Source organism: Miniopterus schreibersii, assembly GCF_964146895.1.
Source record: "Miniopterus schreibersii genome assembly, chromosome: 11".
Taxonomy (NCBI): domain Eukaryota; kingdom Metazoa; phylum Chordata; class Mammalia; order Chiroptera; family Miniopteridae; genus Miniopterus; species Miniopterus schreibersii.
In genome coordinates, this window is record NC_138111.1 from 5,127,889 (window position 1) to 5,196,099 (window position 68,211).

Below are 68,211 nucleotides of genomic sequence, written 5' to 3' on the forward strand. Positions count from 1 at the left end.
TTCCCACCTATAATATGGGGGTGCATTTGCTCTGGAGGAGTATTTGTTGAGCACCTACTATGTGCCAGGCATTAAGTGTTCTCAGTGCTGGTCATACACTAGTGAACAGAACAGAAAAGTCCCAATGATTGGCCATTCCAGTGGAGGGGGGACAGCAAACCCACAAACACAAATGTGCAACTAGGTCCTAGGAGTGTTAGGAAGAGTGTGAGGGGGGCAAAGGAAGGGATGTGAGTGATGGGTGGGCTCCTTGGGAAGGGTGGTAGGCTGGGAGCTAGGGGACCAGCAGGAAGCCATTGGGTAATGCAGCCCTTTCTGCCCTGGGGTTGGTGAGGACTGGATTCCATTCATCCCGTACTGACCCTCAGGGCCTCCAGCCTAAGATGCTGCTACCCCTCCTCCAAGAAGCCTGCCCTGGCCCAGCCTACACCCATGTCCCTGCCCAGCTCCCTGCAGAACCACTGGCTGTAGGGCATCCACCTGCACCCACCAGCATCTCTCCAATCTCACTGTCATCTGGGGGGGGGGGGGAGGGACAAGCGGCCTCTTTACACTGATACAAAATAATGGCCAGACGGATGGCAGAGACTGAACCAGAGAATGCTGGGAGCGGTTTTATTGCAAAGTGCCCGCAAGTGCAGTGAAAAGGCCCAGCGCCCTGCTTCACATTTGTGAACAGCGAACACCTGTGAGCCCTGCTCCACATTTGTGAACAGCGAACACCTGTGAACCAGCTACTACCAGCCCAGCAGGAAAGCGCCACCTCACCTCCCAGGGCCAGAGGTCCCCACTCATCTCAGGAGCCAAGTGTTTGTATTTGTCAGAGGAAACAGTCTGTGTGTGTATGGGGGGGGGGGTAATCAGTGACTCATTTCAGTAACAGGTCACCTCCGCATTTGAAAAAAGGAACATGCCAATAATAGTCCTAGGCCCTCAGGAGCTGCAGGCGCAGGTGGTCACTCCTCAAACTGCAGCAAACGCAGGACTCCAGCCACCAGGTGGAGAGAACCTGGGCAGAAAGGAAACTTGGTTTCACAAACTCAAATCTGCTCTCTCAGACCTGATGGCTGTCCCCATGGGGATCTCGAGCACCCTGGCAGCCCCCACCCCCAGGGCCAGCACTAACTGCACCGTTGTCATGCCAAGCTGGCAGATCGCCTGAGCTGATGTGAACACAGTCGCCTGATATCTGCCACTGGCCCCGCACCAGGAGCAGCCCGGCGGCACTGCTCCTGGCACCCACTGCCAACACCCTCAGCTCCGCCCAGAAACTCGCCCCATTCCTGTTGCTTCTCCCCCACCCCCCTAAATCCGGTGCGCCCACCAGGACCCTCAGGGCGAGGTCTCCCGAAGGCCAGCTGCGTATCCTTGAAATTGCCCGAGAGGACCCGAAGGGACAGGCTGCCAGTCCAGGTGGCCGCTGGTTACTCAGTGCGGTTCAAGGGTCCATTTGTGCGGCGGCCCCGCTGGCACGGGCGGCCGCCTCCTTGGGCCGTCTTTGGAGCTGTGGTCTGGGCTCGGGGGAAACGGTGGCGGGGGGAGGGGCCGGACGGTGGGGCACACGAGGCAGCGAGGAGGCCCAGATTGTGGGGGACTGGTGCCAGAGTACCAGCAACCCGGCCGCCGAGATGCGAGGGCCGGGAGGGAAGCGCGGCGCCAGAGGCTAGGTGACCCGGCGGGGGAAGGGGGAGTGCCTGGGGCGGGGCCGGGCGGGGCAGATGGCACCGCGTGCAGAGGGCTGGGGCCCGGGCAGGGGGCGGCGCCAGAGCCCAGCGCCGGGGCGGTGGGAGTCGCAGGGCGCGCCGCACCTAGCCGCTTCCCTGGCGCACGCACTCTCCACCCCGGGCCGCCCCGCCCCTCGGTCCTCGCAATAAGGGGCGCGGGCGGGGCGGGGACGAGGGCGAGCCGCCGCCAGCCCGGTAGGTCGGCTCTGCGCCCGCGGCCGGAGCTCAGGCTGGGAGCCCGAGGCCAGCGCCGTCGGGGCTCCGAGGGCGCCGAGCGCGGACCCGGCCATGGAGCTCTGGCCCTGGCTGACGGCGGCGCTGCTGCTGCTGCTGCTGCTCGTGCAGCTGAGCCGCACGGCCAACTTCTACGCCAAGATCAGCCTGTACTGCGCGCTCTGCTTCTCCGTCTCCATCGTGGCCGCCGTGGTCTGCCTGCTGCGCCACGGGGGCCGGACCGTGGAGAACATGAGGCAAGGGGGCCGGGCTGGGGAGGAAGCGCCGGGCCGGGGCGAGGTGCGGGGGGGAAGGGGGGGTTCGGGGGAGCCGCGGCCGCCGCCTGCTTCCGCTTCCCCAACTTTCTTCTCTCCTTTCCCTCCTTCCTGCCCCGCCCGCGCCTCTCCCGGGCTCTCGGGCGGGCGCGCGAGGGGAGAACGCGGCTGGGGAGGCGGACGGGGAGGGACAGGGCTCCCCGGGGACCGGCGTCACAATGTCCCCGCGCCCTTGCCGGAAGGCCACGGCGGGGAGCCGGCACTGACGGATTCCAGCAGGTCTCGGCCTCCGGCGCCGCCGCGTCCCTGCGCCCCGCCGGGGGCGTGCTTCGTGCGGGGTCCTGCGCGGAGGGTGGCTCGGCCGCTTTCCGAGCGGAAGGGGCCTGGGCCGCGCCGGGAGAGGCTCAGTCCCGCCTCCCCGCGGGGAAACCGAGGCCGGGACGGCGCAACACCGCCCCCGCCTGGACTGGGAGCTCGGGCGCTGAGCGGCCCTCTCCTCTCCCCTCCCTCCCGCCTGCCCGGCACCTGGGCCCAGGCTCCCTGGCAGGTTCTTCCTTCCATTTCCTTCCTGTGCTCAGAAAGGTGAGAGGCCCCGCAATAGGGAGAGCGAGGGTTGGCCTTGGGGTCCAGCTTCAGTCCAGGTGAAGGACGGGGATGGTGGCTGGAACTTTCCTCTGGAGGCCTCCCAGGCCCCAGGAGCTTGGTGCTGGGGGGTGAGGGATAGGGTGTGGAGTGGGGACTCAGGCTGGGCTGACTAGAAGAGTTGATGGCCTCTCTGGGTCAGAGGCTGGGGCGGGGGGGGGGGTTGCCAGAGAGGGGGCTCCTCGCCCTTTCACTCTATTTCTGATGTTGGGCATAGCTGTTGCTAACATTTCTTTGTGGGTTTTGCAATAACCTCTTGGCTGTGACCTTATATGGGGACATTGGCCCGAGCCCCCCACCACCCAGTCGTTATTGGGAAGTGGGTGAGGGTTCCTGGCTTTCTGCCATCTCTGCCCTTGCCTGGGGTAGGCTGCTGCTGCCAGGACTGGTCCTCACTGCATGGATCCCCAGGCCCTGTCTACAGGGATTAGTGACTTCCCTTAGCACTGAGATGGCTCTGAGTGGAGGGCCTGGTGGGTGCTCAGTAAGACTGTGCCCCTCTCTCACTCAGAATGGCCCAGGCAGTGTCCTAGGGAGTGTCCCCGGGAGCTAGGCCCAGGTGAGGCCCTTCCACCAGCATTCTTCCAAGCGGAGTGTCCTCTGGGGCGGGCAGGACAGGGCAGGGCCTGTTTCCAGAAAACTGTAGTTCCTCCCAGTTGGACCTGCCACCCCAGGGCAGGAGTGCCCTAGGCTATATGCAACTTTGCTGGCCTGGCCTGAGATTAAGGGCCCGGGACCCTGCAGGGAGCAGGTTCCCAGCCTCAGTCTCCATCCTGGACCTGCTGGGGCTGGGCCTGGAGGTGCAGGAGGAGTGGTGCTGGGTTCAGGGTGATGCCCAGAGCCAGGCCAGGGGCTGGCATGTCTGGTTGTGAGGCACCAGGGGGCCCTGAGGTATAGGCAGGGAGCTGGGCCCAGAACTGGTTTCCAGCAAGAGTGACAGCAGATCCTGGAGGTGACCCTTCCCCTCCCCCACTCTGTGTTATCAGGTGGCCTCTTTATAAGCGGCTTCCTTGTCTTTTCAGAGGCTCCACTGGCTCTTTCAGGAGCAGCCTGGACTTCAAAACTGCTTCCCTGGGGTCAAGTCAGAAGTTTCTGACGCAGCGGTTGGGCCTGGCAGGCTGGCCCTCCAGCGCCACCCTGCCGGGCCTTGGCCTCTGCTGGCCTGGGTGTGTTCTTTTTAGCCCAGGGCCTGGCTTGAGCCCCTAGCCTCACCCGAGATTCTGTTCAACTAGGGTGTCTTCCTTGGGACCCTAGAGGGGCTGATGGTGGTTGGTGGGAGCTCCCTGCCCCCTCCATCTCCAGGGGAGCCCTCAGACTCAGGCTCTGCAAAGGGGCCACTCCGGGACATAAGAGCAGGTGCTGTTTTCACCAGGGAGAAGGTGGGACCCCACAGGGGTGGCTCACAGTGATGACTCCTCAGTGATGGCTGGGGGGAGGGGGGGTGATTGTGAATGTGCTTGGGAGGGATGTGGCTCTAGAGGCTGAGAAATGCAGACAATGGGGACGTGCTGTTGCTGTAGGCGTCTGGTCCAGGGCCTGGGAGGATGGCGGTGGAGGTGTGGGAGGGGCTGAGCAACAGGCTCCCTACCCCTGCATTTGGCCCCTCCTGGGGCCAGACAGGCCAGGTCTGCCCAGTTTGTCCTGGGACCCCTGAGCACCCTGGGTGCCTGGCTCTCTCCAGTCCCGCCCTGACTTTGGAAGGCCTCTCCCTGCTGTGCTCCATGCCAGCCTCCACTTCCATCTCCTGAGCTCCCACTGTGTGCCACAGATGCCTCAGCCTTGGGGGTGGATTATTGTATGTTCCGTTTGGCAGATGAAGCAACTTGAAAATAAGGCCTCCGGGAGGTAGGAGGGGGTTGTTGTCCGGGTCCCAGAGCTAGGACATGGCAGAACCAGGATGCAGACTCACCAAGAGTGACTCCAGAAGGCGTGCTTTCCCTTCTTCCTCCGTGCCCTTCCAGCACTAGGGGCTGGGGGCAGCGCTGTGAGGCTGGAGACCAGGCTTTGGGGAAGCCCTGAGCAATGAGGGGGTGGGGGACGGCGTCCCTGCTCTGCCCCTCCCCTACTTTCCATCTTTCCTCTGAGCAATGGCTCCTTTCTGTGAGCCCCTGGGTGGGCACCCAAGGGGGCCTTTGCTGTTTAGACTTGAATTCTGAGTATACAGGCAACAGTGATGGAAACAGAAGAGCAGAGGCTGACACTGTTCTGACTGGGCTTGGGGGGCTGAGACCAAGGACCCCCTTGGGCTGGTGGTGCCCTGCGTACCACGCTGCTTTCCTTGCCCTGGGAGACAGATGTCCTTATCGCACCCATTGGACAGAAGAAGAAAGTCAAGTCCAGGGAAGCTGTTTGTGTTAGGACAGGGTTCTGCTACAGGATCAGGAAACCCTAATAACACCTGCTTAACCAGAGTTGACTTTTTCATGCATCATAGTAGACCCCAGCTGGGTGGCCTGAGTCCACAGAAAGCTTCCAGCTCCTCTGTCCTGTGGCCCCACTATTCTCAGGGTCCAGCAGGCCACCATTGTGGCAGGACCTCTAGGGATTGGACCACATGCTTCTGCATCCATCCTGTGGCCAGGACCTAGGCAGCATGGCTCTTAGCTGCAAGAGAGGCGGAGCAGTGAAGCATTCGGTCTGTGTAGGCCATGGCCACGCAAAACATGGAGGAGGGGAGAATGGGCCACACAGGCCGGGCGATTTGTCAATGCTGGTCCAGGTTTGAACCCAGAATGGCCAGTCTCTTAGCCAACTCTGCTAAGTGGCTTCGCTGGGGCCTCCCCATTCCCTGAGCAGATCTGGGGCTCTCTGTGCTGCCCTCCTTGGGAGGGCTGCCCCCCAGTTAGCGCCGCCACATCCTTGGCTCTGGGGTCTGGCTGAGGGCTGGCACACCTTGGCCAGAATAGCTACCCAGATCTCCTGGGGCCACCTATCCCGAATCCAGGGGCTACGGGCAAAGGTTAGCAGGTAGCCTGGCCTTGAACTGCAGTCCCAGCTACCTGGAGCTGGGGCCAGCTAGGGGAGGAGTGGGCTGGCCGAGGGGAGGGATCTACTTTCATTTACTTTGGATTCTTTCCTGCCCATGTCATTGTCATCACAGCGCTGTTTATGGAAGCTCCCAGGGTGCCCACAGGTTTCATGGAGCTCAGTCCCTCTACACACTTCCCATTTCACTGGCAAGTGGAAGTTTAGAGAGTTCAAGTGCATTGCCTAAGGTCACAGCTGGTGAGAAGGGAGTCAGGATCCAAATATGCGTCTGACCTAGAGCTTGAGAGGGGCCCAGGTGTCCTTGGGCTGAGCACAGATGGTCCAAGAAGGTTGGCTGCTGGGATCCCAACCTGAGCTCCCATGGGCCCTTGAAGAGTCTGTGCTGTTCACAGCACCTATCAGAGGTTCAGTGGTAGACTCCTGAAAAAGACCCAAGAAGGGCCAGAATGTCCCCTCTGTTCGAGGAGCTGGCTACTCCTGCAGGCAGTAGGAAAGGGCCTTCTCTGGGGGGCCACCGCCTTGCCTGGAAAGCTCACTCCAGTCACCCTTCAGGAAGCCATCAGCAGTGCTTCTAGAACACTGTGCTGGGCACCCAACCTATCCTCTGGACACTTGGGCTTCAGGCTACCTTGGCTTCACCCCTTCAGTGGCCTCCCCTAGGGACACAGTGTTGTTAAGTTGGGGGCTGAAGAATGTGGGACAGCCACCAGAGCTGTGTGACCATGTCCAGGGCCAGCACTGCTGACACCTGCCCCAAGCTTTGGGGCAATGGAGGGCTGCAACTCAGGAAAAGACCTGGGCTGGGCTGGGATAGCCTGGAGATGACAGTTGCTTTGAGGTTCCAGCTAGGAGAGAGACCGCCACTTCCCGCTTTGCCAGCTTTGCTGACAGGTTGAGTAGAGGTAATAGAGCCCCAGGGGGCTCAGAAGGAGTTTCTGGAGTCTTGCACTTCTGAACCCTTGCAATTCCTGAGCCTCTACCCCACTCCCAGGTTAAGAGGTAGGTTCTGGCCCCTCCTGGCTTCCCTGCTGTGTGACCTTGGTCAAGTCACTTAACTCTGCTGAGTCTTAACTTCCTCATCTGCAGGGTGGGTATAATGAATGTATGGACCTTGTGGGGTTATTGTCAGCAAAATGATGGTTCTTGTGGAGCTCTTAGTGCACAGTAGGTGTTCAGCAGATGTCAGCCATAGGGGCTGATCCTACCACCTGGCTTTCTCTGCCTGGTGTCCAGTGCCTGGTGGCACATGGTGGGCACTCAAAAATGTCTGCTGATAGCAGGGGCCTCTGCAGAGCTCAGTTTGCTTCCTGTCTTCGAGGAAACACTATTAAAATGATAATACATACTTCCCCACCACATTTACAGAAAACCTTGAAAACGGATGGGACATTGGGAGAAGGAGACATGGGCCCCCACCTGTATGTGGCCTGTGGAGAATGGCTTGTCCCAAGGACACCTGTGGCCTTTCCCACTCCCAGGATGCACCTTGCTTTCAAAGCTCACTGCAGTCACCCCGTGGTGGTTTTTAGTTTGTGAGAGTGTAATTATTTGTAGAAGTGTCAGGAGCATGCTGCCGTGGGAGCCCCATCTCCTGCAGCCCCTGGGGCAGCCCCACTGTCTGTGTCCCTCCTGAGCCTTTGGTCCTGGCAGCACCTCCTGGCCCTGGCTGGGGCGGAGAGGCGGGGAACAGGCGAGAGGACCCTGCTCTGCCCTTGCCGATGGAGGTTGATAAGTATCTTTCCTAGTTCAAAACTTAAATTAGACGTGAAAAGAAATACAAAAGGAAAACAGAGAAAGCCGTGGAGAGGATGGTGGGCTGGCTGCAGCACAACACGAATGTACCGAATGTCGCCGAACTGGATCCTGAAAACTGGTGAACAAAATCTTACGTTAAGTGTACAGTGGTGCCTCGGTTTTCAAATGTCCGTTGGCAAACATTTCGGGTCATGAACACCCTAAACCCGGGAGTAAGCGCTTCGGTTCTCGAACTCGCCTCGGAAGCCGAACATGCCACGTGGCTTCCGCTGAGCGCAAGGTCCTGCGGCCCGGCTGTCGGCTGTGGATCCCTCGGTTTTCCAACGTTTCAGAACTCGAACGGTCTTCCGGAGCGGATCACATTTGGAAACCGAGGTACCACTATATTATACAAGTTTAAAAACAAAAAGGCAGCCGGCAAATCCCACTAGCAGGGGCACCACTGTCCGATCCCCGCTTGGCCTGAGGGTTTCCCTGTGCAGCTGGAAGGGAGAGCAGGCGGTCCTAATTGCCATCGGGAGTCATAGAAGCAGAAGGCAGCCCCCCCCCCCACTGTAAATAAACGCAGCTCTGTGCTGTCACTTTCCTGCTGCAGCAGGCTGTGAAGTGGACCCTAGTTTATCCCACCTCTCCCTCCTGGGACAGGTGTCTCCAGATTTTCCTAATTCAGATCACACTTGGATGTCCCTGCCCGCCCATGACAACCTTCCTCCGAGCAAAGGGACTATTTATTATTGATTTGAGAGTCATTGATTGGCTGCCTCCTGCACGCCCCCTGCTGGGGATCGAGCCCACAACCCGGGCATGTGCCCGGACCTGGAATCGAACCGCGATCTCCTGGTTCACTGAGCCACGCGGCTGGGCCAAAGGAATGACTTCAGGGCATTTGCAGGATGCTGCCAGCCTGCTCTCCATGGGCATCTGTGGCTGACTCCCGCTTCTGCCAGCATCCCTGGAGGCCGTTTCCTAATGCCTCCTGTTACAGCTGTTTATCTGCGCCGATCTGGAGGGTGAAGAAAGGCACCCTTGTTTTGATTGGCATTTGTTCACTTGTGAGTGAGGTAGGACTCTTTCCATGTTTGTTGGACATTTGCGTTTTTTCTTTTTGTAAATTGCCTGCTCGTCGTGTTCTGTCCTTGTTCCCTTCAGTCCTCACAGGGACCCGAGAAACTGCCTTTTGCAGGTGAGAAAACAGGCTCCAGAGGTGAACAAGCCAGGCAGTTCTCCCAGCGACTATCCAGGGCCTGCAGCCTGGCCCAGCCCCTGATCGGGGGGGACAAATGGGCAGGTCCGGCCTGAGCCGGCTGAGGCTGGTGGCCCTGAGGAGAAAGACCCCGGCTGATCTAACCCAGAGCAGCCCAGGGCCGACCACTGTGCCTTCCTGAGACTTAGTTGCCCCATCTGCAACATCAGGCAATGAGAATTGCTTGCTCTCCCCACGGGAGTTAGGTTCTGTGAGAGGTACAGCTAGTTAAGAGTCTGTCTGTCAGACACAGAAGGACAAATCCTGTTCGCCCCGCTCTGATGAGGTCCCCAGAGGAGTCAAATCCGGAGACAGAAAGTAGATGGTGGTTGCCAGGGCTGGGGTAGGGGTGGGGATTGAGTGTTTAATGGGGACAGAGTGTCAGTTTGGGAAGATGGAAAGTCCTGGAGGTGATGGTGGTGGCTGCAATGTGAATGTACCTAATGCCACTGAGCTGTGCACTTAGACATGGTGGAGACGGTCAATGTTAGATGTGTTTTACTACAATTAAAACCCGAGCCTGGCTTTGGGGCAAAGGGCCCTGCTGTGTAAGAGCCAGCTCTCAATAACCTCCTGCAGAGAGTGGGAAATCCCTCCTACCCTCAGGGCGGCTGACCTGGGGGCTGGGGGGGCATGGTCACAGGAATCATCTGGGAGAATGGGACAGGAACCCTTGGGTCAATGGGTGGCATATTCCTAGCACCCTGCCATCCACAGGGGATGGGAAGGACCCGGGGACCCTGCAGGGAGCCACAGAGCAGTGAGCTCATGCCTTGGCTCTGTCACACCAAGGGCTGGCCCCTAAAGGACACCTGTCCTGTCCCAGGTATGAGCAAAGCGGCCCTGCAGAGCAGGGGGCCGAGGCCGCCCTTCCTCCCTGCGTTCTTTGCAACCAGCCAGCCACCTGCAGACACAGTTCCTATGGGCAGTTAGAGCGCAGAGAACACAGGTGCCCCCTGCATATACCCATTCACGGCATCCATCTAGTACTGCTCAGACGAGCCCCCTCAAGTTCCCGGGTGTCCCAGGGCAGCCTCCTGCAGGACGGGGCCTGGAGGGGCCATGGGCTTCCAAGTCAGGAGTCCCAGGCCCATGTGCATCCTGACTCCACAGCTTTCTTTCCCTGTGACTGTGGGCGAGTCCTTTGACTTTCCCAGGCCTGCGTCTTCCTCTGTGAAAAGGAGACCTGGCCCTCCTCTGCAGGCTGGGGGTGAGGAGTGAGGGGGTGTGGCCTGGGTGTGCCTGGCCACGTGGGTGCCCCCAGTGCTGGGTCTCCGATCATTTCAGTTTCAGAAGCAACTTTAGCTCCTTGCACAGGTCTCCACTAGATACCAATGCTTACTTCCTGGTGTGGCGCTACCTTGAAGGGACAGTCACTTCCTGACTGGGTCTCCTCCCCTAGAGTATGTGGGTGGGGGGCCCAGCCTCTGTAGGGGTGCAGGGACCTCTCTTCCAGGTTGGGTCCTTCAGTGGCTGACATGGGTGAAAACCAGACCCAGCCTGTCCCTCTGGCTCTCGGCCTCCGCCCCCTTTCCAGCTGGGTCCTCATTTGGCTGAGCAAGCAGGGGGGTGTGGGCTGAGGGCCAGGTGGCACAGTCAGGCCCCTGGAATGCAGACAGGGAAGCAGGCGCCCTCCCCTTTGCTGGGCATCTGCCCCCAGGGGCTTGGCTCCCTTCTGTCTGGCTGCTGTCGTGGGAGGCAGGGCAGCCCTCATGGTCTCCTTGAGGGACAGGACCTGAAGGCTCTGGAGGGGAAGGCGAGTTAGGATCACATGGCCAGCCCACAAAAGAGTGAGTAGGGGTCTTGTCTCTGCTGTATCTCTGCACCACAACCCAGCGGGCCCTCTGCTCACTGGCACCGTCTCTCCTCTTAGCATCATCAGCTGGTTCGTCCGGTGCTTCAAGTACGCATACAACCTTCGCTTTGATGTAAAGGGACGCCAGAAGCTGGGGGTGGACCACCCCTGTGTCATCATCTCCAACCACCAGAGCATCCTGGACATGATGGGTAGGCTGGGGTCTGGCGGGAAGGTGGGGAGGCTGCTGCTTCAGGGAGGTGGAGGGGGGCCCAGATGAGCTGGCAGGTGAGGGGCTGACACAGGCCAGGGGACCTGTCCTCCAGCCACAGGCCTCGAACTGGGTAATGGGCGACAGGACTGTGTTTTTCATTGGTCCCTCCACTCACCGGTAGCTGGGAGCTCTGTCAGCACCCCTTTTTAGGCAGGAAACAGACTCAGAGGCCAAATGACTTGCCCAGGTAGCCAGTGGGAAGGCGTGACTCTGCCCAAGCCTGTTGGTGGTCAGGGCACAGGCCGGCTCCCTCCTCCTTGGGGAAGTGGCCCCAGGCTCTGAACCAACCGTCCCCTTCCCCCCCACCCTGGTGACCATGGCGACAGGCCTCATGGAGATCCTCCCCAAGCGCTGCGTGCAGATCGCCAAGCGGGAGCTGCTGTTCATGGGGCCCGTGGGCTTGATCATGTACCTCGGGGGCGTCTTCTTCATCAACCGGCAGCGCGCCAGTACCGCCATGACCGTGATGGCCGAAGTGGGCGAGCGCATGACCAGGGACAACGTGAGTGCCGGGGCCTGGGACCCGCTTGGCACGCGAACCTTCATGCTCTGTCTTGGTGGGAAAGGGGGGGTGTCAGAGCAGCCCCACAGTGCGACCTCCTTTGGGCATAAAAATCACATCATCGGTGCATGTCTGCTAACTGCGCACAGAAAAGCGGGGCGCAGGGCCTCACTGTTGGCGACAGTGGTCTCCACTGAGAAATGGGCTCAGGAGGGGAGGGTGCGCGGCCTCCCCTGGGGCTCTGCTTTCCCCCACCCCACGCCCTTCTCACAGTTGGCTCCTTTCTCCTCTGCAGCTCAAAGTGTGGATCTACCCTGAGGGCACACGAAACGACAATGGGGATCTGCTGCCTTTCAAGAAAGGTGCCTTCTACCTGGCGGTCCAGGCCCAGGTGTGCAGGGGCCTCACCTTCTCACCTTCCTGGGGTGGTCGGGGGAGCCGGGAAGCTGGTCCAGGTCGGCTTCGGGCTGACGGTAACCACCAGGTTAGGCTGGAGCCTCTGGTGCTCAGGGACCACCTCCTACTGGGCAGGTGGCAGGGCCTCACGACCCCTCCAGCCGGGCCCTGACCTGCTGAGGAGGGTCCTTTGGGCCCCGTCACCCACTTTGAGTGTTGAGGCTGTGCCTGCTCAGGCTCAATGACCAGCTGGGACAACACTGGTGCCCGCTGTACCTGCGCCTGGAGCTCCCAGCTGGCCAGACGAGGGCCCCACAGAGTTGGGCTTTGTAGATGAGGCGGCGGCCGCAGGCCTGGTGGCCAAGCTTGCTCGCGGGAAGGCGGTGCTGAGTGCTCGTTCGCGCCCCCAGCATCTCTGGCTGGGGTGGATTTTGGGAGTGGGCAGTGGGCGTGGATGAACAGGACCTAAGGCGGGGGACCGGCTCAGGCCAGAGCTGGAGCTGGGCCTGGATGGAATGAGATTTGGGCTCTGCTGTGGGTGGGACCTTCTACTTTTCTGGTCCTTGAATTCCAAGGGTACGGTTTGTCTCAGAGGTGACCTGGGTCTGGGGGTGATGCCAGGAGAGGCTGGAGGTGTATACAGCTTCCAGCATCCAGAGGGCGGGGTCTCCTGGTGGGTGAAGGGCACCCTGACCCACCCCTGCCCTGTGCTGGGGGGATTCGTGTAGGGAAACTATAGTTGGAGTCAGGAGAGGGCTCTCACTCTGCCCCATTGGGGTCCGTCCCGGCGGGCGTGGCGGCCTTTCTCCTGTCTTCCACCTGTGACAGGTGGCCTCTAGCGCCCCCTAGTTCTGGTCCTGAGCAAGTTCAGGTAAGCCTAGCCAAAGGCCTGAACTAATGCACTGGGGATGCAGGAGCTGGCAGGCAGGTGGCGGAGCCCCCGGCTGGGGGCTGGAGCCTGGGCTCTGATCCCAGCCCTGTCCAAGCAAGGCCCTCCCACCTTCTGGACCTGTGGCCCCTCTAGCCAGGAGGTGGAGGGCACCCTGCCATGTGCCTGGGGCTAATGTCACTTCCCTTTGCTGGTGGCATGGGGGAGGGGTTGTGGGAGAGGAGATGGCAGTGGTGGGTAGCAGCAGCCTCAGCCAGGAGACTGGACATCATTTCCTGTCATCTCCCCTCCTCCTGCCTCCTCCCTTGCCCCCCACCCCACACCTACCTCCGTCTCCCCTCCAGGACCTGCTAGACTATAGCCTCCCTGGGTTCTCAGCCTGCCCCCCAGTCCTCTGCTGGTGCCCGGGGAGAGGCTCCTTAACCACAGAGTTAATGATTAGCCCCAGCACCGTCTCCAACATTGCAGTCATCATTGGACTTGACCCTGGTGTTTTCCAGGAATACAAGCAGGCCCTGCCCCCTCCCCTGGCTACTGCTGCCCTCAGCCTTCCCTGGATAGGGGAGAAATTGGGAAGAGAGGGTGGGTGGGAAGACCTCAGGAACTTTCTCCAGCTACACTGGACAGGGCCCTGCCCCCCTAGGTAATCTTAGGATCCAGTGGGGGACACAGATGTGAATCAGATGGACATGCCAACCTAGGAAGGCTTCCTGGAGGAGGTGATGCTTGAGTGAAGGTGTATAGGATGAGTTTATGGCACTCTGGGCCACCCAACCCATAAAGGATGCCCCAGGCCCAGGGGTTCAGCGTGTGGAAGGGCTAAGATAGGACAGGGTTCCTGTCTGGCAGCCATGGGTGCTGTGGGGAACCCCAAGGCGAGACAGGCAGGTGGTAAGGCAGGGCTGCCCAGGATTGGTGGTCTGGGGGTGAATGTGGTTATCCTCAGGATGCTCATGTCTCCCTGTGCACAGGTGCCCATCCTCCCCGTCGTGTATTCCAGCTTCTCTTCCTTCTACAACCCCAAGACGAAGCTCTTTACCTCAGGTAATGCCATGTGCACATGGTCTGTCTCGGCCTGTCACTGCGGTGCCCAGGCCCCTAACAGAATATATTTCCCCTTGCTGGTGGTTACTCTAGGCTAGACCCTTGCCCCAGAGTGACCATTCGGGGGAGGGAGGAAGGAGAGGAAGGAATGAATGAATCTAGAGTCTTGGCCAGGAGCTGAGAGGAATGGTAGTGGGCCATTTCCTAGGTAAGAAAACTGAGGCAGGCTCCCAGCAGCTGGGTCGGGTCCCAGAGTTCACACACATAGGTCCACGCTGTGCACACAGCTCAGGGGGTTTGACATGGGTGGCTCCTGTGCTGAGGGGGTGCATCCAGGCCCAACTCCCAGGGGCAGCAGCCTCCCAGGCACCCCCACACCCACAGGCGACAGAGCTAGGGGCCTCTGCCCTTCCTTCCAGACCCAGCACCTGGTACCCAGGCAGGAAGGTGGGGTCCAAGGTTGAAGGGCAGCAGGGGAGAAGCCAAGCCCTCCACCCATATTTGGGACCCCAATGGCAGTGGAATGAGGGCACATTCTGGGGGAAGAGGTGTCCTGTGCCTTGGGTGGTGCTTAGAGGGGAGGGCACACTTGTCCAAACCCTGAGTGTGCACTTAGGAGCTATGTGTGATTGTGTCAGTTATTGTCGGCTAAAAACCAACCACCTGAGACCAGGGGGCTCCGCAGGGAAGGTGGGTCATGGCCAAGGGGGAGGGGGAGAGAGTTCAGCTGGCACTGGGGTGAGGAGAGGCCACAGCGTGAGAGTCAGGGCAGCAGGCATGGGTGGGGCCCTTGGGCCCCCAGGATACTGATGCCTGCCCCCTTCCCCCAACAGGAACGATCAAGGTGGAGGTCCTGGATGCCATCCCCACCAGCGGCCTCACTGTGGATGACATCCCCAAGCTCATGGACACCTGCCACCAAGCCATGAGGACCACCTTCCTCCACTTGTCCAAAACCCACCAGGAGAATGGGGCCACTGCGGGGCCTAGTGCCCAGCCAGCCCAGTAGTCAAGGCCTGCGGTCAGGCAGGACCTAGAGGGGGACAAGGGGTAGGACCTGGCTAGAGAATGGACAGAGGGATCCCACCCAGCCCTGCCTTGGCTGCCAAACATCACTGTGTACCACTCCTGTGGCTCGACGACTTTCATTTGGGCTCCAGAAGCAAGGGGCCCCTTCCTGTCACTGGCCTCGGATCCAGGCTGCTGATGTCCCTGCAGTTAGCCGGAACCTCCCCAAACTCCGGGGGCAGGGCCCCCCATCCACCCTGTGCCTCCAGGATCTGGTGTAGGAGCAGGCCTGGGGCCCCGAACAAAGGGCCTGAGCAGACTCCCAGCCGCGGCCTGCATCAGGCTGTGGGAGGGGCGGGTTCTAGGAGCCAGGTCCATACCCCTGCGGCCTTGGGGAGTGAATACTGAATCAGTACTGCACGTGGTTGTTTTTTATAAATGAACTCTTGGAAGTGCCTGGTGAGCTGTGGTCACTCCGAGGGTGGGCAGGGCTGCCTCAGGGAAACAGGACAGCTCAGCCTGGGCAGCACATGGAGGTCTTCTGGGCTGCCTGTGCCTCCTCCCTGGGGGCCAGAGAGGGAGCCCCCAAAACCCCCCAACCCCTCAGGGGCTGGGACCACGGTCATCCTATATTTCTTCCAACAGGTAGGGTTGAAAGAGGGCAGCCGTTGTGCCCGGAGGTCTGGCAGGCACTGGGGAAGGGGGCTGAAGATTTGCTCTTTGGGCACAGTTAGGGGTGGGGCCACGTTGTTACCAGGAGGAAGCTGTCTCTGGCCAGTGTCACTTCCCCAGAAACGGCCCCCCATAGCCCCTTTTGGAGGGGGGACCAAGACCCTACCTAGGGGAGCCCAGTTCGGCTGGAGCCCCTTCCAGCCCTGTGGTTACACCCTTTTCTCCCACCAGCCAGCACATGGTGGTGGGCCTGGGGGAGGCCCGTCAGCTTCTGAGTGCTCCCTACAATCCATCCACAGACACAGTGCCTCTTCAAGTCTCATTTTATTCTGACAAAAGTCAGGGGTGGGTCTCCCCCAGCTAACACACTGCCCAGTCAGTGGTCCCAGCCCAGGCTCTGGGCTGGGAGCTGTCGTACCATCCCTTGGCAGGGGCCCACCAGGGTACAGGGGCTGAATTCACGCAGGAGGACCCCTCAGCCCACCCGGCCCTGTTTCTTCGGTGAGGAGAGGTGGGGTAACCCTGCCTTGGCTCACAGCCCCCTTCTGCCCTGCCCAATGGGGTGGGGGTACAGTGCAGAGCTCAGGGGGAGAAGACACGCCTGTCACAGCTCCTTCTTGCAGGAACCTATGGGTGGATGGGGGCTGAGGTCAGAGGTCACTGCTCCCACCACCTGTCAGTTCAGCCAGATGTGCCCCCTCAGCCTTGTTGCCCAGCCCCACCCTCTGGCCTCTCTGGGCACTGACTGGCCCTAACTCAGGGCAGCTCAGGCTACTGGGGGGCATGGTTGGTGGGGAGGTCGGCATGGAGACCAGGCACTCACAGGACCCCAGCTGCTCCTCCAGGAAGGAGATCTGCTCACTCAGAGAGTCGATGCGGTCTAGCTGCTGGAAGGAGTGGGCCAGGAAGCTGCTGGGGTCGGGAAGCCCATGCTCCAGGGCCCGCGAGGCCAGGCTGTGCAGGGGGGCCAGCACCAGCTGCAGCTTCTGCAGGGCAGGCAGAGGCTGGTGGGTTTGGGCCTGGGTCACCCTCTGTCCCACAACGTTTTAAGGAAAACTATTGTGGCCAGCAAGGGCTCTGCCGACCCCTAGACACAGCTCTAGCTGCAGGGCCCTGGGTATCCACCAGAGGGAGCTGCTGGCCAGGAGAGCCAGAGGCTGGTGAGCACAGGCAGGGCCAGCAGGGCCCATGGTCCCTGAGGACAAGCGTCTTGGGTCGTCAGGCCAGTGGCCCACAGGGGCACTCTGTCCCCTCAGGGGGTGAGCTGGACCTGGGTTCAGGTTCTCTGTGTGGTGTGAGGGGACAGGGCTGAGCTCTCAGCCCCTCCTGCCATGGGGTCCCAGTCATCTCCCGCTGCCCCTGCCCAGCATGGAACCCAGGCCAGGGGCGCTCTGGGCTGAGTATCAGGGAAGCCTCCCCCAGGGACCCCTGCTGAACACCAGAGCCGACAGGAAACAGTGGGGGCAGGGGGGGGGCGGGCCAAGGCCCCTGGTCCCCCGCCCAGGCCTCACCTGCTCCAGCACGTCCACCCTTGACCGTAGCCTCTGCACTTCCTCCTTCACCTCCCTGTCCACTCCTGGGGAGATGCGGGTGCTAAGTCAGGGGTCCTGGCCAGCACCCCACCCTCTGCCCAGGCGTGCTGAGCCCCTCCCCTCATCCTCGGCTCCCACTGTCCACCAGGGCCGGCCTGGAGGTGTGGGAGGTGGCCGTGCCCGCTCAGTACACCCTGGGTAGCAGCTCTGGGCACACACAGCCCCACCCTCGCTAGCCCCTTGGTACACGGTCCCTGTCGAGCTGAGGGGTGTCCCCGCCGTGTTGAGGGGTCCCCGCTGAGTTCCATGACGTGCTCTTGGTGCCGGGCTGCTGACGGCGCATTATTACTCACGGTACGAGTTTGAAGTGTCACAGCGCGTACCAAAAGTAATAATGTCCCGTCGCCAGCGGAGGTGCGGCGTCTCCAGGCTGCCGGGGCAGGGACACAGGACTCCCAGGGTGGGACCTTCCTCCACTCTCTGGCTGAGATGAGGCCTCCCCCCCCAGCAATCCTCCCCACAGAACCCAAGAGAAACGGCCACCCCCCCTTCTGCTGAGAAAAAGCCCACTTCTGCCCAGGTTGGGGCTGGCCCATAGCCCAGGGTGGCTGCCCTCTGGTGCCCCACATGCCCAGAACCCAGGCCCTGCCCCACCTGTCCCCCAGGTGCAGCAGCAAGGTGGGCAAGTGGGGAGTTTACCTCTGGGAGGGTCTGGGGCCACCCTGGGGGTCCCTCTCCTGGGCAGGCAGGGCGCCCCATTTGCAGACGGGCTGTGCCCCTCCCGACACTGGCACCAGTAACTACCCGCAGTGTTGACACAGAGCTGGGAGCAGCTGCCCCCTCCAGCACAGCATTCATCCATGTATGTGGGAAAAGGGGTGTCAGGAAGGGAGCAGTGAACCCCCTCAAGACGGACCTGTCAGAGGGTGTCTTGGGGAGGGCGGAACCCAGCCTTACCTGTCTGGCAGCTATCTCCCTGCCATCCCGCAGGGCAACGGCAGCGTCCTGGCTGGACACAGCTCCCTCCATTTTGGCATGGTGGCTGGCATACAGCTGTGGGTGGGGGAGGGCTGTCACCAACTCAGAAGGGTCCCCAGGGCCCTGCAGGAGTGAATGGCAGCCGGGAAAGCAGCAAAGAGGTGCTGGGCTCAGGTTTTGAGAGAAGCAGCAGGTGCTTCGCCCGGGTCTGGACAGCGGGGTGGACTGTTGCCTAACCGGCCACTGTTTTTACTAACAAGTGGCGCCGCGGGGCCCTCACCTGCTCTGCAGGCCCTGGGGACCCCACCGGTCCTCTTCCAGCCGGGGCAGCAGGCATAGTGAGGCCTGGGGGGCGCCAGCCCAGGGCTCCGGCGGTAGGCCGTCTTGTAGATGGTCCTGTGTGGGAAGGGGCAGCTCAGAGGGGTCCGACCCTGACCGGGTGGCCTCACTGGGTGCCCCAAGGTCTCCTGGGCTCAGGTCAGGCTTTCCCTAGACATGCCCAGTGAGGTGCCCCTAACCTCCCCATCCACCTGCCTTCCTGGTCCTAAGCCCTCCACAAGCTACACAAACAGTCTCCCCCAGAGTGGACAAGATCACCCAAGTATGTCCCCAGAGGGCCTCTTGCCCAAGGGACAGCAGCAGCTTAGGGTCACTGCACAACCCATCTCCCTGCTCTGTGCTAGTGCTGAGTGGGACCTCAAGGCTTGGCAGGAAGCCCTGGCTGTACCTAGCACAGAGGCAGGGGTGGTCCCAAGATCCAGACGTGCCACCCAGTGGAGCCTCCTATTGTAGGGGTGGGGATCTAGGCCCTAAGCTGAAATCGACAGAACTGGGCTGGTGTCCCCAGTTTGCTGAGGGCGCTCTCGTACACCAGTACTTGTCAAACCACCGTTCAGGAACCTCTGAGACTTGGACCCTGAGTCACTCCCCTGAGCAGGTGGAGCTCATGAATGGGGGTCTTAATTACAGAGCCCTCCTCGGCCCCCCAGGCTCAGGGGGAGACAGTGTTTCTGAATGTTCTGGCTGGGAAAGGAGACTGAGCCGCTGTGCGCGCGGGAACAAGGGCTCTACCCCATGCTGGGCATGTCTCAGGGTCCCCAGAAGGTCTTAGAGAACCTTACAGAAAATAAGATGCTTTTAAGGCACATCTCCATGGCTGAGAAACGGAAGTGCATGCCATTCACACGGACACAGGCTGAAGGGACATCCTGGTGGGGGACAGAGATACAACCTCCATCTGTGACCATGGGGGCTGTCAAGGGAAGAGGAGTACCCACTGGAGCCCTGAGGGCAGGACCAGGAGGAAGGAGGCAGGCATCATCCCAGGTGGGTAGAACCTGAAGCCAGTGATGCCCCAAAATGGAGGGAGACAGAAAGGATGGAGGACCCTTCTAAAAATGAGGGTGGGGAGCAGATGAGTGAGGACTGACGTTCGAGGTCACCGCGGTACCATCATGACCACGTTCAAGCAGGCATCAGTCTGCTACCAGTTCGAATGTGGCCTTAGCGAGCCTTCCTACTGCTCTGGGCCTCAGTTTCCCATCTTGAGGTAAACTGCCCTCCTGGGCCCCAGGGTCCATGTGTGGCGGGTGGGGCACTCACCGGTATGTGCTGCAGACTCGGTGCCCATCGCAGGTGGTGAGGAAGGGCTGGTACACACGCTGCACAAAGGACTCGGACACAGGGCCCTGGGGAACCCCGACGGCACACACCCTGCGGCTAGAGGTGAGGGGGCAGTGAGTCAGCCAGGGACTCCCAGAGCCAGGACCCTCCCAGCCCTAGAACCCAAGGAAGCTGAGAACCTGGGGAAGGGGCTTCTCAATGTCACTGGGGAAAGACTCTCAGCAGGAGCCACAAGTAAGAGCCACAGCCCCGGAAGTATGGGGGCTGCCCGGGGGAGGGGTTGAGGGCTCACCCAGGCCTGTAGACATGCTCCGTGCCGCCCGCTGCCAGCACCAGGAACCACACCAGGAGCAGCTCCCTGCAGCCCCACATGTCCCGTGTCTGCAGGTGGGACGGCCTTCTCCTCAGGGTGGCCTGGAGCACAAGGCATGGCGCTGTAGGTCCCGCTGCAGATTCCCCATCAAGCCCATGCTCCTGGTAGAGATAGTGCCCTTCCCACAGCCCTTCCCAGCCAGATATAGCCCACCCACACGCCACAGAAGGGCAATGTCTGGGGCCCAGGAACAGAACAGTGCCCTTGCTTGGGGCGAGAGGCACCCTGCCCCTGGTGGTCTTGCGCTGGGTGGACATGGAAAGCACCTGGAGCTCCAGGGCAGTTCACTGAGGCAGGTAGGGGCCCAGGGCACACCTGGATCAGCTCTCCATCACCAGCAGGGTTCAGCTCATCCTTGTCATGGTAGGGCAAGGGCACCCCTGCACCCCAATCTCAGCCTGCACATGGGGGGTTAGGGGCAGGGCTGGATCCCAGCCCAGCTGCTTGGCCCTTCTGGCCTCCAGTGTCGTCAGTTTGGGAAGCCAGCCACGGGTAATGTGGGAGGCCATCTAGGGTGTGGGCACTTGGCATGCAGAAGATGTTCTGGCCCTTGGAGGGGGTGGGGAGCCTGCATTTAGGAGGGGGGCTCCTACGCTGGGGACTGAACCAGTGTGGAGTATCGTGCAAACAGCCTCCAGGGCTCACAGTCAGCAGCCCACTGGGCACCCACCTGGCAAGGGACTGAAGCAGCACCTGCCCGCCCCCTCTCCCCCCCCACTGGTGGAATTAATGGCCATTCCTCTCCGGTTGGGGATGGGAACCAGGGAGGCCTGGAGAGGACTCCTGGGAATGTGAGAAGCCAAGCCCAGAATTAATGTTCTGCAACATGCCCAGGGGACTGGAGGGGTGGTCTGCACAGTACCGGGGAGCAGGGAGATGCTGTCTGTGAGCCAGGGCCTGGGGAGCTCCCTGCTCCCATGCTCCTGCTGTGTCACCTGAGGCCCCCAAGGAGCTAGGGTTCCCCCACCTGCCCTGGGGACTGTCCTGGGCCCTGCAGGGCCTCCAGTAGGAAAGGGCACCGAAGGAAGCTGAAATGTGTGTTGATGGGGGGTAGAGTCAGAGTAAGGTAGTCCCCTTCTCTGGGACTCAATTTCCTCAAAGACACCACTGGGGTCTCAGAGGCACTTCTTTTGGCTCTGCCAATCAGTCCCATAAACTGTTACTGAGCCCTCCACACCCACCAAGCCAGACTGTGAGGGGAGGGATGCCATGTCTGGTCCGTATAGTCACTCAGCTGGGAGCTCACTCCATGCTCTTGCCCACCTGGGAGGGGTGGAAAGGCAGCTGGAGGAGGGTCCTTCCTGCACCTCCTGTTCTCTGTGGGCCCCGAGGGGTGGGGAGGGGGCAGCTGAGGTGTCAGGGCTTAGTTTGGGGGCAGGGACCAGTCAGGGCAGTGGGAAGATGAACCCTGGGAGCAGCACACTGTGAGGGGGCAGGCCTGCTGATTCAGGTCAGAATTGAAATGGTGGGGACAGGTGGCACTGGGGAGTAGGCCCTGGGAAGGCAGCGGTGGGCAGGCAAGTTCAGCGGCTGAGTTGGGCAGGGCCATGCCAGGGTTCGAGAGACCCTGTGCTCGTCTCCCCCTGATGTAACAGCCTTCTGCAGACACCCATTCCAGCAGCTACCCTACTTATTCAAGCTGTTTATCGAGGGAGGGATCGTGCTTTAGAAAAGAAGAAATTTTTGAAAGTCATGCCTTCCCCCTGGGCCAGAGGAAGCTGATGGCGCTGCCCAGCCTGTGCTGGGCTGGCAGAATCTCATTTCCCTTTGGTGTTGCAGCCCTGCTGGGGCCGGACAGCCAGGGCAGAGGTGGCCCCAAGCCTCCAGGTCCTAAGCAATAGTGTCCCGAGTGTCAGCGCGAGCCCTGCCCACCACCTTCCCTCCTACCTGCCTGGCCTACATCCCGAAGCCCTCACCCACAAACCCCCACCCGGGGAGGCTGGGCCTGCAGAGGGAGGGGCCTGACTCTGATTCAGGGAGATGGTCCTGGGTCGCCCCTTCCACGGGGTGGGGGTGGGGTGGGGGGGGTGTGTGCTTTGCACTTTAGGGCCCACGGAGGTGGAGTGAGACGACAAGACTGACCCACTGGGGTTGCGCACTCTCCACCGCCCGTCCCACGCCTCCCCTTCTCCCCGTACGGTCGGCTTCTTGGGGGGTGGGAGTGAGAGTGGGGTGGCACCCCCCGCCCGCAGACTGCCCAGCTGGCCTGGGCTTCAGGGTGCGGGGCCTGTGAGGCACTGAGTCAGGCCCTGGAGGACTTGCAGGGCCCCGATGGAGGATGAGGGGCTGCGGCGCCCCCCCACCCGCGCCCCCGCGCGGACTGGCAGGGGCGCCCGTCACCAGCAGGGGGCGCCCTTTCCTAAGGCCGCTGGGCCCATTCTGCAGACCCAGTCGCAGGACCCGGGGCCCGGGCGGGAGGTCGAGTTTCCGAGCGGTGGCGCCCGGTGCCCCCCGGCCCGCTCACCTCTCGGCTCCTCGCAGTCGCTCGGCGTCCCCCCCAGCGTCGCGCGCGGCGATGTCCCCGACCTCCCCTACCCCCCGCCCCAGCGGCGAACGGCCCCCGCCCTCGGCTCCCCCCCGGAGCCCCCGGCCGGGCGCCCGGCTCCCTCCGCACTCACCGCCCGATCCGCGCGCGCACGCGCCGCCGCCGCCACCACCGCGCCGAGGGGCCCCGGCCCCGCCCCGCCCCGGCCCCGCCCCACCTGGCCGGCTTCGGCCCCGCCCCGGGTGAGCTCGGAGCCCCCCGTCCGCCAGCCCGCCCGCACGCCCCATTGCGCAGATGGGGAAACTGAGGCCCCGCAGGGGACCGTGCCCCCCGGGTCGGGCAGTGAGTCAGCTGGAACCCGGTATTCCTGGCGCACGGCGGCCTCTAAGCGCCGCCGCCTCTCCCGAGCCGATCGAGTCCCCGCAGCGGGACGCATGGCTGCAGAGGACGCAGGACTGAGACGCAGGCCAGGTACCTGGAGGCCGCATGGAGAGCCACACTGGCCAGGGTTGGCTAGCTCTCAAGGACCCCTCCGCCACAGGGCTGAGCACCAACACGGTGGCCAGGCCACTAGGCTAAAGCTGACTGCGCTCTGCAGCCACGCGTGGGGTGGACATCATGACCCCCGAGGCCCGGAGACCCCCTTATTCCCCAGAGATCACATAGCTAGGTCCCAGTGTGACACCAAGACTCCAGCTTCTGCAGTGTGCCAGGTTAGCACCCCTTTGGTTCAGGACAGTCAGGACCACCTCTGAGTGCTCCTCAGGCCCCCAGGGAGCAACCCCCCAACCCTACGTCACCACTGGGGACTCCTGGGCCAGTCTTTTCTTCTCGGCTCCTGTTTCACATTTATAACTGGGTTAGAGCAGCCCCACATGGCAGAGTGGCCAGGAGCAGCAGTGCCCAAGGAGAGACAGTAGCCTGCACAGCTGGAACCGGGGCCGCGTGCCCTACCTGGGAACTGGTATCATTTTGGTCATTTTTGTACCATGATTATTACAGTCCTCACTGTGCGGGGGGCTCTGGGCCTGCCTCCTTCCGCAGTTTCTGCCCTCAAACTCAAGCCCCGGCCCTGGTCACCTAAATGTGTGTACACATGTAAGACATTCCCAGGCTCAGCCTGGTCCCCTGCTGTTGCCCTGAGTCCCTGGGGCTTGTTGTGGGACTTACCTGGAGAAGGGGGATCCGTCATGCCCCAGACACTGGTGGCAGCTGCTCTTCTGGGTGATGAGGGCCACCCGTGCCTTCCCTGTGCTGGGGTCTGCAGGTCAGAAACAGTGTGGGTTAGCGCACAGCCTTGGTCACCCCGATGTCCAGGGGCTGGGAACGGGGACACTGCGGGACCTCAGACCCTCCACCCCATGATGGCCCAAGCTGAAGGGCCTCCCAGATCTGCCTGCAGCCTGGAGGCAGACAGGGTTTCCTGTTGTCAAATGAGCTGTTGCCTCTTCCCCTGGGGTCCCTGGGACGGAAATTCGCTGTGTAGGCAGCCCAAAATTTCTCTGCAAAGCCCGGATGTGGGTGAGGGTCCTGCAGGTTCCCAAGGAGGGAAGGGCCCTCTTGTAGAGCCAGCAGCTGTGGGACGTCTAGCTTGGGTCTCATTTGGTGCATGGTAGCTGATGGGAGGGAGGGGACTCAGGTAGCTGGATAGGAGTCCCCAGAAAGAGGTCTCTCCTTCCTGCCCTTCAGCTGCCAATGCCCTGGACCAGAGGGCCCTGGAAGCCCCTGGCAGCTGGTCTGAGGGCAGCAGGGACTGCTGCTGCTGGCTGTCTATAACTGTGTAGGGGTCCTGCACTGGGCTTTAGATCTCCTGGCCCCCAAACCCAAGCAGGGAAGCCCTCGTCCAGCCCCAAGCAGTAAAAAGTTAAGAGCTAGCCCTAGGGGGACTCTGAGGGAGAGCTTTCCCCTGCCCCCATCCTGTCCCTGAAGCTGCGGGTCACTTGGCCCTTTGACCTCCTGTCTGAGCAGAAAGGGCAGCCCGGAGAGCTGGGTCAGCTTGTCCTTCCTCTGCCTCACCTTCTGCTTCCTCATCTAAAACATGGGCAGTCCTCAGACAGTCAGACTGCTGGTGTGGATGCCAGACTACCGAGACTACAGGCGGCCAGGGCTGGGAAGGCCCCCACTTCAGCTTGGGGCTTTGGGTGGGGACTTGGGCTGCTCTGGGTGGGGCAGAGAGAGGAAAGACAGGGCTTCCCCCAGGGTCCAAGGGAGGCCAACAAAGTGCCCACACCACACTGCACCAAGCTGACCCTCTGCCTGAGGACCCCGAGGCCAGGCCAACTGAGCGGGGGCTCCTCCTGTTCCCCAGTTCAGTGCCCCAACGGGCACACCTCATCCTGGCTGCAGATTTAGCTTTGGCATTCCCATCTCCCCGGGAGTGCTCACCCACCCTTAAGGGATGCCCTCAGGACGCCTGGGTCTGAGGAGGGGTGAGGGGTGAGCTGAGCTGAGCTGGGCTTTTTCCGGAAGCAGAGCCAGAAGGAGGGGAGCCAGGGGAAGGGCACCAGCTGCACGTGCCTTCTCCTTCCAGAGTCACAGCGGCTGCCAGGCCACCCAGGGGTAAGCGTTGGAGTCGTTCAGGCCAAACCAGAATCCAGACTGGGCCACCCACCAGTGGGCACCCTTAGCCTAGGGACTGAGTGTCCTCTGCAGTGACGATGGGACCAATAGAGAGGACAATGAGATGGCACCAGAGAGCAGTCTGGAGCACAGGCGAGCTCAGCCAACAGGTGCAGTGGTCAGGGGGAGCCTAGGGGTGCTCACCCCACTCTGCCCGCTTCCTGCCCTTCCAAGGCCATTCCCGCCATACCTGATGCTGCCTGGGCCCCGGCTGGGCCATGGCCACCACCACTGCCTCCTCGGCCCGGGGTGCACCCACCCCTCGCCAGCGCCAGCACTGTGAGGCACCCTCTGAGGCCGCCTGCTGACCTGCCTGCTGGAGCCTCCACCTGGGCTGTGCATGCTGGACAGCGGCGAGGGGCAGGGAGGCTCCACACGGGCGAGGAAGGGCGGCTTTTTATGCTCCCTCCGTGTAAATCGGGATTGGGATGGGCCCTTCCAGGCCGGACTTCCTGTGTGTGTTCTCCGCTGATAACGGGATCTGTCAGCACACAAACAGGAGGCTGAGGGCCTGCTGGGGGGCCGTCGAGGGAGGGGCCTGGCTGAGCTGCAGGAGGGGTGGGGGACCTGTCCCCCCTGCTTCAAAGTCTAACCCTGAAGCAGCCAGAGACCATGCTCTGGACAACCACAGCCCGCCTGGTGACCCAGGACCCAGCTGGTCCCACGAGGTGCGATGGAGGACGTGGCTAGCCTCAGGGCCTTCCCAGTGCCGTGCGTCCACCAGGCTTGTGGGACCACAGGCCACATTAGAGTGACTTCACAGAATGGACCCTTGATTCTGTGACCCTGGACTCTCCCCCAGGGCATGCAGCGGCACCCCGATGTGTGTGCCGGGAGTAGGAGCACAGACAGAGAGAGCTGGGGAAGGGCAAGGAGGCTGGGTGGTCTGAGAACAGCCTGTTCTATGGGCCCTTGGAGCCCAGAGTGGCGGGGGTGGGGTGGGGTGTTGACAGGCAGGGGAAGACATCAGCTCAGGGCCTTCTCTAGGTCCCCCCTGGAAAGGGCTGCTCCTGGGGCACTGAGCCCCCTGCTCCTGGAGGTGTGCTAACCGGGTGAGAGCCCAGCCTCCCTGCATGGGCTGTTCTCCTGGGTGCAGCATGTTCCCTGGCTCTCCTCTGTCCCTCGGCCTCCGGCAGGCTGAGAGGTGCAGGGGCGGGGGTGGGAGTGGAGGAATGCAGGAGACTTTAGGTGGCCAAAGGGGGTGCTTCCTCAGATTGGTGGGTGGTCCAGCCCCCAGGTCTGGCCCTCAGGTTCCTCATTTAGGAGATGCTGGGGCCTTGCAGGCCGAGCATCAGTGACTGTAACGGTGGATGACGGATGTCCAAGGGGAGCTGGGCAGGTGCTGAGGACCTGCCCAGACCACACAGTCAGCCAAGGGCCTCTGGGAGAGCCGGGCCAAGCCAAAGCATGGCTGTCCTTGGGCACGAGCCCTGCTCTGAGCCTGGCCTTGAGCCTCTCCACTCAACCGCACCTCCCCCCAGCCCAATGTCCTGGCCAAGAGGGAGGTGGGAGCCAAGAGGGAGTTTGGGAAATTCCCCACTGGAATGCTGAGAGCAAGAGGGGGTCTCAGCCACCCTTGGCAGGTCTCAGCAGTTAGCAGGGACCTGCTCCCCTCCACACCCTCATGGCCAGGAAGAATGGGCACAGGCCTGCAGTCAGGGTTCTGGGGCTCCTCCTCTCTGGGTCTCAGCTTCCCTATATGTTCCAGGGGGATGAGAGAGGTGCTGGCCACCAGGGTTGTTATGACAGCCCAGGTTCCTGGGACTCAGGTGCTGTTGGTCTGAGTGGTGAGAGGGCCTGAGGTGTGGTGTCTCCTGCCCTGAGGTTGGATCTGGCAGGCAGAACCTTCCACCCCCCCAATCTCTTCCCTCCAGCCCACAGCAGCCACACTCTGGGCACCCCTTTACCTCACTCAGGCCCCTTTGCTCTCCCACCTGAGGGCCCACTTGCCCAGAAGGGCTGGGGTGTTCTGCCAGGGGTACTTGCCAGAGTGCAAGGCCAAGTTGGGCTTTGCCCTCCCTCCCAAGGGGTACCTTACCACCCAGACCCCAGACCCTGGGTGGAAGAAGCAGCAGACATCAGGGGATCCATCCCTTTCTGTGTACTGTCAGGGAAACTGAGGCCTAGAGAGGGGAGGGATTCAGCTAGGTGAGCAAGAAGCAGAGCTGGGTGATGGATCAGGACAACAGCAGCCGCTTTCCCTCTCTCTGCCTTTTCTCAGCAAACCCCCGATGCCTCCTATGCCCCCACCAATTGTCAGACACATCCTCGCCAGGGGCCAGCCTGAGACCCGGAGTAGCTGATTAGCCAGATATGTAAGCAGGTTAATAGATCATCCCTCCCTCTAAAGCAGGGGCATGTTAGGGAACTTTCTGGAAAGATGCCCAGCTTGCAGAGGTGAAGCCAGGCATGGAGAGGAGAGGAAGCAGAGTCCTGGGTCCTATGGAGGTCAGTCTTCTCAGTGCTGGCTCCTGGGTGCCAGCTGGGATGGGATTCCGGCCCTACCTGCTGCCCACTTGTTCTGGGGGTCCCCCACTGCTCTGTGATCCCCTTCTGACAAGCTCTGCTAGGACCCCAGCCCCTCCCTGGGCCAAAACCAGAACTAATCCAAAGAAGAGGCCTTGGCTCAAGGCCCACCCAGCACCAGCTTTGCACTGTCCAGTTGCCTAAAACCCACCCTGTGCTCCATTCAGGTCGCCGGAGCCTCAGGGAAGCATGAAGGAGGTGGGTGGGGGTCCTGCCTCTATCTAGGGCATGTCAGGGTCAGGCAGAGGCTGCCCAGGACAGGGGGTATAGGTACATACAGAGCACAGAGACACCCTCTCAGACTTCAGGAGAGTCCTGGGGGCTTGGAGACAAGTAGGTGGCACTTTCCATGCCATAGGGCCCCCCAGGGTACTGGAATGGTGAGCTGACTCTGTGCTCCAAGCTAGCGGGGGCTCAACCTGGGGCAAGACAGGACAGCCCCCACCCCCCTCTGATGGCATCTGCGTAGGATCACTGAGCACACCACCTGCCCCCATGGAGTCTATCCCCAGGCCTACTGCATCCCCAGAGGCCACAGCATGGCCCGCCTCACTGGCCTAGCACAGAGGTGGCCACCGGGTGGGATTGGTCAGTGACCTCCAGGAGGTCCAGGCTGTCCACACCCAGGTAACTCAGAGACCTGGCCTGGAGCTCCGCCAGCTTCAGGTGTGGTATCCAAGGTGGGGGCCGTGGCACTCTGGTGCTAGCTTTGCTTCCGTTGCTGGAGGCTCTGCCCACACTGGGCCTGTTTCCCCACCTGCCCCATGGTCAGTAGGGCAAGACTGTTGCAGCTGCCTCCCAGCTGCCAAGGAACTTTGAGTGGAGGGGGGTCATGCTGCCTTACCTTCCCAGAGCGTGCTGGTCAGGTGACGGGGCGTGGCTGGGTCAGCAGGGCCTCCAGGGTCCTCTTGGGCCCCTCCTAGGCCCCCCTCACTGTCGAGCTTTTGGCCTCTGCAGCCCCAGAAGAGGGCTGACCAAGCCCCCGGCAGAGGCCAGCGTGGGCATCTCAGGCGGCTTGAGGCAGAGGGGCACCGGGAGCATGTGAGCCAGGCTGCAGGAAGGAAAGAGCGAAGCATGGATCAGGGGAGAAATGAGCTTCCTGTTTATCTCCCAGCACCGCTGGATTCAGGGACAGGATGGCTCTGTCAGCCACGGCTGGACCCAGCTTCATACCAGATGTGGCTGAACCTTCATCAGGGGACGGCCTAGCCCGGCCACTTATCCCAGTGAGGACTGGAAGGGAGGTGGCTGGGCTCCAGCATCCCTGGGCCAAGGGAGCTGTCTACACCTGAGTGGGGGCCAGGTCCCAAAGGGGACAAAGCTTGGTAGGGAGCATGGGGCCTGTCTGGGCTGCCTCGGGTCTTCAGCTCTCCCCTCCTCTCCCCTCCACCATCCCGGATGCCTGCCTCACCTGTCTGTTAGAAGCACCCCGTGCTGGGCACCCTGCACGGCGCTCTCGGAACAGCCTTGTGATGAGAATTGCCCAAGTAACTGAGGCTCACAGGGGCAGATGCTTGTCCGGTGGGGGCCAGTGGGAAATGGAAGTCCTGGACGTGGAGTTCAGGGGTGCCTGAGCAGCAAGAGACTGTCGGGCGACCCTTGGCTCCTTCTCCTCACTGTCCCCCCTGGCGTCGCTTCCTGGGCCACCCATGGACGCCCAGGACACAACCTTTCCCCTGTCCTTTGTTCCCAGAAGGTCCCCAGAAGTCTGCCTCCAGAGTATGTCCTTGCCACTGCCCCATCTTGATCCAGGCCACCACGCACCCTGCCTGGATGACGTTCTTGTCAGCTTGGCGGGCACCCCTGCCCCCACCCCAGTTGTCCGGGAGCTTTGTGAAGGGTGACATCAGGCCTTCCCAAGGTTTCCCACAGCACTTGGACCAAGTCCGATTCTTTGCACGGCCGCCTGAGCGAGCACCAGCTCCACGGAGCGGAGAGAGCCTCATGCCTCGCTCGTGGCTGCCTGCTCCGCGCCGGGGCGGGTTCGTAAAGTACGATGATGGGGGGCCCTGCAGGTGTCCCCACCCAGAGGTGGCTTGTAAATGTGCATTGCAGACGAGGCTTTGCAGAGACACACACGGGCCGGGAATGTTCACATGGTGAGCACGCCAAGAAACAGGGCCCTGCTGTCACCCCCAGGAACTGCTTCTCTGACTCTTGCAGTGTGGTTGTGCCTGGATCAAGGTGTAAGTCCATAGGGTCTCTCAGTGCCCACGTGCCCGATGGCACATCTGTGAGACCAGCCTGTGCTGTTGTGACTTTCGGCTCTTGCTTGTCCCCAGGGAGAAGAGATCACAAATCATGCACACACTCTTGGCTTTGGGCCTTACCAACAGTGCTGCTTTGAGCACCTTCGAGCCATCCTTTTGGCAAATGCACGTACAAATACATTCCTCCTGGCTACCTATCCTGGGATTGTCCCAGGGAACTCTGGCCCCAGGAAAGGCATGAAGCCAGCACTGCCCAACAGCTCTCCAGGGCACCCCACCAGCAGCGTGGGAGTGTCCTGCTGCCCCACCCAGTTGTCAACACTTGCTATTGTCCATTTCATCATTTTAGACATTCCGATGATTTTGCAGTGGCATTGCTGTATTATTATTTATTTTTTGAACCACGAATTTCTTCCTTGCGGAAAGACTCATAGGAGGCACCTGGGTGTAGGTGAGAGTGGGCAGGGGCCCTCAGGGAGCAGGGCAACTGCTAGGGGGCTGGATCCAGCCTTTGCTTTGCTGAGCCGTCTGAGCTGCAGGCACTGTGACTGTCTAGGGCATGAGCGAGTCTGTGTGGTGCAGAAAGAAGAGGCTACCTGCTGGGACTGAGCTTGGGGTCCCCTGGTATGATTTCTGCTGTGGGTGCGCAGTGTGTCCCTGGTTCCCAGGAGACCCCCAGTAATGTTTGTCTCCGAAGCTGTTGGCTAGGTTGAGGTCAAAGTGCTGACTGGGGCCACAAGGTGGGCACTCACAGGGCGGTCAGGCTGACTCCCGCTGGAACCTTGCTGAGCAGAGAGAGCCCCACGACCAAGCCCAAGACCCACCCAGCGCTGTGGTCAGATCCTCGAGGGTCACCCCAGCCCACCCTCAGCCCCATCACCCTGGCTTGTCCCAGTGCCTTGCTTCCTCTGAACCTCAGTTTCCTTCAGGCCACACAGGCCGCGCCCACCCCCTCAGAGCTCCCCGCTGGTGGGGGCCGAGGAAGAGGGGCTTGCCCCCCCACCTGGCACCCTGCTCGGAAGCCCCACTCACAGTCCGGCTATAATTTGCTAAGCTGGGCGGATGGGGCAGCCGTTAAGGTAGAGGGGAAAAAACACTTTATCTCCCGGGACGGAAAAGGAAGTTCCCGTGAATGGGGTTGAGGGGAGGTTTGTGGAGGGGGGCCAGGGTTCAGCAGCCCACCCGTCCTCGTTGGGGCCATCCTGTCCCCTCCCCTCCCTGCCCACTAAGGGAGAGGGGCGATAACAACAAGAGAGACAGCTAAGGTCTGCAGGCACTGCTCTGCATGCTGGCGGCTCCTGGGGGCTGTCACCTCCCTGTGAGGGTGACACCACAGTCTGACCCTGTTCATGGAGGAGGAACGATTTCTCAGGGTCATGAAGGCTGTCGCGGCAGAGTGTGACCTCCAGCCCAGAGCAGCAGTGCGCCCAGCCGGAGGGGAGGGCAGGGGCACTGTGGCCGTCTGGTGGAGGGTGAGGGGCCCCACGGCGAGGCAGACCCCTGTCCCCAACATCCCTGTGGTCAGTGGTCAGTGGAGGACTGCTGGGAGGTGGGAGTCCCCGTCCTGGGCTCCAGTGAGGTCATGGATATTAGATGCCTCAGTTTCCCAATATGTCAGATCAGGGAGTGGCGGGTTGGGGGAGCCCTGGGGAAGATCAGGGGGTCCCTAAACTCTGTCATGGTGGACAGTTTGCGCCTGAGCCTTCAGTGGGGGGGCAGGGGGAGGAAGAAGAAGAGGAGGGGTCTGCAGCTACCACCAGATTCTCAAAGGGGCCTGTGATCCCTCAAATTCAGAGCCCTGAGCCTTGGTGGTTGGACCTGAAGTCCCTCCAGCCCTCCTGGTCCATGATCCTCAGCTCCAAAGTTGCCTACTATTATCATTATTTTTTAATATCCTTAAAAATGTAAAGAGAGACAGAAAAAAAAAAAGAAAAAAAAAGGCCAGCATTTGCTGCCCCGCCAGAAATCTCTGTTTCCTCTCAGGCAGGAAACGGGAAGCGAGTGTGCGGGGAGATTGGGAGCCAGGCGGCCAGAACAATAGGAAGCCCTCCCGAGGGGAAGGGGAACTGCGTCAGGGCCTGACCTCCCCTCTCCCGCCAGGCTCTGGCCCAGGCGTAAATTTAGTCACTCTTTCCGGACCCAAAGCTCCATGTCTCATTGTTGGGGGAGGAGCTGCAAGGCCCACCTCTGCCCCTGGGAGTCAGGGCTCCTGGGGTCTTAGGGACCATCTCGCTGTGGGTAAACTGAGGCCCCAAGAGGGGAAGAGCCTTGCCTGGAGGTCACAGGGAGGGGGGGAAGGAGCACCCATGGCCAGTTACGGCTGCGGGTCCTCTCTGGAGAGGCCCAGGAGAGGCCCCCCAGGGATCTCCTGCCTGCCCGGCCCCCTGGGCCCTCGCCTGCAGCACTCAGGCTGGGCCAGGCCTCTCTGCTCCCCCCGCGCCTCCCTGAGAAGGCTACAGCAGGTCTCACGGAGGCAGGAGAAGCGGGCGCTCTGCCACAAGCCCGGCTCTGTCACCTGGAGCTGTGTGACCTTAGGCAGGGCTGCAGGAGGGGCCCTGGCTCAGGGGGAACCAGGTCTCAGTCAGGGCGTTCTTTCTTTTTTCTAATAGCAGCTAATAGCAGCTTCATCGAGATGTATCTACCACACACCACGCAATCCACCCAGTTCAAGCATACGGTTCAATGGATTTGAGCCTAAGTCACAGGCTCAGTAGCCATCATCAGTCAGTTCTAGAACATCTTCATCACCTGAGAAGAAACCCGCGCCCTCAGTGGTCATCCCCATGAGCCTCACGTGCCCAGCCCCAGGCAGCCACGGCCTTTCTGCCGCTGTTGATGCCCTGGGCTCCCACCGCGCCTGGCTCCTTCCACCGAGCACTATGTCGGAGCTGGTGTAGCGGCGCGTCGGGGCCTCATTCCCCCTCTGGCTGAGCCTCGCTCCGCTGTGTGGGTGGCCCACATCTTGTTTGTTCATTCCTTTGACTGCTGTGAGCCATGCTGCTGTGAACATGCATGTACAGTTTGTGTGTGCACATGCATGTTCCCTTCTCTCAGGTCCACTCCCGGGAGCGGGCTAACTCTGTGCTAATCATCTGAGGAGCTGCCTGACCTCGCTCCCCTGCCAACCCCAGGACAGCTGGAGGGGCCACTGTCAGGACCCAGGACAGACTAGGAAACACACATGGAAGCTGCATTTGTGGTTCCTCTAGGCCAGGCTCAGAACTGAACCAAGGCCCTGTGGGCTCTCATGGGATGGATGTCATGCAGCCTGTGGACAGTCCCCTCTCTACAGACTTGGAGGCAGGGGCCACATCCAGAGCCCACAGGAGCCTGTCTCTCCCTGAATGTCCTGGACTTGGCCCCCCAAGCCCCCAGGAGGTGCAGGGGTTCCCTGAAACAACACTCAGAATGTTCTCAGGACTGCCCTTTGGAACGACTTGCTGTCCCTCCCCAGTGCCTGGAAATCGTCCACAGCCCAGTTTCCTGCCCTGGCCCCCAATCTGGGGGTGGTGGGACCAGAACCAGGAAGACAGCCCCCCACTAGCTTAGGGAGAGCGGCAGTTGAGTCTGGCTGTATGTTCAGGGTCTTTAGGGTCCAGGGCCATTCTCCCAGGACCCTAGTGTCCTCCATCCATAATGTTAGTGGCCAGGCCCCCATCGCCAGGCCTAAATCTTAGGGTTCTACTTTGACATTCAGTGCACTGGGGGAACTGAGGCTCAGACAGGCCACGTGCCCCTCTAGGCCATGCGGCCAATACTTGCTCACTGCTCTCTCCCCACCTCCATTCTAGGATTTAAGTAGCCCCAGGTGAGCTGGTGCTTTGGGACAGGGTCCTCGGTCTCCCTGACTCTGTTCATTCTCCACCAACACCACCCCATCACTGCTCTGGAGGTCTGCTCTGTATGCCCCACATGTGTCCAATTGTGACCGAGTGAAGGTGGCCCTCCCCAGACCCGGCAGCAACTCTCCAGGCGCAGCAGCAGCTCCGTCCAGGCTGTCACACAGACGTGGGGATCACCCCAAGTCTGGGGTGTCTGTGCTGCTTCCACAAGCCACCATCTCAGTCCACATGACGCCAGCTGGACTCTCAGCCAGGATGTCCCCAAGCCCACCCCAGCTCCGGCAGTCCCCTTCTGGGGATCGTAGCTTCCTGAGCCAGCCCTCTGGACAATGGCCGGAAACGCCTTGCTCAGGCTGCGGCCCCGGCAGGCCACGTGTGACCCTGGGAGAGGTGGGAAGGCTGCCCTGCATGAGCACAGGCCCTCCCCAGGAGGCCCCGCGAGCCTGCCCGCCTGTTGTTTCTGGGCATTCCATGGACACCTCCCCATGGAGGCCTGGGCTGGTGGGAGGTCCAGGAAGGAGGCAGCCTCTATGCTTCCAGCCAGGAGGCTGTGCTGGGTTAATGGCAGAGCACTGAGGGCTCAGGATTGTAACCTGTGCTTATGATCCTGATGTTTTACTGAGTCTGACTCAAGAGGTGCAGGGGTGCCCCAACCCTCGCCCCACTCTGTTCCCCATTTTACAGGAACAGCATCCAGAAGGAAGAAAGCCACTGCCTCCTGGGGCAACTCCCTGGAGATAAGGGGCAGCTGAGCCCCAGCTCAGACTGTGCCGCTGCAGTGAGGCGAGTCTTCTGGGGCAAAGAAGCCAGCAGCCCATGACTGGGCAGGACAGGAAGGTCCCTCTGGGCCCAGCATTACTAATTCATATTGTATTTTACAATCCCAAAATGCAAATCAATATTTTTGTGTGTTGTCTGGGCTATGACGTAGTATGTGACCATTTTAAAAGAGCCAAGTGGGTTTGAGGCATTAAAAGGAACCACCACGCTGCGTGTGAGCTGCCTGGCATCTATGCGGGCTGCTGTGTGCCTCCAGCACCGTCCTGTGTCCCAAGGCAGGGGGTACCTGGGGGGGGGGCGGTGCAGAGCACTCCTGGGGCAGGGGGCAGGCACACCCTTGAGACTACCTTTGCTGAGGTCTCAGTTACATTCAGTGTGTACAATAAGACATGCACATTTTTCATGGACTTTACTTTTTTTAAATCCTCACCGGAGATTTTTTCCATTGCTTTTCAGAGAGAGTGGAATGGGGGGGGAGAGGAAAACATAGATATGATGGAGACGTACCGATTGAGTGCCTCCCACTCATGCTCTGCCGAGGGCTGGGATTCGAGCCTGCAACCGAGGTACATGCCCTTGTCTGGAATCGAACCCAGGACCCTTCAGTCTGCGGGTCGACCCTCTAACCACTGAGCAAAACCAGCTAGGGCGGACTTTACTTTTTTAGGGCAGTTTTAGGTTCACAGCAACATTGAGAGGAAGGTACAGGGACGCCCACAGAGCCCGGCCCCACATGTGCAGCCTCCCGCTCCAAAGCGCCAGGCCAGAGCGATACACCTGTCACAGCCCAGGAACCTGCGCTGACACTCGTGGTCTCCCAGAGTCTTCTTGGTGCTGTGCACTCGTGGGTTTGGTACCAGTCAGAGTAGTGTCACTGCCCACACACTCTCTGACATGCACACAGTACAAGTGGACAGTTTCATGATTTTGATGTTTCCCTGTGTTGTCCCCACCACAAGCGACTGATAGGAAATCTCCATCCCACTCAAATGCCCCCAACACCCGCTGGCAGTCACTCGCCCCACCCCAAACTGTGCCATTCTGCAGGGTCCCTTCCTGGAACCACACAGCAGTGCCTGTGCTCAGCTCAGTGCCTTTGAGAGGGTCCCCTCTGTGTGTGAGTCTGTCACCCATTCCTGCCCAGTGCTGAGTGGGGTTCCATGGTGTGGGTGGGCCACAGTTTCTCAAAACGCAACAGAGAATTACCACACGGCCCTGCCATGCCACCGCCCAGTGTACACACGGAAGGGATGACTCAGGAACTCCAAGAAATGTACGGGACACCCTCGGCCCACTGTTCACAATAACCAAGAGGTGCGACACCCAGGTGCCCTTCAGCTCACAAGTGGGCAGACAACATGTGGCTCATTCCTACGACGCAACGTCACTCAGCCACCAAGGGAATGAAGTCCTGACACTCGTTACAACACAGATGAGCCCTGAGGCATGATGCTAAGTGAAGGAAGCCAGACGCCAAAGGATGGACGTCGTATGGTTCCGTTTATGTGACATGTGTAGACGGGCAGATCCAGACAGAAATGGATCCGTGGGGCCAGGAGCGGGGCGGGGCTGGTTCTTAATGGGTGCGGGCTTTCGGTTCTGTGATGAGACAGTTTTGAAAACAGAGCTAGAGGTTGTTCGAAAATGTGAATGTAATTCATTCCACTGAATTGTACACTCACAAGCAGTAAAAATGGCCAATTTTATGTCATATATATGTGTGTGTGTATATATATATATTTTAACACAATTTAAAAGAATTAACCATGTAATACACCCAAACTCCCAGAATTCTGTGCTTTAAAGGGGTGAATTCTGTGCCGTTTCAGTGGGGCTGCCATGAAGAAAGGCTGAGATTCCGGAGCTGCCCAAGCATCCAGCCCGAGAGTCTGCCCACCACGCCCTGCCGACGGACAGAGGGGGCATCTTACCAACCCCACAGATGTGGTGGCATGTCTTAGGGGGACCCTGGAGCCAGTGGGGGTCAGCACCGAGGGTCCCAGCCCTGGAGGGTGAGTTTTCAGGGCTGTGTCCGTTTTCCCACACTCTAGGGGGCTCCGGAAACAGACCTGTGGGCAGGATGGAGCCAGCCCTCCTAGGCTCCTTTTGAAGCCTTTGGCCCAGCCTCGGACCTGGCCCCCTTCCCCCAGCCAAGGGTCACTCCTGGAATTTAGGGGGTGGGAGGGGTCCCGTCTGGGGCCAGCGGAACCCCCTCAGCCCAATTCAGCAGACCTGCTGTGCGGCCGAGAGTCGTGGGCAGCGTGGGCACTGTGGTCACCGTGAGCAGCGGGGGTGGGGCAGAGGGCCCTCTCCGTCGGGTGTCTGGCTCGTTCAGACCAGCTCATTTTGGGACAGAGAGCAGGTGGAGCAACAGGGGGCGGGTCCTGGGGGGACAGCACTCAGGCTGAGCCCCGGACATTAAGCGGGGAAGCGGGCAGAGTCTGCCCTTGAGCCGGCCTAACCCGCCAGAGCCGGTGTTGCCGGGAGGGCGCTGGGGGGCGGGATGAGCCGCCCCGATCCCTGAGTGCTGGGGCAGGGGGCGCCGGCACCGGCCGGGGCCACGCAGGAAGGAAGCCTGAAGCTGCTCCTCTGCCTGGCCACCTCTGTCCAGATTCCAGGGCTAGACCTGAAGCCCCTGCCACCCGGGGTCCCAAATTCCTCCAGGCCCCTGGACCTTGGAGCCCAGAGGAGGGGGAGGGGAGGAAGGCAGCCACCTCCCCAGGCCTCCCGCCCTGGCAGGAAAGGCTGACCGGAGCCGGGACAAAAGGCGGACGTGCAGCTGGCCATGTGCGCCCTTATCAGGGCCTGCACTCGCCAGGCTCGGGGCCTCGGCGGAAACGCTCTTCTCTGCCCGCCTTCCTGCCTCCCAGCCTCTCGACCACCGACCACTAGGCTGTGCCTGTGCAGGGGCAAGGGGAGCTGGTGGGGCGACACCTGCTCCTCCAGGGACACGGTGGAGGCTGCAGGGCGAGGGCCACCTGGCCTCTGGGGTCAGCACTGTAATCCAGGTGGGCTGGTGGCATTGTCACAGTGCCTGCTGTGCTGCTGGGAAGTCAGCACTGACCGTCTCCTGTCCTGTCACTGAGGAAACTGAGGCCAGAGCACAGTGACCAGGCCGGGCAGACACCCAGAGCTCTGCAGCCCGAGGAAAGATCAGCTGTCCTGTGATGGTGGCTGACGAGGTCCTGGCCCTCAGGGCCCCACGGGAATGCCCAGGAGGGGGTCGGAAAGGACACAGGCAGGAGTGTGACCCGAGGGGCACACCATTTACAACCCACCACACTATACACTTAGGAGCTGCACATTTTATGTTATTTGTGAAAATTGTGCCTCGATTAACAAACATGAGGATGTGGCCGCAGGTAGTGGGCCTGGAGGGCCCAGGGGAGTTTTCCTACACGGACCATGGTCGGTTATGGGGATGGGGGGAACCTCATCCTGTGGACCCTTCCCACCAGCCACAGGCCTTAGATAAGTCTCCGTGGAGCCACAGGCTTCCGCTCTGTAGCACAGGCGGGGTCTCTCCTGGGCACCCCAGCTGCCTGCTGAGTCCTGGCCTGAACGGGCCCTCAGGCGCTCGCGGCCTCTCCCTCTGTAAACCCTCTGTTGGCCTGATTACCCCATTTCCTGAAGGAGGGTAGGAAAGGGGACCGGTTCTCAGTCATGGTATCTGGGGAACCCTTACAAATCTCCTTCGTGGGTCAGTGGCCAGGAAATGATGACTTTGAAAGCTCCTTGAGGTGCCAGTGTGAGGTCAGGGTAGAGGGTCCCTGTCTCAGTAGGAACGGGACAATGGGACTGGGGTGGAGGGACCTCAACAAACTATAGGACAGATCTATGGCAGCAGGGTCCTAGAGGCCACCCCAGGCTTCTGTGGTCATGCAGGCTGTCCCAAAGACAGGAAGGCGCCAGAGCCCTCTGCAGGGCCCCCATTTCTGCAGAAAGAGGCCCAGAGGCTTGCTCCTTCTGGGTGTTTGGGGTTGGTGGGTGGAGAGGGGCCAAACATTCCCATTCTAATCACAGGGAAACGTGGGGAGCCCAGTTTGGGGGCTCAGGCCTTGGCTCTGCTGTGGGACATGACCTCTGTGTCCTTGCCTGGGATCAGGTAACAACCGTGCCCCCTCTGTGGGCAGTGCAGTGAAAGTGCTTCCTGTTGGTCCCAGCTGGGGTCTGTCACGCACAGCCCAGAGAGGACAAGGCTCTGGCCAGGTTCCGGTTCCCACCACCTGACCTGTCTGTGCCTCAGTATCAGGGGCCAGGCTTGTAGCTTGTGTGGTGCTAGCCCCTGCCCTGTGGGCAGCCCTGGAGAGCTGGAGGGTGAGACGTGCTCGGGAGCCACAGAGGGACCAGTGTTTGTGTCCAGAGCACGTCCACACTCAGCCCTGGCCTGGCCTGGCCTGGCCCGAGGCCCTGCTGCTGGCCAGAAAGGACAGAGGAAGGCCCTGGCGGCCTCCCGCTTCCTTGCTGACCCCACCCATCTGGGTTCTGCGGGAGCACCCGGGGTGTCTGAGGCTTCTGTGGCCTGGCCCCAATGCATCGCTCTCTGGGACCTGCCCAGACCCCTGGAGGAAGGTTAAGGGGTTCCATGACACTCACTCCCGCTGGGGGCACACTGGGGGCGGGGGGTCAGCAGTCACCTCTGTGCTTCACGTCCCCGATACCACCTACCTGAGAGGTCTGCACTTGGCCTACCCATGCCTGTCCCCTCCAGGCCCAGAGGAAGGGGTGAGGCAGGGAGGGCCCTGGAAAGAGTCTCTTAGGATCTCCCGGCTGGGGGTGTGAGGACTCCTGACCTGGATACCCAGGCTGAGGGTCCTCTCCCTGGGAGCCCCCACCAGCCCTGGGACCTCTCCTCATAGTACTTGGGCTGAGAGATGAGCAGATGGGACGGACCCAAAGCTGCTCACCCTCTGCCCACCACCAGCAGTGGCCACGTGGGAAATGGCCAAGGGCTGGTGGGGCAGCCAGCTCCGCCTCAATCCTGGGCGGGGCTTTGGGCGGGCCCGGGGCCCCTGAGTGTGGGACACCTGTGACTCAGCACACTCCCCTGACAACCTGTGAGACTGTCCAGGGCGGCCCTGCATATGGTTTCTTCCCAAAGGTGCCTCAGACGGGCCAGAACCCAGGAGAGCGAGCTCGGCTAGGAAGCGGCTCCTCCTGGCCTTGGGAGCCTGTGCGTCACAGGCCCTCCTTGTCGAGGGGCCAGGAGCTCGCCCGGAGCTTTGCCCCCGAGCCCGTGCCAGACCTGGCCTGCCAGCTGCTGTGCTGAATCTCGAAGGCGTTTGGGGAGCACGTTGGCAGTGGCCTCAGGGAGCCCCAGGGTTGCTGGGGCCGTGGACTTGGACACCGGCCCTTTGGTGCTGGGCACAGGGATTGCATTGGGCGGTGCACTCGGCTTCCCAGCTCCCTGGCTTTGCCGCTGGAGAGGACACTCCAAAGGGCAGCAGACGCCCACACCCTTCTGGGGGACTGGCTCCTGAACCTCGGCTCGAGGGTGGAAAACCCGCAGGGCTTTTCCGTGACAGAAAAAGAGGAGAGGAGGTGGAGGAAAAGGGCTCCAGGAGGCAGGCCTCTGAGAGCCGATGGAATTGGGCAGTGACCCGACGTTTATGGCTGAATGGAAAGCAGTCTCAGTGCCTCCGGTAGATCTGCGACAGAGTCACGCTGGGTGTCTGGGGGCTGTGGCTGCTGGCCGGCAAGGTCACAGAGGCCCTCCTCGGTGTCTCCACAGTGCTCCACAGCCAGGAGCTGGCTTCAGACATGTCAGCAGGCAGGTGTGGCTGCAGTGGCAGTGACTTCTGGTCCCAGGATAGTGGCCCTGGCATGGTGGGAGCTCTCCCCACACTGCTGAGGCGTTCCGTTCAGTTTGTTGTAAAATACATGACATGACGTTGACCGTCACCACCATGTCTAAGTGCCCAGCTCAGTGGCATTCGGTGCATTCACACTGCTGGGCAGCCGCCTCCACCGTCTCCTGAACTTTCCATCTTCCCAAACTGACCCTCTGCCCCATTGAGCACTCACTCCCACCCCTCCCCCAGCCCCGGCACCCACCGTTCTGGTTTGTGACTCCACGGATCTGACTAGTAGGGCCCTCATTGTGTTCATCGGCATTCTCCAAAGGTGCTTGGCTCCCACCTCTATGCTGGGGGGGTCACGGGGGCAGGGGTTTCAGCCCCGAAAGTAGGAACACAAGAGGTCCTTGCACCCCTGTGCTCCCTGCAGCGTTAGGCACCACAAACAAGTAAGCAACCCAGGTGCCCATCACGGATGGATGGAGAAGCCAGATGTGGTCCAGCCACACAGCGGAATATTATTCAGCCTTGAAAAGGAAGGACATCTTGACTCCTGCTACAACACGGATGAACCTGAAGGACATTGTGTCGAGTGAAAGAAGCCAGTCACAAAAGGGTCAGCCCTGTAGGATCCCATGACGTGAGGGATCTAGAGGAGTCTGGCAGAAAGGGGCTTGATGGGTGCAGAGTTTCCGATTTGCCAGAGGGATGGTGGAAGTGGCTGCACGTGTGAATTACTTAACTCCGTGGACTGCACTTCAAGATGGTTAACATAGTAAATCTGATGTTACATGTTTTTTAGCACAGTGAGAAACAGAGAGAGGTCATAGGGGCAAAAAGAGAAGGGTGGCTCGGGAAGGACAGGGAGTGGGTGTCTAATGGGGACAGAGTGCCAGTTTGGGAAGATGGAAAGTCCTGGAGAGGATGGTGGTGGCCGCTGCACAGCAGTGTGAATGCACCTAATGCCACTGAGCTGCGCACGTAGACGTGGTGGAGACGGTCAATGTCATGTTGTGTATTTTAGAACAATTTAAAAAGATAATTTTTTAAAAAGCTAGTAGAGACACAGAAGGAATTAACCTAGCAAATTCCTGCAGCACCCCGGCCCCGCTCCCCGCCACCCACAACCATTGTCTGGCCTGTTGCCAGCGAGCCCTGCCTGTGTCAGGCCTTCGCGTCCGTGTGATCAGGCGTGTCTGTGTCTGGCGTCTTTTGCTCAGCACGATCCCATTTGAATTGTAACTCACACGCTGAATTTTACGATCACGGCTTGTCTGGAGCACATGGAAGCCAGGCATTCAAGTCCGAACTTTGAAGAAGGGGTTTTGTACAGACACACGGCGGTTACACTGGTGTAGGACAAGCTGCTACATTTCAGTGCGTTCACAGAGCGAAGGACGGGCGACCGGGCGCAGGCAGCTGGGCCTCCTGGGGGAGGGGGCCGAGTGGGCCCGGGCAGCTCCTCCGGGCTCTAGCAGAGAGCAAATGGACAGGGACACTTTCAGTGAGCCCCAGGAGACAGCGTCAGAACAGATCCCATTCCTGTCCTGGGCATTTAGAAACCCAGACTAAGCCCTGGCCTCCACGCGTGTTTTCACTTTGGTGTCTGCCACCCCTAAGCATATGTTTTGAATGACCAGGAATGGCGTTTGGATTTTACTAATCTGCCGCCTTCTCTGTCCGCCCCGCCCCGCCCCGCCATGTGCCTGTAGCTTAGTTCTAAGGGTTGTTAAATGAACTTTTTATTTCGTAACAGATTTAGCGCAGAGTTCCGATACACCCGGTGTCCCCTGTTATCCACGCCTTACGTTAGTCACAATTAATGACCCAATATTGATACATTATCATGAACTAAAGTCCAGACTTTATTCCGATTTCCTTAGTTTTTACCCAAGTCCCTTTCTTGACCCAGGACCCCATCCAGGACTCACATGGCACTTAGTCACCATATCTCCTTGGGCTCCTTCAGGTTGGGACAGTTTCTCAGGCTCTCCTTGTTTTGATGACCTTGACGGTTTGAGAACTGGTTGGGTGTTTTGTAGAATGTCCCTCTATTGGGATCCTTCTGATGTATTTCTCATGACTGAGGTGACAGGTTTTGGGAGAAGACCACAGAAGTGAGGTGCCCTTCTCATCATATCCCATGGGAGGTGTTTGCTGTCCACATGACTCATTACTGATGCTGCTGACCTTGGTCACCTGGCTGAGGTGTGCTTCCAGGTGACCAGCTGTAAAGCCACTCGTCCGCCTTCGACACTGTCCTCTGAAGGGATGTCACCATGCACAGCCACGCCTAAGGAGGGGGGTTACGCAGCGCCTCCTGGGGGACATCTACAGAAAGTATTCGAAATTCTTCTGCATGAGAGGTTTGTCCCGTATTTCCTGTTACTCATTCGATCACCATGCAAATCAGTATGGACTCCTGGGTACTCACTTCTCACTTCGGGTTAGAATTCAATACGAAATTATTTTGTTGCTCAGCTTGTTCTAGCTCTGCCCACTGCGGGCACTTTCAGGTTGGCGTCTGTGTCCTTTTGCCAATCCTCCCCATCATTGTGGGGTTTTGGGGAGGGGTGAGCACTTGCTTGCTTTCTGGCACCACAAGAAGCTCCAGGCTCATCGTGAGTATTTTCTGTCCCAGCCCAGAACCAGCCATTTCTCCAAGGAGTCTGGTTCCTTTCACTGGAGGTGGTGTTAGAGACCAAGGTCTGGGTCCTGGATGTGCTCATTGCAATTGGGGTGTTGGAGCTTCCAGAGCCTCTCAGCTGACAGAACAAGATATATGAGATATTTGTGCCTGTAGGAGCCTGTGTGTGGACACGTACCTGTAAATGTTTCTATATGTAACCATCTGTATCTATGGGAAGCTAAACACGGGCTTAGCTTCATGTCTCCAGCTCTAATCCATCCCCACATGGATCATTCTAGCACCTCCCCTGCTTACCTGTCACTCCACCCCGACAATGAGAAGCCAGGCTCCCACCATTTACTTCTCTGTCCCGTTGCCATCTGCATGCACGGTGGGCTCATTGCTCCCCTGTAGCCCTGTGGGCAATACTCCTGAGGATGTCCAAGGTGTGGTCACAGCACAGGGTGCTGTTCACTGCCCTAGGACCACTTGATTGGTGTCTCTGTGTTGCATCATATGCATGAAGCTTCCTGGGACATTCTTGTACATGTTTGTGGTGACGGGTAGGCAGATAAGACTGGCAGCTAATGACCTCACCCTTGTACACCCCTCCATCCTGAGCGTGGTGGGACCTGTGCACACATTATGCCTGTGATAAAGTTACATTATATGGCAAAAGCAGGTCATCGGGTAAGAGTGAGTGAATCACCCAATCCCTTTAAAAGGGGAGGGTTTTTTCCAGGGGTGGTAGAGAGAGAAGTCAGAAAGAAACTCTGCTGTTCCTGGTTTTAAAAATGGAGGGGGCATGTGCACAGAAAGAGGGTGGCCTCCCAGAGCACAGAGACACCAGCAAGGAAATGGGGACCTGGCTTCTACAACACGGAGAACTGGTCTTGGCCAACAGCCTCAGGGAGCGTGGAAGCCGATTCTTCCCTGAGCCTCTAGACAAGCCCAGCCCGACTAACCTTCAATTCAGCCTGAGAGACCTGGGCCGCACGGGACTTCTGACCTGCAGACCGTGAGCTGACCAGTGGGTGCTGTTTCAAGTTGCCAAGCTTGTGGCAATTTGTTACACAGCAACAGATAACAGACATAGCAACGTGTTTTCAATTCTCTCAGGTGAACGCCTGAGAGACAAATTGTGGCGTTATGGGGAGATGCGTATTTAACTTAATAAGAAACACTCAGAGAGTTCTCTAAGTTGTTATGTCATTTTACTCTCCCACTGGCAAAATGGGAGAGTTTCAGTTGCTAAAGTTCTTTTTAAAAATATATATGCTTTTATTGATTTTAGAGTGAGGAAGGAAGAGGGAGGGAGAGAGAGAGAGAAGAGAAACATTGATTGGTTGCCTTCCTCACACACCCCAACCAGGGATCCAACCCGAAGCCTGGGCACGTGGCCTGACCGGCAATTGAACGGGCTACCTTTCGGTGCATGGGACACCAACTGAGCCACATCAGCCAGGAATAAATGTCTTTACCAACAGTCATCGTCAGCCTTTGGATTTTAGCTGTCATCAGTTAATGGATGTGTACTGGTATCTCACTGTGGCTTTAATTTACATTTTCCTGACATCTACAAATGTTTGGCACCTTTCCATGTGTTATTGGTCATCTGTACATCTCTTTTTGTGACATGTCCATCCAAACACTTTGCCTATATAAAAATATTCAGTTGTCTGTATTTTTATTGTTTGTTTGCCAGTGCTCTTTACATATTCCCAACACAAATCCTTTGTCAGCGATCGTACCGAGAGCTCCCCCCCCATCTCTGGATTGTCTATTTTCTTAATGGTGTCTTTTGATGAGTAGACAATTTTGATTTTGATGAAAACTAACGTATCAATTTCTTTTCTTATATAGCTGGTGTTTTTGTGACCTGAAAGAAATCTTTGCCTACCCCAAGGTCATGAAAATTTTTCTCTTATGTTTTCTGGGTTTTATGTTTAGGCCTATGATCCATCGTGATTCCATTTATGTGCAAAGAGTGAAATAAAATTTGAGCTTTTTCTATATGGATATCCAGTTGTTCCAGCACTATTTGTTAAAAAGATTTTCTATGCCAATTGAGTTGACTCCGCATCTTAATTGAAAACCAATCGACCATATGTTTGGGAGTCTATTCCTAGACTCCCTGTTCTGTTTTCCATTAACCCATTTGTCTAACCATCTGCCAGTACCACGCTGTCTTAATTACTAGAGCTTCAAAGTGAGTCTTTAAAGTGTAGGCCTTCAACTTTTCAAAATTCTGTTGACTATTCCAGATCCTTTACAATTCCATTCAAATTAGAATCACCTTGTCAAAAACTTGTTAAAAGCCTGATGGAATTTTCATAGAACTTGCAATGAATCTATGCATTACTTTGGAGGGAATGATTATCTTAGAAATGTTGAGTTTTCGAATCTACAAACACAGCATCTCTCTCGTGTTTGGATCATTTGTGTCTTTCAAGGAATTTTTCCATTCTATCTAAATTTTCAAATTTTTGGTCATTGAGCTATTAATAATGGGGAATATTATTCTCTTAGTGTCTGTAGACTATGAAGTGAGGTCTCCTCTTCCATTCCTAATATTGGTCATTTCCTTTTATTTTTCTTGATCAGTCCAAATGCAAATGTATCCGTTTTATTGATCTTTTCCAATAACCAGCGCTTGGTTTCCCTGATTTTCTCAATTCTCTGTCCATTTTCTATTTCTCCTGTCTCTACCCTTTATTAGCTTACTTCTGTAGGGTTCCATTTCCTCTCCCGCCGTGCTTGGCAGGTCCCGCAGGTCCTGGCAGCTCTGCCCTGCTGCGCGGCGGCCGGGGCCCCAGGAGGGGCGGGTCTGTCTGCGCCCCACCAGGCTCTCTGCAGAGGGCGTGGGGGATCCCCTGCCTCCTGCGCTGGGGAAGGGGTGGCAGCACTGCCAGGTCTGGAACCCAGGGCTCCCAGGGCCAGCCCCAGACTGTCCTTGGGGATTTAGGGGGCAGTGGCTTGCCAGGCTCTGCCCTCACCGGGGCCTCGGTGTCCCCGTACCCTGCATTGCTGAGCCCCCTGCCTTGCTCTCCGCATCCGCGCAGGACCGTTGGGACTGGGCAGCCTAACCGGCTCCATGTAGAGCCACCTGCGGCCATTAGGGGGCAGTGCGGCCCCAGGAACGACGGGGGGTGGGGGGGAGCGAGCCCCACGAGGTCCACCAACCCTCCTGAAGCCACTCACGGTCTCACAGGAGTCCTCAGACTCTCCCCATCCAAGCCCTTCCTCTCCCCTCCCCTCCTGAGCCCCTTCTTATCTGAGCCCCTACCCATCTGGGTCCCCATGTAGGTGTCAGTGGTTAAGCCGGTGGGTCCACTGGGCCCAGCAGGTGGCGCCAGGAGCTCAGGGAACAGACGGGGCCTACGGGTGTAGGGATGGGTGGGGGTGGAAGGGGGTGGGAAGGGATGGGAGGGGGCGGGCTCTGCTGGAAGAGACTGGAAACTTGTCCGTCTTGGCCCAGGTCTTCTCCTCAGCCTCCCCTGGGGCTGGGGACGGGGGGCTTCCCCCTCCTCTACTCCAGAAGGCTGGGCTGAACCCCAAGCCCTGGCCTGAAGAGTGGGGGCACTGCCAGGTGTTTCCGAGCTCAGTTTTCATGTCCCACAGTCATTTATTAATCACTGCTGGGGGAGGCTGGGTGCAGGCTAGGGGAGGGCGGGAGGGCGGGGATGCAGGGGTGAGCGGGTGCGAGGCAGACACACCTGAGTGGTCCTGCAGATGGGGCACAGCACCTGTACCTTTCCCCCATCCAGGCATAGGGGAGTGGTGGGACCTGCCCAGTCAGGGAGATGGGGGGGCCAGAAGGAGTCTGGGGCTTAGGGCTCTGGAGGGCAGGACACAGCAGCTGGGCCCCTCACTCTGCAGCACCCATTGGGCAGGTGGGCCTGGAGCTGGCACTGGGGAGAGGAGGTGGGGGTGGGAATATGGGGAGGACAGGCCCACCCTCCTACCACTGGCTGGAGCAGGGTCACTGTCCACTCAGGCCTCTGGGCCATCCCAGCAACCCCCACAGTCCTTTCCCTCCCCCTAGGGTCTAAGCTGTGATCCCCCCATGGTGTGCGCCCCCACACATGGGCAGCTTGTCTGGGGCAGCACTATGGGGAGGGAGCTCAGAGGGGTCTTGGGGGTTTGGGGTGCCCTGAGTGGGGAGGGGCCACAGGTTAAGGGGCATTTCTGTTGTGCCAAGGTGGGTGGGGCAGGGTGTGCCAGCCCTCAGGACCCCCCCCCCAAACAAATCAGAGCAGCAGCATATGGTCAGCAGGCCTTTGTTTGCCAAGAAAGAAAGGGCTGGGAAGCTGTGGAGCTTCCATCCCCAGAGTAGGTCCCATCCCAGGGCCTGTCCCATCCCTAGGCCCATCCCATCCCTGGGGCTTGTCCTGGCCCAGTCTTGGAGCTTGCTCGCTCAGAGTCACAGGTCCTGGTGTTGCTGGGGAAACCGAGGTGCAGAGCGGAAGTTGGTCAGGGCAGTCTCTGAGTCACCCCAACAGGATGCCAGGAACCCCAGAACACAGCCTTGAACCAGGCACAGCTCCCTCCACGCCTGCTCTCAAGCTCATCTCAGAGACCACATAGCCGTCCCTATCAAGTCTCAGGCAGCCACCCTCCACCCCTAACTCAGGTGACAGGGAGAGGGTCCTAGACATGCACACCCTGGGTGATGGGAGAGGCAGCTGAGGGGCCCCGTTCCTGGTTTTCACTCCCTCCTCCCTCAGGTGCAGAGCCAAGGGGAGGGGAGCCTGGGGTGCCCATTTCTCACCTGTGAAATGGGGTGGTCTGTGAAGGGCCTGAATCATCCTGGCAAGTATTCTGCTTGGGGGCTCTTTCAGGTTCACTGGATGGAGGGCTGCAGCCTCCAGGCCTGGGCAGTCTTGGCTTAGGGTCCACAAGGGGCCTCTGGGGGCCTGGGCTCCCGAGTCCAGCAAAGGGTGGGCAGGCGCTGTGGGGGGCCGGTGGGGGGCAGAGGAACGTGGGAACGTGCAGCGTGAGCCACAGGTGCTGCCAGCCTGATTGATGGCGGTTTGGCTAAGGGAGCCTGGGGGGGCGTGCAGGTGGGAAACCGCGAGGCTGCGGGTCCCTCGGTGGGCCCCAGGGCCAGGGGAGGGCAGGGAGCAAGCAGAGCTCTGCGGCTGGGAAGCTGCAGTGTAGGGGGGCAGGGGGAGCTGCCCTGTCCCCCCTCCCCCCGCCCCCTCCTGGAGTCCTGGGTAAAGACTCCTCAATCTAAACCATACCCTGTTTGCCTCAGGCCCGCAGTTCCTTCTGTTGACCTTCAGGAACCTCTCTGGAGATCATCTAGCTTAACCCTTCATTGTACAGGTGGGAAAACTGAGGCATGGTCCAGGTGAGCCTCCTGATCTCTCCCTCACCAGCCCCTTTCCTGCTGGGACTCCTGCCTCACCCCCAACACCTGCAGCATCTTCTCCTGACTCCAGGCTACAGCTTCAGCCCCAACCCTCACCTTACACAGCCCCTCCTACCAGTCCAGCAGCCCCTGAGATGCAGATGGAAATTTGTCCACAGCTGCTTAAGCCTCTTGTGGTTCCCCGGAGCCCTCAGGATAAAACCCTGCCCCACTGAGGTGGGTGCTCCCCACAGGCCCTGATTCTCAGCCTCCTTGCCTGGAGGCTGCTGGAGCCTCTGGCTCTATCCATTTCCAGGAGGCCCTGGTGCTCTTCCCACCTACCCCCCAACCCCCACCCCCCATGCTGACTCCCCTTGTCTGGTTCTAGGCTCTGGTGTCACATCTTCTGAGCCACTTTTCTGACTCCCAGCCCAGCTCAGGGCCCTCCTTCTGAGCCCCCAAACACCCAGAGGCCAGCTCCTCAGTCAGGCTCAGGGCCCAGAGCCCAAGAGACTTTCAGGGGCTCAGGGTAATATTTTCATGTCTTTTAAAGTGAGGAAAAACCCTGAATTTTCAATAACAAGCAAACTCTTTCATATCTAATATTACTATATTTGTCTGTAGACCAACCCAGCTAGAAAATCTAATTTTCACTATTTTTGTTCTTTATGGGGGAAGGAGCTTGGGAAGGCAAAGCGCCTGGGGCCACACTGGTCACACCATTGCCCAGTCCTCGAGCCAACCAGTGCCTTGCTGACCACACTGGCACCCTCACCTGGGACTGGCCTGCCTGCCCAGACCTGTGTGCCAGGGCCCAGGCCTTGCATGGTGCCAGGTAGACGCAGTGATGGCGCTGTGCAGGCCTGGCTGTCGCTCTGAGGCCCTCGAGGACGCCAAGTCTACCAGGCATCTCCCTCACTCACCCTCCGGTCTCTCGGCCTCAAAGCCCATGCGGTGGCCTTGGGAAACAGCAGGCAGGCGCCCACCGGGGGGGCAGGGAGGGCCCATCAGTCTGCTAGTACCAAAAGGGCTTTGAAGCATCCCACAGGCCCTGTAAACTGCTTGATGAGGGTGATTAAGGCCCAGTAAACCCAGAAAGGCAAAGGCCCTCCTGGGAAGCAGCCGGGAGTGGCTGGCTCCGGACTGCTGAGTGTGCCTGGGGAGAGGGATGGGTTCCTCGGGGAGAGAATGTGTCCACCCTGCCAGTGGGTCAGTGTGCAGGCTGGAGGGTGCGGGGCTGAGCATGTCATCAGTCTCTCCATAACTGTGTGACATGGGACCGAGTACCACATCTAATAGCTGGGAAAACTGAGGCTCCACAAGTTACACTGCCCAGGCGCATGGAACCCCCTGACCCCCTAACCAGCAGGCTCACTGGCTCCTTCAGGCAGAGCACGGTGCCCTGGATGGGCTCTGACCCCAGGCTGGGCCCAGCCTCCTCCTGGGGCTTTGCTGTCCTCAGCCCCAGCTAGTGCTGGTGGCAGCAGGGGGCCCAGGGCCCGGGCACCATTCAAGTGGACTTTCCCCCAGTCCAGGTGTGGGCTACGACAGCGTGGAGGGCATGTGGCCGCTTCTCAGGGCTTTCCTATGAGAAGGGCCACTCTGACCGCACCCTCACGGGTCCTATCCAAAGCCAAACTTGGAGCTGGGGAATGTCAACACTGCAGGCACACCAGCTGGCATCTGGTGCCCAAGGGAGTCCCCTCCAAGCTGAGAGGCTCTGTGCTATTTATAACACCGCTGGGAGTAGCCAGGCAAATATTGTCAGCCCCTCCCCACAGCCCCCACGACCTCTAGCCCGTGTTTGAACTCTCAATAGGCAAACAGGCTAGATAAGCACAGAGATTAGAGCCTTGAATAAATAGCCTCTCCCCCTACCCCCAGCACAGATTCCCAGCCCTGGGGGGGGGGGCGGTTCAAGGAGCCCTAGGGGGTGGCTACAGGGGCCTCAGAACCCAGGCTGACCCTCTTGCTCACCCCCAGGCCTGGATCCAGCTCTGACTTCCCAGCCCAGGGGTGTCCCACACCTCTTTGCATCCCAGTGAAGGTACCCACGCACCAAAGGCAGCTTCCACCTCCAGGTGGGAGTCTGTAGGATCAGGCTGAGGTCTGTTTCCAGCAAGTGGCCGACTGGGCTTCCGGTCAGACTGACTTGGATCACGAGTGGGACACATTCACAAATCACTGGCCCTGTCTAGCTGGGTTCCTCTTCCACCCAGTGGGCCGTCTGGAAATACCCGATGTGGTGGAGGTGACATGCTGACACAGCAGGTGCTCAGCCAGCCCCGGGGCCCACCAGGTGACCAGGCCTTCCACCTCCACGCCAGCCCTCCAGGCTCCCATGGTGCCCCCAGGCCTGCACTTTGTTCTCCCCCACCCCATCCCTCTCTATCTGGTCCAAGTCCTGTGAACGTGCAGGAGGGGCTGTTCCACGCAGCAGAGTGGGCCATCACCTTCCAGATCCTGGTGCTTGGCCTCTGCTAATGCAACCCAAGATGGTCTCAACCTGGGGCTGGGGATGCCAGGAGTCAGAGGTGAGCAAAGTTGGAGTTTGAGATCTGCAGAGAAGGGGCTGAAGCTCTGTTTGGAGCAGTGTCAGTCTGTGCTTGTGTCAGGGCTCAGTCTATAGCTGGGATTAAGGATCAGTCTAGGACTTGGATCAGGACTCAGCGTGTGCAGTCAGGGTTCAGTCCGTGACTGGGGTGAGGGGACAACCTGTAGCTGGGATCAGGATCAGTGCAGGGCTTGTGTGGAGGCTCAGCACCTATGTCAGGGCTCAGTCTGTGGCTACGATCAGGGCTCAATCTGTGGCTAGGATCAGGGCTCAGTCTGTGGCTAGGGTCAGGGCTCTGTCTGTGACTGGGATCAGGGCTCTGTCTGTGACTGGGATCAGGGCTCTGTCTGTGACTGGGACCTGGGCTCAGCTTGGACTAGATCCAGGGCTTGGTCTGGACAGTGTGTGTTTGCCCCCAGCAGTTCCAAGTCAAGTTGCTGCAGCTGAACTTTGCTTCCTCTTGGCCGGCACCCAGCAGCTGATTCCCCGGGGAGAGAGGCTCCATTCCCGCCAGTCACATTCCCACGCCTGTCTGGGGGCTTGACAGAGAGTGGTGGGGTGTCGAAGGGCTGCCTCCCAGGGGACATGCATCTCCAGCCTCTGATGGCAGCTTGTGACTTTTGCAGACTGAGCTCTAACCTGTGGGGTTCTGTGCCTTGGCACCCAGTGAGACAGGCAGGATGATAGAGCACTTTGGAGGCCTGCATACCAAGGCCAGAAAGTACTTCCCTGGGGGCCCACCCTGGCTCATGAACCCAGCCATGGGCTTGCGCTTTCCTGGCCCTTAGTTTCCCTATACAACCACAGGAAGGGGAGGATTTGTTCAAGGCACCCCTCTAGCCTGTCCCGTATCCCACTGTCCCTCGTCCCTCCATATCATGTGGCATAAAGGACAGGCCAGGGAATCCTGGGGGCCTTGGCTGCTCCTGGGGGCTGTCATTGGCCTGTCAGGTGGTGCCTAGAGAGGAGCCAGTTGTCTTTGAAAACCATAGACTCACCCCAGGACCCAGTGGGTTGGGGGAGACCCACAGGCCGGCCTGACCTCAAATGAAATAGGTTTGCTCAGGAGTCAGGGTCTGTCACCAGAGGGGTTCAGGCACTCCTGAAGGGACTGGCTGACTGCTGGGGCAGGTTTGGAGCAGGGGCCCCATTGGAGGCACCCAGCTCTCAGCTCAGAAGTGAGCCTTACCAATTCTGCTGGACGGATCCGAGGTCGACACCTGGGCCTGAGCGAGGCCCAAGAATCGGGTGCCACAGGCCTCTGTCCCCCAGCCCATCAGACTCCAAGGCCCTTAGGAATTCCTGACTTTCTGCTGCAAAGGTGCCGCCATGATGCCTTGAAGACAAAGACCCCAGTTGTGAGGTTTTCCTGTTGGAGCCTCCCAAGGGCCCAGTGGAGCCAGTCCTGTCATCCCACTCTCCAGAGGGGAAAACTGAAGTCAGCAATGCTGGCCACAATCCCGGGCTCTGACTAGGTGCTGAGCTCAGTAGGTGTTCCCATCATTCCACGTAGGTGTCCCTATGAACCTTTTTGATCCCCACTTTCAGAGGTGGAAAATTGAGGACCAAAGAGGGCCTGGGCCTTGGCCCAGGTCCCTGGGTCCAACTCTAGGAAGGATAGGAACCTGCTTCCTCTGCCCCCCACCCTTGCCCTCTGCTCTTTGGGGTGGGGGTGCTGAGAGAAGCTGGGCAGGCTGGGACACGTGCCTCACGTGGGCCGGGGCTCCTGCAGCTGCTCAGCCAGTATGGCAACCTGGCTCCCCCACTCCAGGCCATGTTTCAACTTGCAGGGGCCCCTGCCCCCAGGCCCAGAGGAAAGCCTCACCCACCTTCCTAGGACCAAGAGGACAAGTCCCAGCCTGGCCAGGTTCCCCATGCCAGCTCCGAGCGTGAGAAAATGTTGAGCGGAGGAGGGAGGTGTGGCAGGTGGCCGGGTATGAGTACCAGCAACCATCAAGTGCCTGCCCTCCTTGCCCAACAGGAGACAAGTCCCAGTCCTTCTAGGAGCTGGCCTGGGGACCAATCCCACCTCCCACCTCAGGGCCCTTCAAGGGCTGGCCTCTGGCTGCAGCTCCACCCTCCCCATTGGCTCTGCCCTTTAAGCACAGTGCAGCTGCACACAGCTGGAGCTCAGTGCTTGTCCCACCAGGAGGCTGAGCTGGGCAGTTTGGTCATGTGGCAAGCGGGGGTCTGCAGAGAGGCGAGTCCCCAGAGCATTACCCACCCCTTGCCCGTCAGGGTCACTGAAGCCTGAGCTGTGCCAGCCCTTGGGGGCAGGTGTGGAGGCCTGAGAGGTGCCCAGAGGCTCCTCAAGAGGCCCCTACTCCCCAATAGGAGGGGAGGACAGGGAGCCACCAGGCTTCCCCATGGTCACTCAGGGCTCAGACACTCCATGGTCTGGTCTCTGGGTCCCATGAGTGACCCTGGGTCCCCCATGGGGGTCCGGTTTACTGGAGAAAACGAGGGAGAATGGAAAAGGGGGCAGAGCCAGGAGGGGTGACCTGTGGGTGGGCACCTGCCTGAACCCTGACCCCGAGGGGGCAGAGCCAGCAGGGAACAGGAGTGCGTCCTCTGAGTCGCCAGTGTCAGCGGCCCTGCCCGGGCATGTGCTGCTCTTACACTCTGAGCTGCCTGTTAGGAGAGGGATGGGGCAGACCTGAGAGCCCAGCGGGGTCAGCAAGCATGGTCCCCACCTAACAGGACCCTGATTGAGAGCCTCCCACATTTACCAGGCTTCGAGTGTCCCGAGAGCCTGGCCAGGCCCCACCGAGGCCCCTCAGGGCACCTGCAAGGCTGCAGGAGACTTGAGCTTTGCCCAGGAGCCCTGGGAGTTCTCCCTGAAGGAGGCAGCCCATGCCCCGGCACCGGAAGACCAACATGACTTGGAATGGGGGCTAAGTGGGTGCAGGAGCAGTGCCTGAGGGAGGGAGCAGGCCTGGCACCTGTGGCTGGGCAAGTGCTGCATGGGGGTGCCCAGGTCCCTGTACAGTTGGAGGGATAGGACCCAGAAAATCTGGGCTCCACTACCCGTGAGGCATTGGGGCAGGAGTACAGGGCTGAGGGGTGTGGGGCCTGGTGGGCTGCAGCGGTTGATTGAGGGTCACTGTTCCATCAGGGTGCTGTCTGCAGTCCCTAGGACTGTGCCAGGCCCTGACCAGAGGCTCCCCAGGCCTGCCTGCTTCCCACCCCTTGGGTCACTCACCATTCCAGTCCTGGGTTCCACAGGCAAACCTGGTTCCCACAGCCTGTGCCCACCTCTCCCTCCCTGCCCTCCACAGATCTCTGTGGGGTTCCAAAGTGGGTTGTTTCAGGCTCCTCCCTGGCAGAGCCCACAGACCACAGGGCAGGGGTTTGAGGGGAGAGATGTCCCAGGGGCCAGGCAGCAGCACTGTTCCCTGTGACCAGGACACTGATGGAACCAGCAGAGGCAGCGGGGACAGAGGTGGCAGGACCTACTCGCAGGGAAAGTGAGACCCAGGCTGAGGGCTGTGTGGGGCGAGGAGGAGTCATCCTGCAGGAGCAGGCGGCTGGCCAGTAGAAGACTCAGCCTGCATCCTGGGGTGTAAGCTGGCACTAGAGGACTCAGCCTGCATCCTGGGGGTGTAAGCTGGCACTAGAGGACTCAGCCTGCATCCTGGCGGTATAAGTTGGCACTAGAGGACTCAGCCTGCATCCTGGCGGTATAAGTTGGCACTAGAGGACTCAGCCTGCATCCTGGCGGTATAAGTTGGCACTAGAGGACTCAGCCTGCATCCTGGCGGTATAAGTTGGCACTCAAGGAAGACCCGACTGGCTCTGTAGAAAGATGCCTCATGTGGACTGGCTGCTGCCCTGACAACTCTTAGCCCGTGAACAGTGCCCAACCTGCACGACCACCCAGGGCAGCCCTGCCAGCTTCAGTGTGCGGAGTGGCCGGAGGGGCCCGGGGTTGTGTGGAGGACATGGCCTACCTCGGGGACCTCTGGCCCCAGGGCCAGCCCTTTCCCCACTCAGCTCACTTCTGAGGACCCTGCCCCAGCAGCTCCCCTCCAGGGAGGAGGCCCATAGCTTATTCACCTCCAGTCACCCCGCTTCTCCACCATCTGCCGAAGAGGAAGGAAGCTCCCTGTCACTGGCCCCACCTGCGGTGGCCCGTGCTGGGAACAGGAAGCCGGGGGGCATCGGGCTACCCGCCCACCTGCCTTTGGCCTGCCCCACCTCCAGGAGGAGCGGGGCGGGGAGGGGAGGCTAGGCCTAGGACTGGACAGGTCCCGGGGGACCCAGCAGGAGCCTAGGGCCCCCACTCAGACCTGCTGCTTCTCTCAGCTCTGATCACAGCTGTCCTGGAGAAGCTCTCTGAGGCCCGGACATGCCCGGGCAGAACCCGCCGTCTCCCCTCAGCACCTCTAGTCCCGAGACAGGCTCTGTATGGGCCTTGAACTGAGAGGAGCCCGCACTGGAGAAGGCAGGACCCTGACACATGCCCAGCCCCGGGACAGCCCAAGTCCCTGGGAGAAGCGGATGGTCACAAGCAGCCCCTGTCACCAGTAGGGGGCAGTGGCATAGATGCTCCCAGAGGTGGATAGACTGGGGGTGCCAGCCCCAGGCTTCTGACAAGGGTTTGGGGCAGATGTCCCTTTCACACATGGGAAAACTGAGGTGTGAGGACGGGGTGGACCTGTCCAGGCGGCCTCCAGGGTCAGGGGCTGGCTCAGGCGCAGGTTCCTTCCACACCCCTGCCCAGCTGGCGAGAGGGAGGCCTCAGAGGCTGCTCAGTGTAGCTGCCACCACCCTCCGGAGAACCTGAGGGCACGGAGCCATGGGGGTCTTGTCTCCAGCTGCACCTCCTCCATGGGAGAAAAGCCACATGAATCGGAGTGGCAGGGGGCAGGTTGGGGCCTGAGCCTGAGACTCAGGTGTCTGCCACAGCATGCAGAAGTGTCGTAAGAGCGGGCAGGAAGCCTGGCCTCAGGCGCTGGGTGGGTCGGGGTGGGGACCCTGGAAGGTCCTGTGTGTGGGATCCCAGAGAGCCCCTATTCTCCCAAGGCCCCCCACCTCCAGAGACAGGTTTACTCCCTCTGCTCCCATGAGGCCCAGGCCAGGCCCTGGGGCCCCAGTGGGTGTGGAACAGGTGTCTATTTCCTTCGCCTCCCCGGGCCACAAGTCAAACACTGGGCCTGGCACAGGGGAGGCACCCCTGGGGGCAGGGGCTCTGGCCAGCGGGTCCCAGGAAGAGCTGTGCAGCTCTGGGAGCCCTGTGCAGGGGTGGCACCCATGGGAGCATCCCCCTCCATCCTGTGGCTCCCTCCCAAGTGGAGAGAACCCAGTCAAGTCTGCAGCTCGTGTGGCCTGCGTGGCAAAGGCCCTTAGAAGGTCCTGGGAAGAGGGTACTCTGGGCAGGAGTCTGGGAGGCCAAGCATGTGGCCCCAGGCAATCCACCTCCCCTCTCTGGGCCTCAGTTTTCTCTTTTCTCCAGTGGGATGCTCAAACTCACTGTCAGAGGGCTCCTGGGCCTCCCTCCCAGGCGCCCCCAGCCCTTCACCACGGTCTGGCGGAGCCTCCCTCCCAGGGCTGGGAGCCAGCCCTGTGGCGTTGTTCCCAGTGTCTGTCTCTGCTCTGGACAATTATCTGGGGCAGGGGAAGCCACCCCAGATAGTGGGCACTGGACAAGCTGGGAACGCCTTGGGCACCCCACCCCCGTGCCCAGCCTGGCCTGGTGAGGTCACGCTTGCAGCAGCCCTGATAACTGGACTGGCGGGGGGCTCTGGGCTCTGTATCCAGTGCCCTGTCAGGGGACCCGAGATAACCAGGCCCTGACCAGCTCCTCCCAAGCCAGGAGCTGACCTGGCCTAGGCCCAGGTGTCCTGCGGGGGGGGGGGGGGGGTGCAGGTCTGCAGTCCCCTCCCTTCCACACTCCAGGGCTGTCCTCTGGGGGGCTGTCACTCCTGAGGGGCGAAGGAGACATCTTGACTCCTGCCTACCTTCTCCCTCACTGTAAGGCAAAGATCGGGAGCTGCTGGGAGCTGTGGGAAGTATGTCGGGGTGACGTTGCGGCCATCGTGTTCTTACTGTTATGGCCACCCCTCTACCCCACACACCTGGCCTCCTCTGGGCACACCGGGCAACACCAGGTTTATTCCTCGAATGGGCCCATCTACTCAGAGAATTGCCAGGCTACTGCCCTGCCCTTTACTCCACGGCCCCCTTGGCCTGCATTGACCTCTTGGCTCTTCTCAAGCATGGTCGGCCAGAGCCTTGCTTGACCCCTCCCAGCCTCTCCAACAGGAGCCCCATGAGGGTGGACCTGGGCCGAGCGCATTGGCCAAGGGCATGTGGCCCTGGCCGCATCTCAGAGCCTCCCATGCCCCTGCAGGTGAACCCCTTATGACCCCATGTACAGAGGAGGAAGGGTCTTCATCCAACTTGCTCACCCCAGGGCCACTCTGCCTGGGGCCAGGCCTCCTGCTCTGCCCTGGAGGGGCAGGTTTAGGGGCTTGAGGGCACAAAGGCAACAAGGCCAAGTCTGGGCTTGGTCAGGTCCCCCTGAGAGGAAGGACAGTGAGACAGGAGTGTGGGGTGGGGTGGCCTAGCCACTCAGAGCCCTTAGGACACTGAAGCTGGAGCAGGGCGTGTGGGCCTCAGCCGCAGGCCGAGGGGCCTGGAACCCACTGCCAGTTCAGGCCCCAGCTGGGTGGGGGCAGTCTGTGATTGTGGTTGGTCTGGGCCACCCCAGCTAGTGGACTGCCTCCTGGGTGACCTCTTGGCCTGCCTGTTGCGTGCAGCCAGTCAGCCAGTTTTCCTGACCCTGCGTTCATTGCACAAGCTCAGGAGGTCGTCGACACAAAGGACCGAATTGCACCATTGCACTCCCAGCTGGGCTTCCTCTTTGCTCTGATGCCTCGCAGAGGGTGAGCAGAGGCCTGGCTCTCCCCTCTGCACCCTGAGTCAGGCTGCGGGTCTCTAACTGCTCCATCTAAGCCTTTGGCAAGTCCCTGAAGCTGTGTCCTGCTCTGTGAGATGGGCTGCGGGGTGATCCACTGCCTCAGGCTGCCTGCCCTGGGCTTGGCCTCTAAGCTGCCAGGCTCACCAGTGAACACTGGGACATGACGACTCTTGCAGTCCTCACAGAGGAGAAAACTAAGGTCCAGAGAGGCTCCTAGCCTCCAAGGGCCCCTGAAATTCCTCCTTCAGGAAGTCCTCCTAGACTGCTCCAAATGGAAGGGGTCTTAGCCTCCTTAGGCAACGGGGAGTTCTGCCCCACCTGCTGCTACCCCTCCACTCACAGCTACCCCGCACCCTCCCCACCTAGCAGCGGTCCCTTTGGGGCTGCTAGACGACAGTGGGTGCGTCCAGCTCCTCCCAGTCCTCCTCCACTAAACTCGGCATACCTTAGGTGCTCCCTAAATGTTTGCTGATTGCCTCAGTTTCTTCACCTGTAGAAGGGGTGATGGTTTCCCTCAAGGGTGCGGGCACAGGAGATGGCACAGGCCTGTCTGGGATGCCCACGAGCCCTGAGGAGCTGTGCGGGGCAGGGGGGTGGCTCTGTCCCAGGAGCCAGGCCTCATGGTGCCCACATACCGGGCTCTAAGCCCTTAAGGTGAGGGAACCCTGGCTCGGACCTGCCCCTGAAGCAGCACGGATGGCGTCAAGGCAGGGTCAGCCAGGCTGTACCTGCTCAGTGTAGACAATGGAGCAGATGCGGAGGAGGGAAGAAAAAAACAGGGGGGCCTCACTTGGAGATCCCCCTGTTCTGGCGGCAGCCCAGCGCCCCAAGCCCCCTGCTTCACACAGGACCAAAGCCGCCCTGGATGCATTTCACAGCTACTGCCTCCCCCCCTTTTTACAACAGTTCTACACATCTTGCCTGACAATAAATCTGAGTTCACACCATCCTTTCCTTTAAAGAATGAATCCTCGTTCAGAGCGGACCCTCTCCCCCGCTCCTCACCGTGGTCATTAGCCAGGCTTCACCAGTCCCCCGATCTCGGCCCGCCCCACTCAAGCTGGGAGCCCAGCAGACCCCTCGGCCCTGCCAGCCAGGCGAGCGGGCGGGGCTCCCGTAAGAGCCTCGCTTGGGGCTGAGCAGGCTGAGCGGGCCTGGGCCGTTGCCTCTCTCATCTCCTCTCTCCTGGTCTCGGCTGGCGGGGAGTTGATTGCCCTGAAACACAGGTACATAGCCAGCCCCGGCCTGTCTCTCCCTGCACCTGTCCAGGAGGCTCCTGATCGTGCTCCAAGCAGTCCCTCTTCTCAGGGCGGCAAGTCGCCAGGCCAGTGCACCAAAGTCCCTGACATGGTTTGAACAAGGGGCCCCGGAGCAGCTGAGTGCCAGGGCCAGGCTCAGACATCAGCAGCCTCCTGACCACCTGAAACCTGGCCGCTCCCCTGCCATTGCTCCCACAAGGACACCTCTTCCCACCCAGTCTCCTGTACTCTGCAGAGGCACTGCCATTGTCCCAATTTGCAGGCTCTCAGGGCCAGAGAGGCAGAGAGACTCACCTGAAGACACCCACCCGAAGTCAGCCAGTCAGCCAGGGCTGCCTCCTCCAGTGTCTTCTCTTCACCCACCATCTCCCCCAACTTCTCATTTCCCTCCTTCTCCACACCCCTGTGGCAGCCCATGGCTCCCTAATGTCACTCAGCACCCCCACATCGGCAGCCTTGAGGGTTTCCCCATTCCACCCCTTTGGCCACCTCCAAAAGTCCAACAATGGTGACAGTCCCTGAGGTGGTGGGGCTGGCCAAGGGTCCCAGGCAGGATGGAGTCCAGGTTGCTACAGGGAGGCCAGCCCCAGGCCCCCAGGGTCTAATCCCACACCTGGCTGCTCCCCAACAGCCTGGTCAAGCAGTCCGTCCCCCCCCCCCCCCCCCCGGGTCACCGGCAGGCCCAGTATGTTTGGACAGCTGGAAGTGCCAGAGCTGGCCCGTGACCTGGCCCTGTTTCATTTTAATTGGTCTTTCTGGAGGCGAACATGGGAGGAGGTCGGAGCAGAGGAAACCACCTCCGTCAGGGAAGGAGAACTCAGCTGGAGGTGGGGGTGCCCCGGGGCCACGGGTGGGGGAGGAAAGGAGGGGGCTCTGGAGGAGGCTCTGGAATTTGTTGTCGGCTGGGATCTAGGAAAACTCACTCCCCTGGGCTTCAGGAAGATGTTGGGGGAGGCAGTGTTTCTGTAACTCAAGAAAGCAAAGTCCCCCCAACATCCTCCCTATTGCCACCCCCTCTGGCGGGAGAGCCGAAGGCGGACACATGTGAACAGATGTGTGATAGAGGAACTCCTGTCCTTGGCTCTGGCGGGCTGAGCAGAGGGAGGGACTCCCAGGCTGGGGCTCCGGAAGGCAGAGGAGGGGTGATGGTGCTCAGGGGTGCTCAGGAGCCCCCAAACCCCAGCCAGGACCCAGGACATGTCTGTGTCAGGGCTGGTGAGGCCAGCAGGGGTCAGTCTGATGTGGCCTGTTCACGGTGTGGCCCAATGTGCCTCAGTTTCCCCCTGAGCACACCCAGAGGTCCCTGATGGAACGCAATGTCTGCACATGGCCTTCCCAGGCTGTGGGTGGTCATGTGGGGCTTGGAGGTTCACCTTGCCCAACTGGGCCATGTTCCTGGAGGGAGACAGGAAGCACTGTGACCTCCCTCTCCTGCTCTGGTGCTGTCTGCCCAGCCCCAAGCAGCCTTTACTCGGTGTGACCATGCAGCTAGGTGTGACTCCTGTCTGTCCGCCCTGACTAGGTATGGGACTCTGAAGCCAGCACCCCCAATCAGTGCTCCTGGGGTGACCCTGGATGAGTCACTGCCGAGAGGCACGAGCTCTAAGCATCCTCCTTCTTGGGGTGCGAAGTCACCGGTCCAGTGCACCAAAGTCCCTGAGTCCCTAAAGTGGTTTGAACAAGCAGTGGGATAACCCCTCTGTGCCAGGAGCAGGAGCTGTGCCCAGGTTGGAGCTGAACCATGAAGCCAACCCCTTCCCCAGAGGAGGTGGAGCCATGATGGTGGGGGTCCCTTGGGGCTGGCAGGGGCAGGATGAGCCCTTGGAGGAGGAGGGTGGGCAGCTGGGATCTAAGTAGGCAGAGGGGCAGGACCCAGGGGTCTCTCAGACACGGAGTCCTGGGGGCAGGTGGGAGGTGGGAAGCTGGCAGGTACCTGGGTGCTTGGTCCCTTGCTGGCTTCTGTCCCTACTGGCCTAATGAGAGCCTCATTCCAGGAGCCTCTGGAGTCCCTCCAGCTCTGAGCACCTACTGTGCGCCAGGCCATGGGGTGTTGGTGGGTGACAGTTACACTCCCATCATGGCTGGCATTGCCTAAGCCCCGTTCTCTCTCAAAAGAGCGCTTCGAGGCTAAGGCCTCATCCTGCCTGAGGATATCTTGGCTCAGAGAGGTTAGGTAGTTTCTCCAAAGTCCTACAGCCTGCAGAGGCCCACTCTGAGTCTTACCTCCCAGACTGTGTCCGGGATCTTAGAGAGGAGGCAGAGTAAAGTCAGGGCTAGGGTGAGGCCCTCCTCTGCCCTGCAGCCTCTGCATTTCAGCTGGGAATCCGCTGGCAGGGTGAGGGAGCTGGTCCCGAAGTACAGCATCACCCCACTCAGGACGAAACCCGCCCGGCCCAACCTGAGCTCCCTGCCCCGCCCCTTACAGGGATCAGCAGGGGCCGGCGTCAACCAACGCACTGAGGGCACTGACCCAGGCCCGGGCCAGCCCCAGGAGGCCGAGGAGGCTCATTTTCTAGGACCTGGGCACCATCCCTAGGACTAGGCTTTTCCTGCTTGCCCCTCCATTGTCATCTTCTGCTCCCTGGAAGATTCCAGCACGCTGGTGGGAGAGGGGTCTAGAAGCTGATCGAACAGGATTTTGATTTGTGGAGACTGCCTCTAGATTGCTGTGTGGCCTTGGGCCACCTGCTTCCCCTCTCTGGTCCCTGTGGCATTCATGTCCAAAGTTGTAGTTACAGGCCAGCTGGGTTGGTTGGGGGACCACAGCTGCTCCTCCCAGCCTCATCTTGGCTTTCTGGGAAACGTGTTGGCCTGAGAACACCTGGGAAGATCCCACTCTTGGTCCAGTAGCCACCAAGACCTGGGCGCCTACAAGGCCAGCCTGGCCCTTCTGCTGAGCTGCAGCTGCACCGTTGACCTCAGGCTCCCCCCACACTGTCCCTTCTGGGAAGCTCTTCACCTTACACCCGTCCCCCAGAGGGGCCTCTCTTCCCTTGCCCCAGACCCACTGAAGCCCCCTTCTCTTCAAGTGCCTGACACTCCCAAAGTTCAACAAGGGGTCGTGGTGCTGGCTGCTGACCCGAGATGTCGCCCACCACGCCAGGCACTGTGTAAGGCCCAGGTGCAGAGGCGCTCGGTCAACTCTGAGGCCATGTGTGAATGGCTTCTTGCTCTGTGGTCCAAACTGAGGCCCAGTGGTCAGCTGGAGGGGCTGGACAGGAGGCGGCCACTTCCTGGGCTGGCTGGTGACTCACAAGTCCATTTCTGGGAAAGCTCCCGCCAACCCCCCACCAGATCCGGATGGCGCAGAGCTCGGCGTGTGGAGACCAGCTGTGGGAAGTGTGGTTGTGATTAGAGGCCGGGTCTGGGGGCGTAGAGGGGGGAGCAGGGGGAGGAATGAGATGACGGGCTGGGACACCTCCCACCCTCCTGGGCCACTGAGCTGCCTGGACCTTCCCAAGCTGGCATCCTGGCCCTTCCTGGGCCTGGGTCTAGACAGCAAATGCATCACATCAGGTCCTGCCTGAGCCCCTCCTCAGGCCCTTGTAATGATAAGAGCACTCACACTTGGGGTGGGGGGTCAGGCCCTGCACTGGGGCCTCACCCATGCCCAGGCAGCCCATGAAGCCAGCCCCACTGTGATCCTGTGGCTCAAAGGAACTGCAAAGCGGCAAAGCTGGGCTCTGGCCAGGTCTGGGTGTCCGGAGGAAACAGGCCGCTCCTAAACGGGGGTAGGATGTGGGGTCTGTCCCCACGAGGCTTCCAGGCCAGAGTCCAAATGCCATTTGCTCAGCAGGTCCCTGGAAAAACATCCTTCTGGGAAGGCTCTGGGAGGGGTGGGAGGGGAGAGGCCCCTGCCCAGGTCGGGAGCAGGGCCCCAGCCTCCTGAACAAACATGAAGAGACCCACAGCAAATGGAGCCAGGCCTTGGACTGGCCCTCCCAAGCCATTTGGCCTGCCCTGGCCCCCTGCAAGGAACACTGTGGTGATGGAAGGGACAGCTGCCTGCTCCCCATGAGAGGAGCCCCGGCTGACACCCAGCTCAGCCCCTGCCTGGCCAGGAACCCAGGGCAAGTCTTTTTTTTTTTTTTTTTGGTCTTAGCAGCTTATTGAGGTAATGCACGTGCTATACAATTTCTCCATCTGGAGCGTACAGTGCTTTCCCAGCGCGCAATCAGCTTTAGAATAGTTTCATCACCTCTAGAAACCTCGCGCCCTTTAGGCGCCTCTCCCAGCCCACAAGCCCCGCCCCAAGGAACCACTAATCTACTTTCTGTGTCTGTGGACTCATCTGTTCCGGACATTTCATGTGAGTGGACTCACATGATGTCATCTTTTGTGACTGGCTTCTTTCACTCAGCACAGTGTCCTCAAGGTTTAGCCTGTTTCTTTCCCGGCCTAGTAATATTCCGCAGTGTGGCCGCGCGTTTTGTTTATCCATCACCTGTTGATAGATACTTGGGTTGTGTTCACCTTTGGCTGTTGTGGGTAATGCTGCTGTGCACGTGCGTGTGTAGGTTTGTGGTACATGTGTGTCTTCATCTTTCTTTGGGGTCACGTGGTAGCTCTGTGTTTAATCCCTTGGGGAACTGTCCCTGATTCCCCAGGACCTGTCCCGTTCCACACTCCCATCAGCAATGTTGAGAGGCCTGATTTCCCCACTCGATCGCCAGCACTCCCTGCACAACCTCTGCTCCTCCCTCCATCCATGGGGCGGCTACACTGAGTGGCAGAGGGGAGTGTGGGCCTCGGGCACACACCCACATTGGCGTGGACTCCACGCCCCTGAGGGCTGGTCCTACAGACCCTGGAAGGTGGAATGCCAAGACCCTACTTCACAGGAGCCTGCTGGGCTTGGGGGGATGGCCTACCTGTGAGTACTGGCACTGGCATTGGGGCACAGGCTGCCTGGCCCCGCCTCCTCCGTGGTCAGTGTTCTCCAAAATTCCCTGCTGACATAGGAGTTCAGTGCACACTGGTCCCTTCCCTTAGTAATCGAGCTCTATGCTGCACCCGTCCAAGGCTTAGTTGGCCATCGGGCCTGAGGCTAGATAGTCTGAAACCAAACAACATTCAGTCATGAAGTTCTGGAAGGTTCTGCAGGGCCCAGAGCTTCCTGGACCACCTGTGACCAGACATGAGTGACCACCAAGCTGTGGTCCACAGACACCTGAGCTCACCCTATTGGGCTTCCACCGATGCACATGGGATGCAGCCCCCCTGCTCCCAAGCTGCTTTCTTTTGGCCAGAACCCTCTTGTCCCACAGGAGCCCCCATCCTGTCCATTCACACCCTGGCCCTGGTTCCTGGTAGCCTGGAATTTGGGCGCCGGGCAGTGTGGCCCTGAAGTCCACATTTGGCCCACTTCCGCTCCCAGATGGTGCTGGCAGGTGCTGGGACTCTGGCATGGGGGCACAGACCAGGCCGTCCCTGTCCCTGTGAGCATAGCACCTGGGGCTCTGGCCAGCCTCCCTCACGGAGCCTCCCCAGGCTTGGCTGAGCTATGACCATTTGGGTGACACCACCCTGCCCATTTGCTTCCTAGAAACTGCCATCCCTACCCCTGATGGTGGCAAATGGCCAAACATGCCAGGCACCCTGACCTCTGCGTCCCAAGAAGTCCCCAAGGACTAGTGAAGTCCCCCCTGCCCGCTGAGCCGTCTGGTGGGCTCCAGCTCTCGATGGCGCTCTGCTCCTCAGCTGTCCACCGGGGTCAAGTGTCTGCAATTCCACTGGGAGGACTGGGGAGGGGCCATCAAAGCTGAGCAGCATCTCTGGGAGGGGAGATGAAAACCCGAATGCCATCAGTTCCTTCCCAGGGCCACCTAGGACCCGTGCACAGAGCCCAGACTTCCTGGGAGTACAAACCGCTGATCTGTCACCCTCATGCCCCGTGTGCTTCAGGGCCTCTTGCAGTGGCCACCACCCCACACTCAGAGCTCTGTGGAGAGCTTGACGCCCCCAGCACCTCACACGAGGCTTGACCAAGGTGACACTCAGAAGAGACTTGCTGAATGGAGATGCCCCAGGTGCATGGGCCAGGCCACAGTGTCTAGCTCAGTGGATTGTTCCCTGAGAGGCTGCTGCCCCGAAATGCGGGCTGGGGCAAGGCAAGCCTGCAGGGTGGCACTCCCTGCCAGCGCTCAAGGTATTTCCCAGGAATGCCATCAAGGGTCAGCTGCAGGGAGGGGCTGCACCAGGCTGGGGCTGCGGGGGAGTCTCCAGCCTCTGCCTGCCCGCTGGTGCTCTCCAGCCTGGCCCTGCCCAGGAGGCCTCAGGGTTCCCACTATGGGATTGGAAATGGGCTCTGTCCAAGGCAAAGAGAACCCCCCACCATCCCCAGGACCCCCTCCTCTGAGCATGGATACCGTGGGGCCTGCCAGGTCCTGGGGCCTGACTCTCAGTCACTGCGAACTGCCCACTGCAACCAAAGGGGAGTTGTGGCCAGGGAATCTTTATGGCCCCAGGAGAAGCCCTGTGGGGCTGAGATGGGGGAGGGGAAGGGAGGCCCCACTACGCACCATTTGCTCAGGCTGCTGCTCAGCTGTCCGCAGGCCTCACCCCTGAGCAGAGGGCCTCAGCCCATTTGACATTTGTCCCTGACCAATGAGACCCCATGGCTTCTGTTTTCCCGTGGAGTTTGGCCTGTGACCAGAGACAGAGAAAGACAGGGACAGAGACAGACAGACAGACTGGGAGAGAGAGAGATACATAGAAACTTCTGGAGACAAGGATAGGGACAAGAGACCCAGCTACGAGGGTCCTGGAGGAGAACAGAGCAGGCTGCTCTGCAGGTGGGGGAGGGGCCAGGCTCCAGTGGGGTGGAGGGACAGGTGACTCAGGAGCTGGCTGGGCCCACACGCCAGCCCAGCGGGCACAGGCTGGGACAAAGACCCCTTTGAAATCGAGATCAAATGCTCACAGTTTTATTTGAGCACGGGAAGAGGCAGCTGATTTCGGGCCTCACTGTACATGGTGGGGTGGGGGGATGAGCAGGTGAAGCAGGAGCTGCCTCAGTGGGCCCTCTTCAAAGGCCCGAGGGATCCTGGGAGCTCTCCTGCCCTCCCTTCCCTCCTTTCTTATTTCCTGGAGGAAGACACCTCGAGGAAAGAGGCTACTTGTCTTAACTGAGCCAACACTGACCATGTACCTCCTTGGGCAGCCCTGTCCCTGGCCTTGGAGGCCACCAGGCTACAGGCTGCTGCTGTCTCCACACACGGAACTGTAAGATGGGCAGAAAGGTGTTAGGAGAAATAACTCGTAAAGTGCTGATGGGGGGACAGAGCAGGGGATAGGGGCAGCCTCCTGAGCCAGTGGGCTTTGGACCCAGCCTGGAGCAGAGTCAGGGTTTGACCTGAGAGGCCCAATCAGTGCAAAGTGGAGAAGAATCACCTCCCTAGTTCTGGACACTCAACCTCTATTAATGCCACCCAGCAGGTCTTCATGCGCTGGCATTCTCCCTGTGCAGCCTGCTCTGCTTAGCATCCCAGCCCCGCTCGCTCCCTCCCCAGCTCAACACTGGCCTCTACTCCCTCCTGGCCCGTGGGAACCGTCAGCTGCATGGTCCAGGGTGGGGACGTCATCATACTGTCCTTGCCCACGAAGCCTGTCTAATTAGCCACCAGCTCCACCTGCTTTGATCCCTGGCCTGGGAACCGGGCTCTGCCCCCTCCCCCACATACACACACACAACTGGTCCAGAGCAGCCACCCACCTGGGCATCCTCCGGGCACCTTGCCTGAGCCTGTGGCCAGGCCTGCCCTGCCCGCCCATCATCTGCAGTCCAGCTCTGGCCTTGGGCAGCGCACCCCCACTGCACCAGCTAGAGGTGGCTGTGTGCTTTGTGTGCCTGTAGCCAGAGGGCCCTGAGGGCGGTGCCTGGGCTGAAGGACAGCCCATGACAGCCCCATAAACAAACTCAAGATAGAATTAAACTCAGAAGGGTCACAAGCAGATGGGGGACCCGCCACACTGTGGGGGCAGCCTCCCCAGAGCAGAGCTTCTAGGGGCTATACATCAGAGTGGGGGCAGAGAAACAACAGGAGTGGGTGTAGGGAGCAGGCCTGGCTCCCAACCCCACCTCTCTGGGCCAGAACATCCTTGCCCAGCTGAGGCTGGAGGAGGTGGGAGAGAGGCTGGAGTGGGATCCTGAGCTGAGTGTCCACCCTGCTAGCATGGCCCCCTGTCAGAGCCTCCAGGAAGGGTGGGGGTCCCCGACACAGGCTCCTTGGGCTGCACCTCCCACCCCCAGGAGGAGGGGAGGCTCATAGACACCCAGAAACTTTCCCTCCTTGCCTACGGGCCAGTGGCCTTTGAAGTGGGAAGGTTGGGGGGTGAGAAAGTTCAGGGTATAATTAGAGACGAAGGCTTCATTGTCTCACCAGAGCAAAACTGGCTGCTGACTCCAGGATGGAGCGACCTTGCTCCCTAGACAGGACCCAGGCAGTCTCAGGCTCCTTGGCCACCCTGGTTTCAATCCCCGGAAAGACAGATGGCTGGACCTGCTCCCCCAAGACCGGTCGGCCCAACTCATGACCATGCAGAAGGGGACCAGACCAAGAGTGACCAGGCAGAGGGACCAGACAGAGGGATCAGACAGAGAGGGACCATCCACCCACCCACCACCCGTCTACCACCCATCCACCCATCTGCCACCCATCCATCCACTCTTAGCCAGGCTCTGCACTGGGGAGGGGGGGGGGGATACAGAGGAGAGAACAGAGACAGTGCTGTGGGAGAGATGATCTCAGGGGCTCCTGCAGCCCTTCCTGGAGAGGCCATTGAGCTGGGTCTCCGCAACGGATGCTGAAGCCAGGGCTGGGGAAAGGGCTGGGGTGAGGTTCCCGGCTGTTCCACCGCTACGCTCTGGAATGCCATTCCTGGGCCATTGTTCCAGGGACACTGGTGCTGCCAACACAGTGTGAGGTCACCTATAGTACATCATTTCAGGGAATGGTCTAGTTATGGGGTGGGAGGGGAAGTGGGTGCCCTCCCAGCAGCCAATGTGGGGGCGTGCACACACGTGCATATGCACACACACACTTTCTCGAACCTTCTGCCTCCCAGACTCAAGCCCAGCACCCAGAACTGGGCAGTGTCCAGAGGCCTGGGGAGGGATCTAATCATCCTGTTGGTGACTGCCCTGCTAACCAGTGGTGGGGAGCAGGGTGAGGGCCCTGTCCCCCAGTGAGGAGGTCCAGAGAGCCGGGACTGAAGGGGCAGGACACAGGGGTGTGCAAGGTGGGGCCCACACCGTGGCCTCTCTGGAAAGGGGATGAAGGGTGGGGAGTCCAGAAGCTTTGGGGGCATGT

The 68,211-nt window shown here is 60.2% G+C and overlaps 2 protein-coding genes across 18 annotated transcripts; one reads left to right on the forward strand and one right to left on the reverse strand.

Moving 5' to 3' along the window:
• Positions 1-1,755: 1,755 nt before the first annotated feature.
• On the forward strand, positions 1,756-15,206 carry AGPAT2 (1-acylglycerol-3-phosphate O-acyltransferase 2). Its single transcript, XM_081150744.1, has 6 exons — positions 1,756-2,194; positions 10,714-10,847; positions 11,236-11,411; positions 11,707-11,802; positions 13,668-13,740; positions 14,574-15,206. Exons 1-6 carry the CDS (start codon positions 2,013-2,015, stop codon positions 14,747-14,749), a joined length of 837 nt encoding a protein of 278 aa, XP_081006870.1. The 5' UTR covers positions 1,756-2,012; the 3' UTR covers positions 14,750-15,206.
• A 521-nt stretch (positions 15,207-15,727) lies between these two features.
• On the reverse strand, positions 15,728-25,403 carry EGFL7 (EGF like domain multiple 7). 17 transcript variants are annotated; one of them, XM_081151213.1, is made up of 9 exons: positions 25,221-25,403; positions 23,582-23,672; positions 19,846-19,967; positions 19,533-19,649; positions 18,211-18,326; positions 17,910-18,005; positions 16,932-16,996; positions 16,283-16,406; positions 15,728-16,047 (listed from the first exon to the last, which is right to left on the reverse strand). In XM_081151213.1, the coding sequence occupies exons 3-9, from the start codon at positions 19,923-19,925 to the stop codon at positions 16,025-16,027; spliced, it is 621 nt and encodes a 206-aa protein (XP_081007339.1). In that variant the 5' UTR covers positions 19,926-19,967; positions 23,582-23,672; positions 25,221-25,403; the 3' UTR covers positions 15,728-16,024. The 17 variants fall into 17 exon arrangements, with proteins under 17 accessions (XP_081007339.1, XP_081007351.1, XP_081007338.1 ...); XM_081151225.1 differs by having other exon boundaries at positions 16,244-16,406; XM_081151212.1 differs by having other exon boundaries at positions 16,283-16,424.
• Positions 25,404-68,211: the final 42,808 nt, after the last annotated feature.

Bases quoted from the DNA above. Each gene is read 5' to 3' on its own strand.
- AGPAT2 (XM_081150744.1), top strand. From the start codon at position 2,013: ATGGAGCTCTGGCCCTGGCTGACGGCGGCGCTGCTGCTGCTGCTGCTG. The intron at 10,848-11,235 runs GTAGGCTGGGGT...CCATGGCGACAG, and splicing joins GAGCATCCTGGACATGATGG to GCCTCATGGAGATCCTCCCC. The intron at 11,412-11,706 runs GTGAGTGCCGGG...TCTCCTCTGCAG, and splicing joins AGCGCATGACCAGGGACAAC to CTCAAAGTGTGGATCTACCC.
- EGFL7 (XM_081151209.1), bottom strand. From the start codon at position 19,925: ATGTGGGGCTGCAGGGAGCTGCTCCTGGTGTGGTTCCTGGTGCTGGCA. The intron at 18,327-19,532 runs GTGAGTGCCCCA...CTTCCCACACAG, and splicing joins CGAGTCTGCAGCACATACCG to GACCATCTACAAGACGGCCT. The intron at 16,997-17,909 runs GTAAGGCTGGGT...GCATCTCCCCAG, and splicing joins GGGAGATAGCTGCCAGACAG to GAGTGGACAGGGAGGTGAAG.